This window comes from Bidens hawaiensis, unplaced genomic scaffold (assembly GCF_021521415.1).
Source record: "Bidens hawaiensis isolate Kalapana, Puna unplaced genomic scaffold, B.hawaiensis_p1.1 tig00026008_1, whole genome shotgun sequence".
In the NCBI taxonomy this organism is placed as follows: Eukaryota; Viridiplantae; Streptophyta; class Magnoliopsida; order Asterales; family Asteraceae; genus Bidens; species Bidens hawaiensis.
The window spans coordinates 129,070-201,158 of NW_027494187.1; the positions used below are offsets into that span (position 1 = coordinate 129,070).

Consider the following 72,089-nt stretch of genomic DNA (forward strand, 5'->3'; position numbering starts at 1 on the left):
AACAGCTACCACGCAAGTATTAAAGCAGCGCCGTTTGAAGCGCTGTACGGACGGAAGTGTCGATCACCACTCTGCTGGGCAGAGGTGGGTGACAGCCAAATCACTGGTCCAGAACTGGTACTCGAAACTTCGGAAAAGATTATACAAATCCGAAATCTCATGGCAGCAGCACGAGATCGCCAAAAGAGTTACGCCGACAAGCGCCGAAAACCTCTCGAATTTCAAGTGAATGACCAAGTGTTACTTAAAGTCTCACCTTGGAAAGGTGTGGTTCGCTTTGGTAAGCGAAACAAACTCAACCCACGATATGTTGGTCCCTACCGGATAACTGAGCGCATTGGTCCGGTGGCGTACCGACTGGACCTACCAACGGAACTCAGTGGCGTACACAATGTATTCCACGTATCCAATTTGAAGAAATGCTTATCCGATGAAACCCAAGTAGTCCCTTTGGATGAACTACAACTTGATGAACAATTACGTTTCATTGAGGAACCAGTCGAGGTTTTGGATTGGGAAACCAAGACGCTCAAGCACAGCAAAATTCCAATCGTTAAGGTTCGTTGGAACTCGAGACGTGGACCGGAGTTCACGTGGGAACGCGAGGATCAAATGATGAAAAAGTATCCTCACCTTTTTGAAGGGCTAACCAAACACATAAAACCGCGAAACCCGGCAAACCGTCAGAAATCACCGGAGGTATGAATTAAATTTCGGGACGAAATTTCTTTCTACTAGGGGATGATATGACAAACTGAAAATTTTTCTTACTTTTTCAGACACTCATCACGACTTGACTCAAATTTTCGGGACGAAAATTCTTTAACATGGGAATGATGTGACAATCGTCAATTTCAGGTTAACTCCGTTAACTCAACTCCGTCAATTCAAAGTGAAACATAGTATTATTATAAATAATAATAATAATAAACCCTAACTCACTTTTTTTCTTTTCTTTTCTCCTACCCCGATCGGAATTCCTTCCCCCCCCCCTCACGGCTGCCGCCACCTATATACACACATACAATCAAGTTCTCAAGTCTTTGATCGAAGATTAAGGTGCTAGGAAGGTATAAACGACTATCCTATGCATCCTTTATACTTAATTTTGATGTTTAATGGGTTAATTGAAAACCCTAAGGGCCGATTTTATGTGTGTATGTAGTTTATATGATTGTTGTTGTTTTGATGATGATATGATAACTAGAATGGATATTGTTACATGTTAATTGCTTGTGTCTTTGATTTGAGTTCAAACAAAAACCCTAATCATGTATGTAATGTGTAATTGATGTGCATGGATAGTGTTTATGGAGTCTAGAGTGTTATATGAATGCATGATGGTCCATAGATAGTTAATATGTTGAGTTTGGATGCAAACAGTTTCTGGACAGATTGTGTTATTAATGTTTAATTGACTGTAACGAGGTGTAAATGTGAAAATTGGTTGAGATTGTTGATACTACAGTAAACTAGGTTGAGTCTAGTTTCTAAAGAATATAAACTTGTAATTTTTGGACAAGTAAAGGTTAACTTTTATGATTTTACAAAAACGTTGTGCAAAGCTGAGCTGTTAGACCTGCTGTTAGGTTGTTTTGTAAATGTTATATCTCATGAACTACGAGACCAATTGGGTTGGTTTCACTTCTGGAAGTTGACTCATTGAGTTAGGAACCTAACCCAAGTGGTCTTGCATTTATTGGATTTTTCGTTTAACGGGAATTTTAAATAACATTCGGTTGCTCATGAATTTGACTGTTATGAGTTTGTTGTAATGATTTGATGATTGTGAGAAACCTATGTGGAATAAAAATATAATAAAATATGTTCTGGAAACCTAAGACATATATCCTTTTGTGATGATTTTTGGTAAATTAATTGTGATGCTATGATCGATGAGATAGTACAATCTTTCAAGTAGAATTTCTGTCTCGGTGAAACTAGCTGCTGAGTTTTGTGAAATTGCATGAAACATGATACTTGCTATATAATTGTTATGTTTTGACCAAATTGCCCTTGCAGGGAATAATTGCTAATTGATTGTCATGATTTGACCAAATTGCCCTCATGAGGAATGATGGCTAGTTAATTGTTATGTGTTGACCAAACTACCCTTACGGGGAGTAATTGCTAGTGATGTACTTTATGAATACATGACACGTAAATAATTGCTTACACATGTAACGTATCACAAATACATTTGTTAAAGTCACACACAATTCACAAACGAAACACGAAACATGTTATGTGCATAGGTATTATGTGCCGGGTCTACAGACTCGATAATATTCCGACACTTAGAAAAATCTCTTTATTGTTTTAGAACGCTAGAGAGAGTTTTTCTGTGATGCGCATCTTGGTGAATTATTTTGGGAATACTTCGCAAACAGTGAGTTTCACTTTCCCCTTTTAAACTTTTTAAACGCTTTTCACTTGGGGGAGATAACATACTCCGAAACGCATTTAAGATTTTGTTAATATAGATTATATATCACTTGTAAAGACTAAGTGGCAAACGCGTTAACTAAAGTCCTTCATTCACATCGAACCGTTTAATATTTGGATAATAGCGAGTCACTGTTGAGTAGTACTACTGGGTTTGACAAACCCCACCCAACGCTAAACTCGACTGGAGGTCGAGTGGGTGTAATCTTGGCTAAACACATACCATGGTCTGGATGACCTGGTGGCAAGGCAAATGATAAATAGTCAGCTTCGGTGTCGAACACTTAGTGATACTTGTTTTATAGGCTAGCTACCTATAGATATATAATTGACATAACACTATCTGGTAACGCAAAACGCTGTAACTCAAAACGCTGTAACGCAAAACGCTGAACGCAAACGCTAAACGCTTTATTTTATATAAACTGTGAACTCACCAACCTTGTGTTGACACTTTTAGTATGTTATTCTCAGGTAGCCGAGGCGGGCGCGCGGGTTAGGATCATGCATTGCTTGAAACACTTTTAATTATGCAAACTTATTTTAAACTGTTATCATTGGGTTTTAAGTCGTCCTGCGTGACGCAACATTGGTTTCTATGGTTTTACGCTTCCGCACTTATTTTCATTTAAACGTTTTTATGGTTTGATTATAACTAATGATTCCGATCCTGTTAGTTCACACTCTCTGACGGTAAAACTCCGTTAGTGGATTTTGAGGGTGTGACATCCATGTCCTAATATAATTTCAGAGTTCAAGAATGGAATGAAAGATGTGTTTGAAATGACTGATTTGAGGCTACTAAAGTCCTTCTTGGGTCTAGAAGTTCATTAAACTAAAGATGGTATATTCTTGGGGAAGGAAAAATATGCAAGAAATCTTCTTTAAAGGTTTGGAATGAGTACTTGCAACACAGAAGAAACTCCCATGAACACCTATGAAAAACTTGCTATGGATGATCATGCTGATAAAGTAAATGAAACAACTTATAGAAGCCTTGTGGGAGGTCTGATCTATCTAACTCACACCAGGGTTGATCTTTCCTACTCTGTGAGTGTGGTAGCCCGATATATGCAGTCTCCCTCTAAAGATTATCTTGGAGCAGCTCGAAGAATTCTAAGGTATGTTGCTGGAACCCTATCTTATGGCTTGTGGTATGAAAAAGGAGCTAAGATTGAGCTGATTGGGTATACAGACAGTGATTGGGCAAGTGTATCTGCTAATGTTTTTATGATTGGTAGTGGTGCTATATCTTGGAGCTCTAAGAAGCAATCAACAGTTGCATTGTGCAGTATAGAGGCCGAATACATTGCTTTACCGCTGCTACATGTCAAGCTATATGGTTGAGAAGAGTTCTCAATGATCTTGGTTTTCCTCAGATTCAAGCAACTCAGATGTTTTGTGACAATAGATCTGCTATCAATCTCAGTAAAAATCCTATCATGCTATGCTCTAAGCATATTGAGCTAAATCATCACTTTATAAGAGAAATGGTTAAAGAAGAACAAGTGAAACTTGAGCATTGTAATATACTAATGAACAATTGGCAGATGTGCTAACCAAGGCTGTGACTAGAGAAAAGTTTGTATACTTTAGGCATTGGCTTGGAGTGATGGAGCATGGATCAAGGGAGGGTGTTAAAAAAAATGATCCAAGCACGTGTGTTTAAAGCAAGACTTCTTAACGTTCAAGTTTTAAAGTTTGTTTATCATTTGAATAATTCTCTTAGTCCGAGTCGTATGGGTTGAACCGTTGTTATCCTCTCTAATTAAGAGAGTTTAGTTTCTCTGTTTTGTATGCAATCTTGCAATATTCAATATAAATCAAGAGTCTTGTTTCAATTATCTTTAATTATTTCAATACTGATTCCATCAAATACGCACACTGTACTCACACACCAACATCAAATGGATACACTTCATTATGTGAAGAAGGCTGCGTTGGGGTTACGGATGATAATAATAAAGGCTCTTATTGTAGATAGGAATCTGAAGGCTTTGGGTATGGTGAAGAAGTTGGATAGAGTTGATGCTAGGCTTTTGGAGTTACAAGAAGTTCGAATATCAGGTACCCACAGGCTCTCCTTAATTTACTAACGATATACGAAGATTAAACATAAGATTTTTAATATTGTATTAAAGGAAAAATATTTGTTCTTCGATCAATCTTTAACCGACTAGCATATACTATCATTATTTTTAGGAAGCAGGAGCAGCGATTACGACCAACGTACATGTCATGATATCCGAATGATAACAAAACTAATTTATGCTACCTAAACTAATTTGGCTCTGTGGTTTATTTGTAAAAAAACACCTTTTGTGTAACATTAAGAATTTCATTGAGCCCTGATCAAGCAGAGCCAAATAATAGATCCCAAAGATTACGGAAACCGAGCCTCTTCATCGATATACAGTGGAAATCGCTTAAATGAAGATCAAAGATTTATTTGACAATAGGGTCGGTCATCAAAGCGTTCAATATAAACGTAAAAACTCGGTTATTCTGCCTATGGCGAGTCATGCACCGTCCAGGACTTCGTAAAAAAGGAGTCGTAAGACTCGGTACGTTTAATACGCCTTGAAGGGCTTCGAAGCATCCAGGCATGCGAAAGTTGAGGTGTCTCTACCGAGGTGGCAGGGTCCGTAGCCGAAGCAATCAATTCCTGTTGAAGCTCTCGGACATGCGCCTGACCCTCAAGCACGCGAAGGGCTTGAGACATCGTTGGCCGTAGAAGAGGAGACCCTTCAATGCATAAAAGGGCCACGCTGAGAACTAGACTGGCTTCTTTAGTTGAATAGTTTGAGCCTACGTCTCTATCAACAAGTTTCATCAAGTTTCCTTGTTTGTCGAGGGTAACTGCCTGTAAAACAAACAAACAAAAAAATGTTATCATTTGACCTTTTTCAGCCAAAAATATTAATTGTTGGTTTCGAATCAATATATACAATGGTTTAGTGATGTAAAGTTAAATTCATGACCCAAAAAGAAATAAAAACAAGTTTATTTTGCATTCTAATTTTAAGATGTTAGTTTTTGTGAAAACCAAAAAGAAATTAAAAAAAAAAAAGTATATGTGTAGCTCAAGCAAAAGTACATATATGTAGCTCGTAATTTAGTAATTTACATACATATTTGTAGATTTTGCTCACCTGACAGGTAGACACGTTCTTGTTCTTTTGCCATCAAGCACCTGTTTGTGCTAATTCCACTCACTATTTCTAGTGCCAGAATTCCAAAACTATAAACATCTGCTTTGGTAGTCAAGTAACCATCATCATCATCATCATCATCATCATCATCATCGTACTCAGTATATCCCACCAATAGCAAAGCTATGGTAGGGTCTGAGGAGGGTAAGATGTAGGCAGCCTTACCTCTACCCCATAGGGATAGAGAGGCTGTTTCCGGTGAGACCCCCGGCTCGATAGTAGTTTTGCATCAAGCCTTGGACATAAGGCACATAGCACTCAATCATCGGGACACCAGCTGATCGGTGCATGTACCCTTATCTTTCAGCTATCAACGCCACTACATGATGCCTGATTAACCGTCCGTCACTTTTAACGTTATTTTCACGAGATTAGTAAAATAACGTCAAAATTAGTGCAATTTCACTTTTGCCCACCCGAGGGTTCACACATATATACATCATATGTGCGCACCGCAAGCAGGGCTAAAATTATTTTCACGAGATTAGTAAAATAACGTTAAAATTAGTGCAATTTCACTTTTGCCCACCCGAGGGTTCACACATATATACATCATATGTGCGCACCGTAGTCAAGTAACCACGAGTGGCATATTCCGGAGCCGCATAACCTCTTAAGAGTAAGAAAAGGTAAATTAAAATTATAGAAAATTAACCAGAGCATATATATATTATGATGGGTAGGGATATTGCATGTTTCAAGTCATAATATGACCGAGCCGATAAAAAACTAACAAGAAACGATGTGTGTTCCGTTCCAAAAGCAGTTTTACATGTATGGATTAGAGAACATACCGTGTCCCCGCAAAAGGCATCGTTACATGCGAGTCTTGATCGTCTTTGAGCATTGCGAAACCAAAGTCAGCTATTTTTCCCTTGTATTCTTTATCTAACAGAACATTGTCAGCCTTAATATCTCTATGTATGATAGCCATGTTTACACTGCTAAATTGGTCGTGTAGGTACGCCAAGCCTCGAGCTATCCCTAGGCATAGCTCGAACCTTACTGGCCATGTAAGTTTCGATTTGTCAGGCCCTGTAGAATAGAATCAAAACCATTGAACAATCAACTCTTTGGGTATTAGCATGCATGCAATAAAACAACCAAAAGTATTAAATAGCTAGCTCGCTCACCAAAAAGGGTATGTGATAAGCTGTTATTTTCCATGTACTCATAACTCAGTAACATGTTCCCATGATCGGTGCAACTCCCATATAGTTTGACAAGGTTAGGATGATCAAGAGTTGAAACAATTCCAACCTCGTTGATGAATTCTTGTACTCGATTTGCAGACTTTGCTGAAGGTTTTTTAATTGCAATTATTGTGTTGTCTGATAAAACACCCTACATAACATATATATAGTTAATTTATTAGTAGCACAAGATAAAATAAATTTATTTGGTAACTTGTTATATAACACCACCTTGAAAACACTGCCAAAACCACCTTCTCCAAGCTTATTCGATGGATCAAAGTTTCTAGTCGCTGCTTTGATCTGCCCAAGAGTGTATGTCCTTGTAACTAATAGATCCAGACCGGTAAGCTCTGTTAAGCAAAATATTACAAAACCATATAATTGTTTAATTATAAAATAAATAAAAGGATTTTAACGAGAAGATTTACGTACGTGTATTGTCAGTTTTTGTATTCATAATGTAGCCTTTTCTCCACAACAAAAAAATGACTAAAATCAGAAGAAACAGCCCTCCACCAACCGACCCCGCTATTATAGGAACTAGAGTCTTTTGCCCAAATATTGGTGGCTTAAAATCTGTACAAAAAGAGGTAATGTTATACTCTCTTCAAATTCAACTAAACACATTAATTTTGACAATAACACATTTTGGTGAGAGATGTTTAACTGTATGTTTTTGTAAGAATAAGAAAAGATAAACGAAGAATATATTTCTTACTCGGGTCAACTGATATAGCTGATATAAGCGGACCATAACTTCCTCTAGTAGGAATGCAACTAGTGCCTTTTCCAGCCCAGTAAAGTTGAATCTTAAGCGTGTTATTCTTCACATCAACTCGACGCGTCTTTGTAACTGCCCTACCGGTACCTCCAGCCTCTTTTACTATATCAAAGTCCTTCAATACTAATATCCCCTGCAATAAAATTAACTTGGTTACACTAAACTTTAATCAGACCAAATTAAACTGGTATATATGCTGATCATTAAAATTATAAGCTGCATTACTTGCACATAAACATCGAACACACGCTTCCCAAGGCTGTTAAACGAGTTATCTTCGGTGAAAACAATCTCAGCAAAGTGGAGTGTGACATTATAGTTCCCGTTCAAAAGACACAATCCATAATAAGTAAGAGAGATAGCAGACGTTCGCGCAGTTTTATATAAATTAGTATCCAGTGTTGGTATATTATGGAGACTTGATGTGTTGGAAAGAATATAGACATCGGAATCAAGTCCATTGTCTAAGAAGTTTCCTGTGCTGCTAAGCGCCCAATATCCATCCGTACTACTGTAATAACGTGTGGCTCCAATTCTCTGTGCATCGCATTCGTATGCGCTGCTGTTGATATTTACTTTGTCGCCCCCGCAGTTGATGTGCAGAGAATGGATTTCTGTGGCAAAAGATGAAAAGTTAGTAAAGACAAAAAAATAAAAAATAAAAAAAATGAGGTTAATGTGTAAAAACTTTTCTTACGTTGTTTCTTCGACTTAGTACATGGGAAATCTTTCCATAGACATGGAAGGATGTTTCTACATAGGAAATGAAAGACACACAAGAAGATTAATATCTAGTTTTGATACTTACACGACACTGAATGTCGTCCAAGCGTAAAGCGCCTTCCTCATAGGCTAGTACATAAACATTTGTGATGTCCTGTTTTATGAATGCCAAGGTATCTTATATATATTCGTTCTTCTTGTTAAACTTTTTCTTTATATACTGAAAAACTAGTAATCCAAATGAATGAGGATCCCTTAATTAGAACCTCATGTTAGGGAGTTTTGATGCTTGCACAACACTCAGTTGGTGTGACCCCTAATCTGAAGTAAGGGTGATGTGCCTTACCGTTCATTTTCCGGTGATGAATAGCTTTCCACAGTGTTTCTGAGTAAGTCATGAAAACGTACGTTTGTTTGTATTAATCGATCATAAACAACAAACATATAAATAACCAAACCCAATGTAGCATACTTACATTAACGAGCGAGAACACTCGTACTTACGGGAAGCATCCCATGTAAAATTGTTATAAGAAACGTCCCTGGAAATCGATAAATGCAGGTTCATATCTTTGAGACGTAATTCATGTAGTTAAGTGATAAATATAGGGAAAGAGTATCCTTACACATCCTTGGTGCTTGTCCAGACCCATTCAGGCATACTTCCAGTAAGATTATTTTCTGTCAAGTAACTATAAAAACAGCGTCGACTCTTATACACATAACGTAAACTAATTGGTATATATATACTTTCCAAGGTAGTATGTTCACATACATGTACTTGGCCTTTTCTAGATTCGCAAAAGACTGTGGGATTTGACCGCTTAAATTGTTGAAACTAAGGTCTCTGCATCAATAAAATCATGAACGTTTAGGTTCCAAGACGTTGCAAAATTTAATAAATACCAATCATGTGCCCAAAAGAGGTTGGAAACCACTTGGTCATGGTTTAAAATACTAGGAAATAGTCTCTCTAGTCTCTACCAAGACTTGCATATCTTTAACTGACAAAAAATTAATCTTCAAGAAGATAATTTAAGTTGCTACAAAACATGGACATTACTGTACAAATACAAGTCTATTAATTCTCCATATATTTGTTTGGGTTGTTAGCAGATTTTATATTTCTTCATGGAGTGATAAAAAGACTGTGTTATCAGAAAAATCATCTTGGTTACTTATAGGGTTGATTTTGTTTTCTGTTTCAATAGCTTGCTTGCTTGTTCTTATTTTTTATTTCAGCTATTGTTAATAACATCCAGTTTTTTGTGTTCTAGTTTTCAAAAGTGCAAATTTCAAACTCAAAGCATTTGGTGTACGTATAGAAAACGTAACTTCTAGTTGCGTTCCAAAGAGAAGCAAGGTACAACTTAATTGTTAAATTACTTACAGAGTTTGGAGCATCATATCCCCTATATATGCAGGAATTGTCCCATGAATCAAACAATTTCTAAGTATTCTACATAATTCCAAATTATATTAATTAATTATGTTTACTATTATGAAAAGGTGGGAATCAATGTACGAGTATCAAAAGCTCACAATTTTTTCAGATTAGTCATCTTCTTCAGGAACGGGAACCTAGAAGCTCCACTTTTCAAGTCAGTGATTCTCCTAATCAAAAGATAAACATAACGGGAAAGAACAAAAATGACATGAATTAATCAATTGTAAATTTATCCACCTCATTCGAACAGATTACCGTAAAAAACTAGAAAAGGAAATCGTAGCATAAATTGACATACAAATCATTTAGTTGGGTTAAGGCTGAGATGCTAGAAGGAAATGGCCCCTCGAGAGAACAACCTTGTATATGCCTTCATCATTAACCAAACGTTGACATGTTTTAGATTAATACATCCTTAGCAAGCAACGGAAATTTTAAAATTGTAGATTAACACACACACACACACACAAAGACAGAGATGGATAAATTTCCATTTAAAGTAACCAACTTTGTTTCGGACTATAATAAAACAGGAACTTTGGTTACCATAAATCAAAAAGTTCAATGTAATAATTTCCCCTATAAGGTTCTTACAGTTTCTCTACTTTTGTCCACTTGCCAATGAAGTTTGGTAACTTCCCTGTGAAGAAGTTGTCACTTATTCTCCTACAAAAGTAATAAATTCACAAAAGTTAAGAAAAACAAATGATAAACCTTTATGGATGATAGATGATTTGTACACAACCAAATAATATTGGTTAAAAAAAAGTATGGTGTACAAATTTATCATCCAAGTTTACAAGATTTATACTCACACATCAGTCAAGTTGGTAAGATTTGCAAGTGAAGCAGGCAGCTCTCCAGCAAAATTATTTGAGGATATAACACTGGGAAAGCAAAGTCTTGATTAATATGGTAACCCTTGTCAGGCAAACATCAAGAAAATTCTCAACTTTGATCCTTTTATTTTCATTGACAGCTTGGTTTTTAAATTAGTGTGGACGTTTTGATCCCAAAAGCCGAAATCACACATCATGTATGCAAGGCATTTGCTTTTATAAATAAATACTAAAAAAGACAGGGATAACCTTTAAAAAAATCACGTGTGAGACGTTCTTTATTCAAAAATTTATAAAAAAACACTCGTTTCATCATCTGTCACTAAATTTGAAACCAAGCTTGTCAGGTTGTTGAAGCATCTGCATGGATGCACACACACACACATGCGCGCACACTAAAAAGGTAAAAGGAAACAAACAGTACAGCTTGTTTAGGTTTATTAAATTTGCTATCTCATTGGGTATGAGTCCGGAAAAGCGATTTCCTTCTATGCTCCTACAAAAAATAAATCCACGAATATACATCATATATATGATCGAACATCTAATGAAGTTGTGATGCGACTTACAAATCTTGAAGGGTGGTCATTTCAGTTAGAACTTTTGGAAACGGCCCAGATAACCTGTTTCCCATGAGCGAGCTGCATATATGCGTGCATAATCAAAAGTACTATATATATAACGATAAATGGTTAGAAATTTGCGATTGGAGACCTACAGGTTGCTCAAGCGCATATTAGCCCATTCAGATGGTATAGTTCCATTGAGGTAATTACGACTGAGATCCCTTATTATATGATCATTACATAAATAATTAAAAATAGCTTTAGTGTTGATTAATGTTTTAGTGAGTACAGAGATTTCATTACAAGTATCGAAGGTACGGAAGCATGGTGAACTCTTTAAGAAGAGCACTTGAGCAGTTTTGAATTTTTATATCCCTGGATTAAAATAGCCTAGTCAAGTTCATAAAGTCTACAAATCAAATCCTAGTTGTGTTAGTGATAAAATCAGCCAAAAAAATGTGAGATAATGCATCACAGGAAGCAGCATCCAAAGTAAAATTATCTGGAGCTGAAATTGCAATTTTGTTTCAGAAAAAATGTGACATACAACTTAATAACATGGCAGGTGGTATTAGGGCAATGGCAGACCACTGAAACGGTAACGCCTTTTTTATCCTCTTTTACTCATCTTCGTCCCTTAGTCCCGACTAACCCTAACTTGTTCCAAATTATTTTAAGTGCCTCATCTGCATGCATCAGTTCACAGAATGAATGAATAAATAATAGTGAACCCTTTGTTCCTCAATCAAATGAAAACGCATATATACCTTCTTTCAGCTAGAACTTAGTCGATAATATTATGAAAGCCAAGCTTGAGTACAAAATCAACCAAATAAAAATGTTTTTCATGGTTCAAGAAGTGCAAATAAAGTATATGATCAGAGAATGAAATAAAGGTTTGGGATGTGTTGAAAACTGGAAATTAAACATCTACTTATAAGGAAGGAAGGAAGTGAAAACTACATGCTTCTGCCTGTAATAATAAACACAACACGTCTACAGCTTAGGCACCGGCAGGCCACTAGTTTTCATGAGTTCACAAACAAGTTTCAGTGGTCTGCGATTGTCCTAATTTGTAGGCAGCACATGCAATCTTCTGTCATTAATAAAGACTGACTTTCCGCAGGGTGGGCCAAGTTAGGTTTAGAATGAAATTAGGTCGTATAAGACTTCAAACTACTATTTTATATTGATCCCTTAAAGTTAGAATTTTCATCAAAATTTACCCTTATATATAGAAATATGTTATTTATTTATTTATATATATATGTAGGTCCTTAGAACGGATCAAACAATTAGTTCTTGAATCGATCTCTAACCACAAGCTAGCGGAAATCACTTGTTGCCAACCGACATCTCGGATCTTGTTGGTGGAGGTTTATTGCCGGAAATAGAAGGAGAAGGAGGGGAGTGGGGAGAGTTGTCGGATAGATAAGATTGTATTTTGACAAAAAGGGTACTGAGTGCAGGAGCCTGTTTATAGGAGAGGCATGCCATGCCTGTTTGTATTATGAACCGGCCCATTGGGCTTTTGTTTAGATTGTCACACCCCGAAAACCTTAATTTAAACAGCGGAAGACTTTGATTAAGTCATTCGGGTGGTGACAGACGCCGTCTCAGCCAATCACATTTAAGTATACATTCCAAACAAAGGTTGAACTTTATTTGACCATCACAGTTATTACACGTGTCATATTACACGATTTTTATTCAAATTACAAGTTCAACATAAAGTCAACACTTTCCATTCAAACACACGCCACTATTTTCCGAGCTCTTCGCGAAGCTTCCATACTTCATTTAATTACCTGAAAAACATATTAAACATCGATCAACACAATGTGTTGGTGAGTTTCCCTTTATATCGAAATATTCCATATATATATATATATATATATATATATATGAGTCGAAAACACAATCCATTTAATTAACAAGCCCGATATCAATTCGTGTGTAATCGTCATTATACCCTGAATTATATCCAAAATATCCAGTGTATAATGGTGTACCGCCATTATATCACCAACCATGTGTAATGATCAACCGTCATTACATCACAAAACAATAGGCATTTCATTTCTTAAACAAATTGAGCTGTTGTAGACTAGCTAAGAATACAACATTACGTATGACTATCATAGTTGATAACCCGATACATACCATACTCAAAATATTCCCACTTTTAACCCAACACGATTGGAAGTGGGGGACGTCACCCCAATAGATCTACTAATATTTTTGTGCCCATTTTTAGGGTTAACTGTTATTTAGCCAACTAGACTCATCCCGCATTATACACCAATTTGTAAAACAAAATGCCTTTTAAAGAAAAACATTAACGAAAATAATATGTAATAAAGAATATGTTTTTCCCCCAAAACACAATTAAATATCGTTTTGAAAACATTTCCAGTTAAAAATCGAGGAGGGGTTCGATAGAGAAACTCACTGTCTTGTAGCCTTTCCGAAAATCCCGTGTCCTATATTAGAACACGTTTTGTTAATGAAAACTTGATTTTAGTTTTTATATAAAACTCCTTTTTATTTTATAAGTCTTATTCTAGTATTCACATAAACACATAAGCGAGTACACATAGTTCGGTTTCCCGTTAGCTGTTAATTAATTAAATTAATTAATAAACAACTAAAATATAAGAAAATAACTTAAGATTCAGTTGTTAGAATTTTTCAAGAAAATATTAATATTTTATTTTTCACAAAACTTGACGGTTTCGTTGGTTTTGTGCTTAAAATGCGTTAATACGGTTTGTAACTTATAAATTATGAAAAATACTTGTTACATATATATTAATCAAGTTTTATAAGTTTACTTTTGTAAATATATTATTTTCATTTTTGTTAATATTTTCTTAAAATAGCAACTTTTTAACGTTTTCGTGTCGGTTTGCATGACACGAACCGTTTAGGACTAAGTTTTATCATCTTGTCATTTTCTCATGTATTAACTTATGTTATACATGGATATTTTAACACTTTAGGGGCTGTTCTAAAACAGTCCCTAATAGTTGTGTCGGTTTTGCTTAAAACGTCGATTTTTTCGACCGTTTAAGTTACCGACGAGTCAAATGAATTACACAAGCCTATACTAATCATCATATGAACTAAACACACATATAATAACATATAATTTACCATAAATAGCAGTTTTGACTATATATGTTCATAAGATACTTTAATCGAGTTTTTCGGTTCCTAGTTCGTACATTATATTACCTTAACAATGTTACTAGTTAAGCTTGTTATTTTTATATGAACAAATATCATATTACTACCTAAATTTCCAGGTTCAAATCATCATATCATATATGTATAAGTTCAAGTAGTTAATTAATCAATCAAAATATGAATTTTCTAAGTGTTTAACTAACAAAGTTTCCTATTATAGTAACTTTTTAATTTTTGATAATTCTATCTAATTCAATCTTTCCACTTTTATTAAGTACAATTCTAAGTTTGATTCATTCAACTTGTTTGATAGGGTTTCATGCATCCTAAGTATCCTATCAAATTTTGTTCTTTCAATTTATCATTCAACAAAGTTTCTTTATTTAGTAAGTTGTTGTCCATTTTAACTAAGGTGTTAACTAATCAATGCTTCTAATCATGCACCCTATCTTAGTTCAAAGTTGTTATTTATAGCATATTGAATACATTAATTCCAAGTATTTACCTCAAAATCAAAAATTCAACTTTCTTAAATTAAAGTTTCCTTATTTAGTAACTTTACCAATCTTGGTTAATTTTCAAGTTTCAACTATTAATTCTAGCATATATCCTATCCTATTTTCAATTAGATTATTCCATATCATTTCTTGATTCAACAATCCATCCAAATTCCATTCTAACAACAAACCCTAACATCAAATTCATTCAAGTTTATAACAAACAATCAAGAGATTCAACAACACTTATAATCAAGCTTAGCAATCAATGTATGATCTTTAAGATAAATGTATGCATGTGTAAGTTGGTTTAATCCTTCCACCAACACATACATACATACCTACGGTTCATACATTCACACATACCACATCCATAATTTCAAACTTTCAAGCTTTAATCAAACTCAAGAACAACTAATTTAACATAGTTAACCCAAGAAATCAACTCATAAACAAAACTTACTTGTGCTCTTGAAGATCTAAAGATGAATATGAGAGTGTGGTGGGTGTGAATGTGATGATCTTCCTCCTAATCTTGTTTGATCTTTCTTGTTTCTTGATTATATCTCCATAATTTTTAATTATTGATTGTGTGTGTTTATGTATGTGTGTTTGTGATTTGAATTTGTGTGTGAAGAGAGTGTGTGTGTGTCGTGGGTTTTATAGAGACAAAGAAAGGGATAGTGTGGACAAGTGGGTGATGGAGATTAAGCCAACATATCAACATCATGATTAGAAGTAATCATTGTGGTGAAAGGTGTATGGATGAGAATGTTACAACACATGTTTCTAGAAGCTAGTGATGATTATGTAATGATTGCAAGTGACATGTGTGTTAGTTTTGAGAAAACAATGGGTGATGGCACATGGTTTTGGTTTAGTAAGCAGGTGTTTAAACAATAATCTTAAGTTTCTGTTTTTAACGTCTAACAAATTTTAGCTAATCAAACGAATCCCGTTCCTAATAATTTTTGTCAGACTTTGAACGAAATTGGATTCTTAATAATACAAGCCTAATAAACTAATTTTTTGAAATAGTTGACGTTGTGTCCTTACCGGGTCGTCCACCGACACTTGGTTACTTATTTTGCACTTTTTGCGATTCGCGCTTTCTAAAATTAAGTTTATACATGGTCTCGACTACTTTAATATGTATTTTAATTTTTCGAGATCATTTAGACTCTTTAAGGATTTATTTACTTTTTGACTCGTTACCCGAGATTACTCCACGTCAGGCTCGTTACGTGGCGATTTTTGCACATTTTGTTGACTTTGAAACGTCTAGATCACTGATAAAGAAGATTTTTCTCATAATGATGAAATTTTATTGCTAATCGAGATTATATTAGTCGCGGTTTAGGCTAATTTTTAGCCGGGTGTCACATAGATGGGGTCGGGCCAAACATACATAAATGAAACTGAAAGCTAACAAAATACATCGCATACGAAACTTGTAAGAAAAATAATTTGTGACTTGCAATATTAAAATACGAAACCCATAAATATATTATGGTCAAGTTAATAATTAAATGAGCGAGAAATCCGGATACGAGACTAGAGCTTCGGTGCACGCGTTGAGCTTCAATGGGGAGGAGATCTTATGGTGTAATCACCCACCCAAGGGGAGCTCACCTTGGGCGGGGTCGGTTCGTTTAAGGTATTAATCTCTTAATCGATTACGGAGTCGTTCACTATACTTATTATCTTTATATTTTTGTTCAATCGTTTGATTTACCGCTCCCGTCTCGCACGTTTATCAAGAACAAATACATTTGTTGTCGGATCCGGTTTCGGACCTACACTTGGTATCAGAGAGGGAGAGGGTTTGAATCAACCGATTCAACTTTGTTCTTGATATTCGGGTTTTATTTCCGCTATTACCTAAACCCAGACATTACTTTATTAAAGACCCATTGAAGTTTAGAAAATAAAGTTTCAAGATCTTGGAAATAAAGTTGAAAATAATTGTGTTAGAAGTTCATCTTTGTTGATCCTGCGTTTTTGGACCATTCCGTCACGCGCCAAAATTCCGCGAGTCTACGGTTCTTCTCTAGCGACGATTCCAGAGATTGGGGATGTACAAATCAAACTCTGATATTCAGTTTGTAGTTTGTTGAGTGTCGGTTATCTATGATTGTTGCAACTGTGGGATGAAGATAGTGGTTGCAGTTTTGGTGGCTAGAAATCGGGTTACGGTAGCTGCAGATCTGGAACGATTTTCCATGCTAGTAATATAGACACACACATCATTATTTTATATAATTTCATGAAATACATACGAGGAAGCCATTTCCGTAGGTAAAACTCATATTATTTTGTACGTTGTTTTACTATTTATTAATCATCTCAATCATTTATAGGTGTACAACAACTTTCACTAGAGCTACAAGCTAAAAGACACGTATCATGAGCATTGTACAAATATCGGCATCTTGGAAGGCACCACAACGACATAATCCGGTTTCGGACCTACACTTGGTATCAGAGAGGGAGAGGGTTTGAATCAACCGATTCAACTTTGTTCTTGATATTCGGGTTCTATTTCCGCTATTACCTAAACCCAGACATTACTTTCTTAAAGACCCATTGAAGTTTAGAAAATAAAGTTTCAAGATCTTGGAAATAAAGTTGAAAATAATTGTGTTAGAAGTTCATCTTTGTTGATCCTGTGTTTTGGGACCATTCCGTCACGCGCCAAAATTCCGCGAGCCTACGGTTCTTCTCTAGCACGATTCCAGAGATTGGGGATGTACAAATCAAACTCTGTTATTCAGTTTGTAGTTTGTTGAGTGTCGGTTATCTATGATTGTTGCAACTGTGGGATGAAGATAGTGGTTGCAGTTTTGGTGGCTAGAAATCGGGTTACGGTAGCTGCAGATCTGGAACGATTTTCCATGCTAGTAATATAGACACACACATCATTATTTTATATAATTTCATGAAATACATACAAGGAAACCATTTCCGTAGGTAAAACTCATATTATTTTGTACGTTGTTTTACTATTTATTAATCATCTCAATCATTCATAGGTGTACAACAACTTTCACTAGAGCTACAAGCTAAAAGACACATATCATGACCCATTGTACAAATATCGGCATCTTGGAAGGCACCATAACGACATAAACCACTACCATCAGGATGCTCGTCACAATGTGCTTTACATACTTTTGGTTTTGGTTTTGGTGTAGGAGATCCTAATGTATGAAATCCATCATGTTCTACGGTTACACCTACAATTTAAATAATGTTAATACCCAGTAGAAAGTTACATGGTAAAACTAACTTGATAAAATAGATAGGATACAAGAACTTGCACTGATGACTAAAGAACAATATAAGAATGCATAAAATCGAACCTATACAAGTGACAACATGTAAGGCCCGGTTTTGGTTATTGACTCTTTCGTATTTGTAATTAGTTTAGTTACGGTTTTAGATTGTTACGTTTATATGTAATGGTCCCGTGGCCTTGTGTAATTGGTGCCTATTGGGCATATTATTAATGAAAGGATGTATGAGATTACACACGCCTATATAAAGTGTGTGTATCACATATATCACACAACCCTTGCATTTTCATTCTTCCAAGTAACATACAAACTCTCAAACTCTCTCTAAACACTAACCCATCTCCTTAACTTTCGGCCTCCCTTACCCACACACACAAGAAATACAAGTATATGAAGAAAATCATATATTTATTATAAAATTATTTGGTAAATTCGTTTAATTTTGTAATTTTAAAATAATTTACTAAATCAATTTAACTTAATAAAACCAAAAATAAATAGGTTAAAACGGTTAACCCGCCTAGTCGACGGTATGAAATAAACATGAACGCTTAGGTAAACAACTTTACAAGTTCAACCCAAAACTACTTTACAAGTTCAACCTAAAACTGACACAACCTTTATTAAGTAGATCAATTACCTTTGTTAAAAATCATAATAAACAAAAAGAATAATACTTTTTTATAATTTTCAGAAACTTGCCGGAAGGTTTCAACAACTTTTCGATAAAACTTAAAAACATTATGAGATTTCTTATTTAACTAAAGGAATATTGGATTTTAATAATCCTTATTAAATGGTATTGGCCGATAATAATCCATATTCGTTTTATCTCCACTGGCGGTCCCAAATTAAAAAAAGTTGGCCCCCAATGGTCCCCCGTTAAAAGTGACTTAACAGCTTTATAGTTTTTTATGAATTTCAAACCAATGTTTTAGGGCTTTTGATCGTTCGGAGGACACGAGTCGATTTGTGTAAAATTTAGCTCGAAACAATGATCCAAACGACTTGATTTTGATTAATTGTAAGTTCAAACACCTGAATTGAAGCATTGTTTCGTCATTTTGAAGCATTATTTCAAACTAAGTTTTACACCAATCGACTCGTATCCTCCTAACGATCAAAAGCCCTAAAACATTGGTTTGAAATTCATTAAAAACTATAACCCCGTTAAGTCATTTTTAACGGGGGACCATTGGGGGCCAACTTTTTTGAATTTGGGACCGCCAGTGGCAATAAAACGAATATGGATTATTATCGGCAAATATCATTTAATAGGGATTATTATAATCCAATTTCCTTAACTAAATAGATTAAGTTTTCTTGCATATAAACGGAAAAGTGGTCGGTAGAATGTCGGAATCGGTTTAGCACTAGCGAGAGATTTCCGAGAAACGTTAATTTAGTGGAAATTTTGTCAAAAATTTATTGTAAACATATTTTTAAAACTTTCTGTCGGAAAAATTTATGGGAAATTGCTTTTGTCGATATTTTGTCGGAAACATATTGTAGGAACCCCCTCCCCCCCCCCCCCCCTTTTTCTAGTAGTGATTTATGTTATAATGTCTTAGTTTACTCATTTGTGAACAATTTATATTTCATGTCTTGTTTTTACCGAAAATGTGTTCATACATCGGTTTCTTTAAAAAGTATCACATGGCTTATGTATTTTTGGTTGATTGCTATATGAAGGTAACTAGTTACTGTTATTATTGCGTTGTTTTTTTACTAATAAATATACATTTTTTTAACTAACTTGTAGATTCAAGTTAAAAGGAAGTTGAAAGGAGATCAAAAAATACAATAAAAATGGACGAAGTTATCCAAAGAGGTGTAGAGAGTTCATAACATTTTTGTTCTCGGTAGTAGTTTAATATATACAATTTTTGACATATGCTAGTTTGTGGTGGATATGTAATAATTTTATTATACATGAGTTTAAATGATAAAAGTTGTTATGTGATTGCATTTGTGGGCGCTTTATTGAAACATGTTTTGTGGCTTTTTTATGTATTTTTTTAGCATGAAAAATAACCATGGTACAAAAACTCACAAACTTTGAAAAAACTTCAGATTTTTGTTTCAATAGATACGTCCAAGTCATGCGGGTGCAATCATCAATGAATAGCAAAAAATACCGAAAATTTTGATCTCCCCCCCCCCCAACTTTTGCTGGTCCCCACACATCCGAATGAATTAAAGTAAAAGGCAAATCAACTTTAGTATCATTCGATTTAAACGTGTGTCTATGACTTTTGGCTAAAATGCATGTCTCACACTCTACGACTTTATTAGAAGAAAATAATTTAGGAAATAGACGTTGTAAATAACCAGTGGATGGGTGCCCCAATCTTCGGTGCCATAACCATGCCTCCCTATCTGTAGACCCATGTGCAAGCATCACAATACCTTCTCGAGTCACTTCATTCACATAGTACAACCCTTGGCGCTCAGTACCACGCCCACTGATCATTCCCGTCCTGATGTCCTGTAAGACACAAAAAGTGGGGTGCATTAGAACCACGCAATTTAGCTCTTTCGTAACATGACTAATGGACAACAATTTATGAGATAGGGCCGGCACATAAAGGCAATTGGATAATTTCACGTTTGGTGAAATTTGAATAGTTCCTCCTCCTTTAACTTGAATAACTTCACCATTTGCAATATAAATTTGAGTTTTTCTTGGCTTTGATTTTGAGCATAGATCCGAACTTTCAAAGGTCATTGTATTGGTTTCTCCACAATCAAAAATCCATAAATTATTATTATTACTATTTTTATTTTTTGTTGCAATATGAGCTTTCCCAAAAATGGCAGGGCCTTCAGAAGAGCCCTTTTTTACCATTTTCGAAACTTGGGGGGTTTTTTCTGCCATTTCTGTAACTTGAGTTTCTTTTAACAAGTCCAATATCTCAGGACTAAAAAATTTGGGGTTGGAAATGGAAATATTAGAGCTATAGGGATAAATAGGAGTTTTCTTTGAAAGAGGAGGGTTTGAGGAGGAAATCCCAAACCCTATACCTGAGTCGGTTCCCCCCTTGTTCCCTTTCTTCTACCGCCGCAAGGAACCCCAAGCCAGCTCCTCCTTCATTTTTCCCGGTGGCCTGATTACCGCCGCTGCCTTCGCTGCTTCCGCCATCACCGGTGGTCGCCTGATTACTCACGGCGGCTGCTGCTTTACCCTTTTTGTGGCCATCAGCCCACCACTCCGGGTATCCCACAATTTTAAAGCATTGCTCCTTTGTGTGTTTCGTCATGCCACAATGATCGCATTTTAACTTTGTTTTATCAACCCGGGATGATGACTTTTGATCTGACCGGCGACCCTTCCACACAAGCCCTAGCCCGTCGCTGCTCAATCCCGAAGCCACCCCCTGTTGAAAATTGCCGAAAATATTCTGATGGGCCGTCTCTTTCCTTACTGCTGCGTACGCAGCCTCGACCGACGGCAGGGGGTCCCACCGGAGTATCTCCCTTTTTATGGGATCATATTTCCGATCAAGAGCATTAAGGAATTGAAACAGTTTATTTTCTGACCTCACTTTGTTGTAGGTTGCGATGTTGGTAGGACACGTCATTGGGTTTGGATCTCTGCGTTCAATCTCTCCCCATATACCCTGCATCACAATCCAAAACTCTTCTAACGATACGCCATTCTGCTTGAACTCGTTTGCCTTAACGTGGAGATCGAAAGTTTGAAGCTTGTCTTTACCGCTGCTGTACGTGACCATAAGAGCCTCCCATAGCGTTTTTGCTGTTGGAAACTCTGTTAGGTTACTAGCGAGTGATGGTTCGATGTTCTGGATCAGCCAGGAAAAAATGACTAGATCATCCTGTTCCCACTGATCATATTCCTAATCAGTGGTTTTTGGCGGGTCTTGGGTAAGATGGTTTAAAAAAGCTTTCGATTTCCCCCTATGGCGACTCGTATCATCCGAGCCCATAGAGGGTAGTTTTGGCTAGTGAGATTAAGGCTGATCTTTAGGCGATCGGAAGAGTTTGGTTTGGGATTTTGGTTTTGGGCTTGAATTCCTCCTTTTAGGAGGTTGGCAATTTGGATGGCTAGGTTATTGCTATCTTCCCCAGACATGGCTTTGATTCTGGTAGATGATGAGCACAAAAAAAAAGATGTTTTTGGATCATAAACGCCGCTCTGATACCATGTTGTTCATGATAATCAGAGGTATGACAAGGAATTGAATTGAGGAACTTGTAATTCTGATATATTTTACAAAGAAACCAATACACAATTTATAGACTGTTACAATGTGCTAAAACAGGAAACATAATCACAATATTAACACAAATGGCTGTCAATTAGCTGAGTCCTAAAAATCAGCTCCATTGTTGAGGCAAGGAATCGGTCTCTTTAATGGGTTTATTTTGGGATATGATGGTAACTGATCCCTAAATATTCTAACAGATACCATTCCAGATGGTCCACCGTCCTATATCAACGAGAGGCTCCCCAACCTTAACACTGCCCTTTATTCTGGATGTTGAATGGTATGTCAACATTACCCGCACACCTACTCCCACGCGTCCAATCATTAAAGGGGCATTGGTGCGGGCAAGTATGAGCCGCCTGTGGCCATTCCCTAACTACAATCCCTACTTTTGCAAACCGGACGGAAGTTAGTGTGTAACTTATTCATCACCAAGTCTCTTTTTATCAAACTTCGCTTTGGAATCTAGCCGTTGCTTGTTTCTCTCTCTCTCTCTCTCTCTCTCTCTCTCTCTCTCTCTTAGGTGAGGGTCCTCTGCTAGCCACGCTGGTAAACGAGGTACCTGGGATGATGAAGCATCATCCACATGATCTCGCGCGCTTATCCATACTGGATCGGACGCATGATGCGTTTTACTTTCCAACCACTGTCCGCGCCGATGCTTTTGTGTCTGAGGCCATGTACTTAACAGGTGAGAAGAATTTAAATCCTCGCCCTTTGACTGCTCTAACTCCAGATGGAGTAATCGTATTACTCACGTCTAGTGATGAATCATGATCTGGCGAAGAAAGTAGTCCTTTACATATTTCAGATTATAAGGATGTCTTGCGTGCACTTTCGGATTTAGGTCATAAGCTCAAACACCGGTTGGTTACCACTGAGACTGTGGGATCCGCGCCTGCCAACCCTGACTCCCCAACTCAAGAGCCGCCGCAGCAGTAACCTGATGCTCGAAAAAAGACTGATCAAGGGGTGAAATGCCCGATCCCCACTCATATTCTGAAAAAGGCCAAGAAGACCCACCTTAGCGAGTGTGTTCAAAACGTTGCTTCGAAGTCTTCTAAGAGTAGAGTGTTTGAACGCTTCTCTCGACCCGTCATAACGTATTGAGATTGTTATTTTGTTTTTTAGGTCCCGCTCAAGCGCTGGTGAAAGGCGTTGTAATTCCTGAGCCTCCACCACCACCAAAAATGCCCAAAAGGCTGGTCGTGTCGAGGAAAAAGTTGAAAGTTGTGCTAACTTCTGCGGACACTGAACTCACATATTTGTTTTGTTTTGGTATGCTAACAAGTTGGAAAATAAAATGTCATGAAAAGCTCATGGGAAACCCAACACATCGAAGAAACATTGGTTTATTTGTTTTCTTACTTGATTTCATTGGAATAACAACTTATGATTTGATTTATTTACTCAATTACTCAATTATTTGAATCAAGATTCATTGATTCAATCTATTCACATACTCAAAAACATTTTAATTCCCATAATTGAGCACAAATCATTCACTCGTCAAGACTCAATTACCACAAGTCAATTGAAACAATTAACAATTTTGAATTGGTTATTATCACATCTACCTTATCACATCCACAAGTTATCAAATAATAATTAATATTTTATTTTGGTTTCTCCTACACATCTCATCATATTATCAAACTATCAAATAAATTAAAACATATAAAGTTTACTCAACATAAAACAACATCAATCATCTATTTTCTATAACCACCTCATGGTCATATGTATAATCAAGGAGATAGCTCATGTGATCTTTAGAATATGAACTTAATTTCAAAACATTAATGCAATCAATTCAATCTCGTTCATTAACTTCTTCGATAGTTATTTTAATTCATTTACCCTTATTCATCCTCATAACAACAACAAACTTAAGTTTACCAACCCTACTCCAACTTGACTTTGTTTTTGCAACACGTTCAAGTTCAACCTGGTCAAGCAATCTCAAATTAATTAACCTCAGTTATTCAAGTTTTTACAAATTTAATTAATCAAGGTGTTTTGAATCAAGATGAATCAAATCAATCATAATTAACCTTCTCAAAAAAGATTTTTTATTGTTTTCGTCATTTTTATCTAAACATATTTTGTCTTTTCAATAATACACTATATACTCTTTATTTTAGTTTTAGAAATTTAAATATTTTATTTAAAACAACTCAAGAGTTCAATTCATTTTTAGCAATACTTTATAAAAATATGATCTACTGGTTTACAATCAAAATGTATTAAAACTCTTCTCACAGTGTTATGTCTTTCAAATATTTTGTAAACCAAAACGACGGGACGAGTTATGTGGACCATCTGATGATAAAAGTAATTATGATCCGAAACATAATTATCAAAGTTCTCGTATGGAAATCATAGTACGTACAATAGTGTGTCATAATCTAGAACCGAAGGTAGTTTTGGAATAATGGTACAAATGTTAAGATGATAAGGATATTGTGGATACGCAGCTAGTACATCCTATATATAAGTGCCCTTATCGGATGTCATTTGTAGCGTTGCGCCGACTACTCGAAATTCCACATTACGATATATTTTGAATTTTATTTGCAATTTTTATTTTCTCAAAATTTATCAATTCTAATACAAAATTTGTTTTAGTATTCTCTAATTTCGATACAAAATTCCCAAAAGTAGGGGATAGTGTAGCCACTTGGGTTTTCATATAATATATTATAAAACAATACCCGACCTGTTTTCATTTTAGGGTAATTTTAATCAACAAAACATCGCCTTTTATCGATTTATTATTATTGTTTATTATTTAATAAATTATAGAAAATAACTTTGAATTATATACATTTTCTACCATAAACCTTAGTTTTAACCCATTTTGTATCCAACCATGAACTTGAAGGACTAAATTGCAAATCTGATTAATATATATATATATATATATATATATATATATATATAACCATAATACAAAACCCAAACCCATAGCCAGAACCCGTATCTAGCTTCCAACCCGTAACTCGTTTAATTTCGTGCACCTTAATCTTCGTATTATAAACAAAATTTATTCACTAAATCGTTTATATTGCATAAATCGATCATCAACGACTTGTTAATTAAAGTATGGGATCATAAATGATCCGCTTGATCAAATAAGTCACTGTCTTTACTAAATCAGTATTATACTATCTAGGGTTTATAATAACTCAATTAATCTCGTTGATACGTTCCTATACACCTCACAAATCAAAGCCATAAAGCTAATTTCATTATAAGAGCCTGCTTGTATCAGTTCTTGTTCGTGTTTGATCCGTTCATATGTTCATAAATTTGACCCTCAATTGATCATCATTTGAGGTAATTCTTGTATGTTTCTGGTTCGTTGATCATCCCTAAACAATAACCTATGATTAATTGGACAAATAATAATCAGATAAACGAATTGTATTTTATAGGGTTCTTCCTGATTTGGAGATAAATCGGATAGTGTATTTAAATTTTTGTTTTCATAGGTTAATCAACTAACACCCGTAGTTTGGGTGTCTCTGTTTAAGCCTCATGCTTCGGGTTGGAGTGTGACAGCTTCATGATTCGGGTCTGATTCAACACGTATATCTAAACATGTTTATTGTTTTTTGAAGAAGATCTAACACAAACTCTTCTTGGTTTGGATTCGAATATGAGCCGAAATGAAAGAGGAGTGTTTGTGTTTTTTTAGTGTGTAGGGAGGCAAAGTTGGCGGAATGAGAGTTTCAGGGATTTAGAGAGGTTTAAGGGTGTTTACATATCACTAAGCCCAGGGAACTAAGACCCATTACCGTCCCTTATTTCATCTTTTATTGTCCAATCCCACAATATATTATTATTACTTAACTTAACCAAATCATAACACACTATTAAGTAAACGAAATTCTTTTTGGTTTATTATTATCAAAAGTAGAATATTACATAGCGGCATTTGAATTGGGGCGGTTATTATTATTTTTATATTTAAATTTTAAAGTGATGTGAGTGAGTCACGGGCAAAAATAAATACACATATATAAAAACATTCTTTTAAAAACCTATGGGCCTTAGGGAAATGAGCATGGTGCTTCAGCCCTCCCTGTCCTCCCCTTAGGACACGCCTTTAACCTGTTTAAACTTAACCTAAACGACTTTCGTTTTAGATTATCATTGTGTTCACTTTTCGTGTCTGATTTTAACACTCCTATGTTATACCCACATGCAACAATCACTTTATAATGCATGACATTGTGGGTATGTTTGGTATGAGGTATTGGAATGGGCGATGGAATGGAATGGAATGAGCGAGGGAATGGAATGAACGAGGTAATGGAATGGCTTATTACCATTCCATTGACATGTTTGGTTACCATGAGGGAATGACATGATTATCTTTTGGTAAGCTAAAACAAGCTGGAATAAAATAAAAATTGTATTGAGTGGCAGTGGGCGGCGAGCGGTAATGGTGGTGGTGGATGGTGGGCGGCAGTGACGATGGGCAGGAGCGAATGTTGGTGGTGGCGGTGGTGAAAACAAAGGTGGGTGGTGGTGGCGGCGGGCGGCGGGGGAGGTGGTGGTGGGTGGTGGCAGGCGACGTAGGCGAGTGGTAGAGGGCAATGTGTAGTAGTTGTGGGAAGCAGGTGGAGATGATACAGTGTGAAAGAGAGATGGAATGAAAAAAAAAACCAAAGGGGGTGGATGAAATGAATTTGAGGTGTTTTAGAGATAGAATGGGTATGGTAATAGTTGATTCCATTCCATTGACCAATCATATACATTATTTTTCATTCCATTATAATGATCCATTATATTTCGTCTCTCATTTATGCATACCAAACGTTAGCCGTATATATTTCATTGTTGCCCATCCTCACATATAACGTATTCAACATGCAAAAATTGCCCATGTGGCACGTGCATGCTAGAAATTTTTAATAGTAAAGAAAACTAAATTGAATTTCCAAGCAAACAAATTTACCTTATTTTGGAAATGACGTTAAAGAACATAAAACTGAATTTTAAAATAAAACTAGTATTTCGACCCCCTGCGTTCCCGTGGGGGGGGGGGGTTGTGTGAAACCGTAGCTGAAGCCTAGATCATGGTGATTAAGTGTCAACCCAGTCTTCTCGATTTTGAACACAATGGCCTTGAAAATGAGAAAGTAAAAGTTTTCAATGTTGTGTGTTTCACATTGCTTGCACAATGTTTTTATGCAGCTCTCAACTAATTTAGATTGTACCAAATCAGAAGTAAAGAAACATTGTACTAATTTTAACATAATAAACCTACACTAATTGGGTGTAGCACTTAAAAGAATAAAGCTTTAAAAAGCATCTGAAGTGCCCAAGCTTAAAAAAGCATCTAAAGACTAAAGTGTTCAACTGAAACTCCACATCCTTTTCCAGACCTGTAAATACACAACATAATTACAAACGCCATCATTTAGGTAAGGTAAGCAAAGAGGTAAAAATGTAAATACATACATTATAGGTGAGCAAGACAGCCCGCTCGCTTAAACTCAATTCCAACAGCAATTCCTCCAACTACAAAATACTTTCCATCATGTTTAGATGATTAATAAAATGATTTTCTTAGAAGAATATAAAAATAAAATATGTACCATGTTTAAAGAGTTATAGCCCTTACCTACCAAACCGAGCCTAAGTCGACATAAAGCCTCCGGCAAAACACCATCTCACAATCGCTGCACACTCGACGATATACAACAATCGGCAACCACAACAGGCAACTGGCACAACTCTACCACCACCAAGGATTCTGAATTTGAACCCGACAACAACAGGCGGTGGGTAAACCAAGCCACTAACGCACGTGAGCTAACCCCCCCCCCCCCAAAAAAAAAAAAAAAAAAAAAAAAAACTTCTATTTCGATGACACAAAAACTCTCATCAGCACAAAAATATTAAGTTTCTTCAAGTCCCAATCAAACAACATGGATTTCTTGTACCCGTTGGTGTTGATCTTGCAATTGTTGCCTGAGAGCATCATTGATCAGATGCGGGTCAAATCGTTATCTTCCATTTTGTTGAAGAGAGGGAAGATTTATAAACCACACTAGTGCCATTGATGGTTCTGGCACTAAGGGTTCCAAACGGAACCCGGCAACAACAGACGTTGGCGGGGTTGAAATCGTAGTTTCATCAAAGAAAGCCCTATTAAACGTAAGATCATTGTGGCTCGCCAAATGTCATCAGATTTGTAATGAAGTGGTCTTCCTTTACTATCGACAGTTCCGCATGCCAACATATGGAACAAATTAATTTTGTTTCAACCAATAGAGTCAATTCAATGCTATTGTCACAACCATTGTTCTATGAATCTGCCAGGAAATAACACTCAAATTACCACTTAACATTCCTACAAAGACTCTATTTAAACTTACATGAATGTGCTATGCTTGTTTTAAAGATACAATTTGAAGCAAATAAACTCATAGTATCTATCTATTTTTTGTTTTCATTTCTTGGTTGAAACATATATAGATGATTGGAGCTTTGTTTTAAGTACATACATGAATGGAGATACAATCTGTCAATTACTCCAATCAAAATAATTTGCATAAGTTGAGAAACTTATCAAGACCAATTTATTTCTTATCCATGCTTCTCAACTTCATCTTGATATCTTCCTCAATTTCAAGTGATGGTGATTTTTGTAAATTCATTAACTGCGATTTTACACTCGATTTTCCTCCATTTGTTTACCGCCGGCGCCATAGACAGCCGTTTCGACAACACAGTCGCCTAGGGTTCAGACATCTAGGCAACATCAGAAATCGAGATTCATGGAACACCGTCGTAGGTCGTACTCGCCAGACAATCAACGGTGGTGGTTGCAGAGTAAGAAGAGACAAAAGCAAATAGAGAGAGAGAGAATAGGTTAGGCTGAGGGGTGTGGAGCGCGAGAAAGGGCGCGTGAGGCCATCCGCTCTACATAGGATTCCAGGTTTTACAGAGTGCAAATTTATTATGAAGAAGATAAAGGAGTAAGATTTAAAAGGATATTTTTATTTCATAACTGTTTTTCCCGAAGGAAAAACTTCTTGATATCTACATCGTTTCTCCTCTAAGGGGAGTTTACTCAAAAATTAGAACAAGTTTTTAATGAACAATTAGATACCCTCCCAGTGGATCAAACATAACTAATGTTAGAAGTGGTAAATACACTTCTCCAGATGTATCTCTTATATCCACTGAGATTTCTTCAGTGTTGAAACAATAAAAGATTTTATTTTTTCTAGTAAAAGCTCTTGAAACAAGACTTTGTAAATTATTAGGTTGGTTAAAAACTTGCTTAGAGTTAAGCTTAAATTTAAGCTTGTTAATTTTTGATAATTGATCAGAATTAATCATGTAATCTGATGAAAAACCTTTTTCATTTTCACTGAAATTTATTATTTCAGTTGTTTGTTGTTCTGTTTCTTCAGAATCTTTTGAAAACAAAAGTTTGTTTTCCATTATTGAAGAGTTTTAAAGAGTTTCTTTCTCTTATTTTTTAAAAAAGAGCAACGAGGCTCTGATACCATTATTGAAGAGTTTCAAAGAGTTTCTTTCTCTTATTTTTTAAAAAAGAGCAACGAGGCTCTGATACCATTATTGAAGAGTTTCAAAGAGCCTCTTTTCTGATCGACACTCGCCCCTTTTCTTTTACTTGTAATTTTCTTAAAGCATGTGTGAGTAAACTCCCCTTAGAGGAGAAACGATGTAGATATCAAGAAGTTTTTCCTTCGGGAAAAACAGTTATGAAATAAAAATATCCTTTTAAATCTTACTCCTTTATCTTCTTCATAATAAATTATGAAGAAATAAGAGAAAGAAACTCTTTGAAACTCTTCAATAATGGTACTAGAATTTTTGAAGAAGAAGATATTAAACTCTTCAATAATGGTATCAGAGCCTCGTTGCTCTTTTTTAAAAAATAAGAGAAAGAAACTCTTTGAAACTCTTCAATAATGGTATCAGAGCCTCGTTGCTCTTTTTTAAAAAATAAGAGAAAGAAACTCTTTGAAACTCTTCAATAATGGAAAACAAACTTTTGTTTTCAAAAGATTCTGAAGAAACAGAACAACAAACAACTGAAATAATAAATTTCAGTGAAAATGAAAAAGGTTTTTCATCAGATTACATGATTAATTCTGATCAATTATCAAAAATTAACAAGCTTAAATTTAAGCTTAACTCTAAGCAAGTTTTTAACCAACCTAATAATTTACAAAGTCTTGTTTCAAGAGCTTTTACTAGAAAAAATAAAATCTTTTATTGTTTCAACACTGAAGAAATCTCAGTGGATATAAGAGATACATCTGGAGAAGTGTATTTACCACTTCTAACAAAGGGAGAAATTGCAAAAAGACTTTTGCAAATAAAACCAGAGTTAAGAAAGTCCCTCTCTATGGTACATATTGGCGCTGTAAAAATTCTCCTAAAAGCACAATTTAGAGATGGAATTAACTTTCCAATAAAAATGGCTCTAGTTGATAATAGAATTATCAATAGACAAGACGCTCTCCTAGGAGCTATACAAGGAAATTTAGCATATGGTAAATTTATGTTTACTGTTTATCCTAAATTTGCCTTACATCGAGATTCAAAAGATTTCGATAAAACTTTAAGTTTCATACATCAGTGTGAAAGAACCGATCTGATGGAACCAGGAAATAAAGTATTCACGATTAATTATTTAATCTCATATGCTTTGACAAATAGTACTCATTCAATTGAGTATAAAGAAAAAGAGAATATAACTATAGAAGATGTATTCTCAGAAATCGGAACCATTGAAGGAAGTAAATTTTCAGAACCTTCACAGTTACGAGAAAATTGGGCAATAGACATTGCTCGAAACAAACAAATACTTGTGTCTAAACCAAGGCATAGTTATGCTGGAACCTCTTCACATTTAAAAGAAGCGGGTAGCAGTGAACTTCAATTAATGAGGTCTATGTCTGAAAGGATAGATAAGTACGGTGAAATTTTAAAAGAAGTTGTTGGGATATAATGTCCTCAAAACTAATTTTAAATGCTATAGCTACTTTAGAAGAAGAAATTGTTCATAAAGAAGCAGAAATAATCATATATTCAGCAAGAATAAATGAGCAAAGAACAAACTTTATGTTAAGTTATGACAAAAGAACTCTTAATATAAAAATTCTAGAAAGGAAAATCATTACAGCTAAAAATGAAATCAAAAATCTTAAAAAAAGGATGACAATAATATCCTCCATATGAGTTCGCTCGTAAAAATAGAAGAATTAATTAAAGAATTAATTAATAAAATAGACAACATGGCTACTAAAGAAAATTTAGAAGTCATTGCTGCAAAAATCATCAAAGATGTCTTAGATAAAATTGATGATCACGAAAAAACACAGCCTTCAACATCTGTAAGGCAAAAAGAAAAAATCTCTGAAAAATCACAGAAATATTCTTTTCCTAACTTCAACGTAGGAAATCCATCATTAGGAAGCTCCAAAAGTCCAAATGCGCTAACTTGGCCTTTTAACTCTAATGAAAAAGACCTGCAAAAGTCAGAATAAGGCAATGATCAAAAAATCTTTAGAAACAGCCTTTAGAAATACTCAATCTAAAAAGAATGAATATAAAATGCTCATTCACTACATACAAATAAAAATTCATTACTTGATGAACGACATCAATATGGATCCTCAAGAAAGGCTCAATAATATCGCTAAAGAATTTTCAGCCTTATATAATATTAAGAACCATTTACAAGTTCTTAAGGAAAAAGAAATTATCATTTCTATAGCTTAAATTAAAATGAGTTCTATTACGCAAAAATTAGAACAAGTTTTTAATGAACAATTAGATACCCTCCCAGTGGATCAAATCAATGAACTCGTTCAACTTTTGTCTCTAAGCGAAGAAGAATGCGAGAAAAAATTCTTTGAAAATAAAAATTTAAACGAAAAATATTTCTCGAAAGAAACAGTTCTGGCTATCCCAGAGCCTAAAACAGAAGAAGAAGAAGATTCTTCTTCAGAAGAAGATGAAATTCCAAGACAAAGTACTAGAATGCATCAAGCTAGTACTAGTTATGGTAGAACACGCCATAAAAAAGCAAAAACTGAATTCTCTATGCCATATCATAAGGGAATACCTAGTGCTAACAATGGAAGCTCTACTGCCATTGACACTATAAAATAGACTGTATCTTTGACCTCGAAAAAAGAAAAGAGGTAATTGATAAATGGAATACCGAAATTAGCCTGATAATTCAGTCTAATGAAGAAGAATTCTCTAATGCTAAAACCTTGTTATTATTAATAGAGCATAAGTCCGCAGGAATAATACAAGATTTTATCAAAGGAACCTCCTGGAATGAGGATTTAGATGGTATTGATCTTTTTGAACAAATTATTAATGCCTTATACACTATGTTTTTAGGCCTTGATTTCTTTTCTAATAAAGATCTAGAAAACCAGAAATTGCTTGAAAAAGCAAGACAAAACTTAACAAGAGCACAGTTATGTGACATCTGTCTTTTAGACGAATTCACCTGTTTGTTCGAAACAAATTTATATAAATTAAGTACAGGAGAATACCACTCTTGGGTAGAAGTTTACTTAATGAAAATTCCAATCGTAGGTGAAAAAGCCAAAGAAAGATGGAATAAAGAAAAAAACGGTTTAACAATGCATTCTTTAGGGTTTGCTACCAAAATTGTTAAAGAAGAAATTGCTACATATTGCGATTTTTCTAAGAAACAAAAACAGCTAAAAAGATTCAACAAAAACTGTTGCAAGAAATTAGCAGAAATACCACAGTTATCTTTCGGCTGTGAGCAAATAAAAGATAAAAAATATTTCAAAAAGAAATATAAAAAAAGGTATAAACCAAAGAAAAGATTTTGGAAAAATAAAAAGAAAAAATTTACTCCTGGTAAATACTTCTCAAAAGAAAAACCTAAGGTTTGTCCTCAAGGAAAAAAGAAATGTAGATGTTGGATATGCTCTGAGGAAGGGCATTACGCTAACGAATGTCCTAATAGACAAAAATTTCCAAAGAAAGCGAAGCTTATCTCTATAGCAAAAACAGATGGATATTTTCCCTCTGAAGATAGTTTTGATGAATATAGAGAAGTATATTCATTAAAAATAATTAGTGATTCATCTTCTGAAGACTTCTCTTCCGAAGAATCAGAATGAATAAAAATCTAATTATTAATTGGAAAGAAGACATTTTACACTTTTGTTTTGGTCTTCAAAAGAAAAAAGAGTTAGTATATTCAAACATAACTAATCCTAACTCAATTTATATCAAAGGAAAAATTTTCCTAAAAGGATATAAAATAATAACTCTACACTGTTATATAGATACAGGGGCAAGTTTATGTCTTGCAAGCAAGTATGTTATACCCGATGAATTATGGGAAAATACTCCCAGAAGCATTGACGTAACAATTGCTAATCAAGAAACAATTAAGTTGGATAAAGTCTGTAGAAATCTGATTATCTATTTCTCAGGAGAACCTTTTATTATTCCAACAATCTATCAACAGGAATCGGGTATTGATATACTCTTAGGAAACAATTTCTGTCAGTTATATGGACCATTTACCCAATGGCTTGATAGAATATCTTTTCATCTTAATCAGGAAATGATTTTGATTAAAAAAGTAACAAAAGCCTTTCAATTAGGAAAACCCGGATTTCTTGAATCTATGAAAAAAGATTCAGAAACAAAACAAATTCCAGGTACTAATATAACTCAGGAAGTTATAAAACCTGAAGAAAAATATTTTCTAGAAATAAGAAAGTATCAAAAAATTGAAGAAATGCTTGAGAAAGTATGCTCAGAAAACCCTATAGATCCTGAAAAATCCAAAAAATGGATGAAAGCGTCAATAGAGTTAATTGATCCAAAAACTATAATCAGGGTAAAACCCATGAAATATAGTCCCAAGGATAGGGAAGAATTTAAAAAACAAATCAAAGAACTATTAGATCTTAAATTAATAGTCCCAAGTAAATCTCCTCACATGTCTCCTGCATTCTTAGTTGAAAATGAGGCAGAAAAAAGAAGAGGAAAAAAGCGAATGGTTGTAAATTATAAAGCAATCAATGCAGCTACTAAAGGTGATAGCCATAACCTCCCGTGTATGCAGGAGTTACTAACCCTCTTAAGAGGCAAAACCATTTTTTCAAGTTTCGATTGCAAAAGTGGTTTCTGGCAGGTACTATTAGATGAAGAATCTCAATTATTAACTGCATTTACATGCCCAGACGGACATTATCAATGGAAGGTAGTTCCTTTTGGTTTAAAACAAGCACCCAGCATATTTCAACGACATATGCAAAACGCTTTAAGAGGATTAGAAGAATATTGTACCGTCTATGTTGACGATATAATAGTTTTCTCAAACTCCGAAGAAAGGCATTATTTTCATGTTTTTTCAGTTCTAAAAACAATTGAAAAATATGGGATAATTTTATCTAAAAAGAAAGCAAATCTTTTTAAAACAAAAATAAATTTCTTAGGCTTAGAAATTGACCAAGGGACTCATTGTCCTCAAAAACACATTTTAGAAAATTTGCATAAATTTCCTAATATCTTAGAAGACAAGAAACATCTTCAAAGATTTTTGGGTGTTTTGACTTATGCAGAAAGTTATATCCCAAAGCTTGCAGAGCTTAGAAAACCGTTACAGGTAAAATTAAAGAAAGATTATGTATGGGAATGGAAACAATCTGATACTGATTACATGAAAAAGATAAAGAAAAAATTAACAGATTTTCCAAAACTTTATCTCCCAAAAGAAAAAGATTTTCTTATTATAGAAACAGATGCCTCAAATGATTTTTGGGGAGGAGTTCTAAAGGCTAAAACAGCCGAAAAAGAAGAGATATGCAGATACACTTCAGGAAGCTTTAAACCAGCTGAACGAAATTATCACAGTAATGAAAAAGAATTACTGGCGGTAAAAAATACTATCTCAAAATTTTCCATTTATCTCACTCCTGTAAAATTTCTAGTCAGGACAGATAACAAAAATTTTACTTATTTCTTGAAAACAAAAATTTCTGGAGATAATAAACAAGGACGCCTCGTCAGATGGCAAATGTGGTTCTCAAGATATGCTTTTGATATTGAGCACCTTGAGGGGCCAAAAAATGTTTTGGCTGATTGCCTTACACGTGATTTTCAAAATAATTGAAATCACTATTCACCCGGTTATAAATAAGGACCACACAGGTTTATGTTTATCATCTCAAAATTCACCCGGTTTAGAAAATAAAACTTTTCAAAAAAGATTTTTTAATCCTCTCATGGATGAATTAAAGGCATTACGCCTTAAAGAAAAATTCTTGATTATTGAGCTCAAGGCCATTCAAGAAAAAATAGCTTTATATGACGAAAGTCTAAAAGCAACAACTGTTAATTCAGAACAGGAATCCGAAAGGATACAATCTGAATCTATTCCCTTACAAACGGCTAAGGGTAAAGAACACTCAAGTCCGTTAACTCCTGTTGCTTTGGAAAAAAGCAAAAATAAGGTAAATGAAGAACCACAATCTTCATCTAGTCCAGCAGCAAACGGCTCTGGTAAAGACACAACAAATCCGTTGATGGCTGACAGTTTGCCAAAAACTGAAAAGGTCTCTCTTAGACCAAGTTATTCAGAAATGGCTAACAAACCAGAAAAAGATACTTCTAGATTTCATGTCATTTTTTACGGTGATCACAGAGGCATTTATGAAGACTGGTCTCTAGTCTCCAAATACACCTCGGGAAATCCACACCCGTTTAAAAAATACAAAACTCTGTATCAAGCTCAACAAGAAGCTACACGTTTTTCGGCAGAGTTCGGCAAAAAAGAAATACCGTTAAAGGTACTAACTTTTCCTGAACCTTTAAAACCCAGGAAAAAAGAAAAAATTATAGAGTTCAGAGAAGCTCCCACAAATCTTTCAAAAATGACACGTTTTGAAGAAAAAGAAGAAAAGGATATCATATCTTTGGATGAATTCAGGACAATATGGTCTAAAGCAAGGTCCCTTAGTCAAAACGATTTTGAGTCCGAACATATCTACACTGAAGATAAGGCCACCAAAAGCCTAATTGTTTGTTGTCCAGGCTCTAGCCCAGAACTTGTTTCTCTAGCATTTTCTGCTGGATTAATCAAGTTTATTTATCCTGCGTCTAATTTACTAGAAATAAGTTTATTGACAGAAGGAATGAAGAAAGCAATTAAAAACTTTCGAAAGAAGATTGCAGCAGCAAAGGATGCAAATATCTTTGTCAAATGCACATCTACCCTTCCCGATTGGTATCAAGGAAGTACTTTTCCCGCCTACCATCACTTAGAAATTGGCCTAGCCAAAACAAGAACTGTCAGTCCTTCAAAAATTATGAATGATGATGAAGACATTGAAAATTGGAGTTCAATTAGAACTGAAAGATTCATTAGGATCTTTCATAATCTTGATAAAATCAAGAGAGGAAGCTTTAATAAAGTAAATTATTGCAGCAGTAATTGCATTATTACAAGCTATAGCGCAACGCCTCTTCCACAAACCGAACGGGCAGCCATCAATAATTTCACACAACAAATTATTGAAAATAAAGTGGAGGTCAGCCCCACCACTAAAGAAAAACTTTGCCAAAAGATAAAAGAAATTATTGAAGAACACCAATGCACATGGTGCAAAGCAAAAAGCAGCTCTTCCACTGAAGAAGGAATCTACTTTTCAGAAGAAGACACCAGAGAACTGGACCCAACACATGGGTATATAGACTAAAAACGTCATCAATGACGAGGGAAGAAGGCCATTTTGGTCATTTGTAAAAATCTGCTTCTCCTATATAAAGGAGTATGATTTAGGTTTAAGGGCATCGACACTCGCCCCTTTTCTTTTACTTGTAATTTTCTTAAAGCATGTGTGAGTAAACTCTCCTTAGAGGAGAAACGATGTAGATATCAAGAAGTTTTTCCTTCGGGAAAAACAGTTATGAAATAAAAATATCCTTTTAAATCTTACTCCTTTATCTTCTTCATAATAAATTTGCACTCTGTAAAACCTGGAATCCTATGTAGCCGCCAAGAAAGAGTACCGTTTAGCCAAGAGGGCGTTAGGGAAATCATGGTGTTGTTGGATTGGTCACTTACAGAAGATCAGAATTTACAAGAACAAGATAGATTGATTACAGATTGAAAGGTATAAATTTATTCCTGCTGTTATTATACTTCAATTGATTCTATATATGTTTCTCCTTACATTCAAGAAATATATCTTTCATTAAACAAAACAATTTTCATAACATTCCGCAATAATGGTATCAGAGCCTCGTTGCTCTTCTAACATTCCGCAATAACATTCCAAATTCATAATAAATTTGGCACACATTATAGAAGATCATACGCTTCATTATAGCATAATAAATTTGGCACACATTATAGAAGATCCTTTATCTTCTTGTAATTTCGTTTGCGGAATGTTATATTTCATGGTGTTGTTGGGTGACCGTCGTAGGTCGTACTCGCCAGACAATCAACGGTGGTGGTTGCAGAGTAAGAAGAGACAAATGCAAATAGAGAGAGAGAGAGAGAATAGGTTAGGCTGAGGGGTGTGGAGCGCGAGAAAGGGCGCGTGAGGCCATCCGCTCGCGCCCCGGGGCGCGAGCACCACACCACCGAGGCGCGAGAGGGGCGCGAGCGCGGATTTCCAGGCGGGCGCAAGAGGGGTAGCGGCTGGGATAACGCGTGAAGTGGCCTGGGAATGCGTAAATAGAGCCGTTGGGCTCTTTGTTTATTAAAAAAAAAATTTTTTTCTCTATAAAACCAATATCACATACCAATATCACATACCACACCCAAAACCCAAAATCACCCCATCTTCCAAACCTTTTTTTAAAAACATGGCTGGAAATTGGTACCCAAACCTAGATTCAGATTACAGTTACGACGATTTATGGTCGGCACCGGACCAACCGATGTTTTATTCGGGGTCGCAACAATCATCCGGCTTTCAACCATCCAACATACAACCGTCTCCTAACTTTGTTGTTCCGGAGACACAAGAACCAGAAGGTGAAGCTGCGGGACAAAGAAGACGCGTCCACCGGAAAAAACAAGTTGCAACGGACGGGTCGGGTTCGGCTTCGACTGGAAGGACGAAACGGAAAACCACTCCGTGGTCATCGGATGAGAAGGAAGCCCTGTGTCGGGCTTGGATAGTCATTTCTGAGGATCGGCGTTGCGGTAATTGTTTTAACGTTTTTAAAAATGATTTTTAATAAAAAAGTTAAATAAAAAAGTTAAATGACTTACAAATTTATTTATGCATTTTGCAGCGGACTACCAAAAGAGCAAGGTCTTTTGGACAAAGGTTAGGGAGACGTTCTATTCGCTCGTTGGGAGTACAGAGCGGAACGCCGATATGATTTCGGGTCGGTGGACCGAAATCAGAAAATTTGTCGGCTTGTTTACTAATCTGTTCAACAGGAACGCCGGTCGTATGAGACCAAGTGGCAGTGACGATTTGGCGGTTTATAATTTCACTGTCGAAGAGTGGAAGCAGGAGTGCCTGCGGAGGTATGGGACGGTGAAGACGTGGGACGATGTAAAGGTGTGGGAGAGGTTGAGAAGGTATTCTAAGTGGGTTGAGCTGGTGGCGCCGGACCTTGATGCGGAAGTAGGGCCGAAACGGACTAAAACTAGTTCGTCTGGAGCGTATAGCACTTCCGCCGGGTCGGATTGCCGGGTTGGATTCGACCTAAACGTTGCGGGGGAGGAAACGTCTTCACCGCCGAGGAGGCGGCCATTGGGAAGGGACGCTAGGGGGAAAAAACCGGCTGAGGGGGAAGCCGTAAACATCAACGATCTTGTTGAATCCCTCAATAAATTCAACAAAACCATGGAGGTGGTCTCTAATGACAAAAAGGAAAAAAAAGAATGAGAGATTTGGACTTCCTTACAAGAGACTTCAGTAACCTAAATCCGGTCGACCAAATGCTGATGGAAAAACAAAAGGAACGTATCCGGAAGAGGTTGATCGAAGAAGACCAAGCCGAAGAATAAGAATAATGTTTTTTTTTAGTACTTTAATTTTTTTTTTAGATATTAATGTGTTTTTTTAATTAATGTGTGTTTTTTTAAATAATTTATGAGTTTTTTTAATAATACGTTTTTTTAATACATTTATAAAAAAATAAAAAAAAAACCGCTCGCGCCCCCTCTCGCGCCCCTCCACACCAGGGCCCGGGGCGCGAGCACCACAACCAACACCCATCTTATCAAGTTTCTCTCTCTGCCACACGTCACAATATTATTGGCTGGAGCCCCCACTCGCGCCCCCTCTCGCGCCCCCCACACCCCTCAGCCTTATAAAAGGCATGAAATATTGACGTGGAGGTGTAGGTGTAAAGAAACAGCACACGTGTACAATTCTCAAGACAGAATAATACGTACAATAACAAAGCCAGAAAGTACAACAAGTAGTAAAACAAAAACTGCCAATTATTCCTTTTTTAAAGCATTATTTTGTCAACAAAGTTGCAAATTAATATATATATATATAAGAGGAAACGTTACTTTTTGAAGTGATGTTTTCATACTAAGTCGATTCTCACAAAAACTGTTTTGATATATATTAAGTTTTCAAGCTTATGATTTTACCTTCAAAAACCGAATAGGTACCCAAATTTTACAAAAAATTTGTGATTTTCCATATTAGGATTTCGGTACCGATCTTATCCCTAACAATACCTAGAAGAAGAATTGCGAAGATCTAAAATATTTATAAAAACAAATATGTTCATATTCGACTACTATTTTGTAATTTTTATTTATTAATACTACAAGGTTTTATAAAAAAACCAAAAGATGGGGTATTATATTTATTAAAAAAATCTGTGGTGACCGGTAGCATTTTGGAAAAATACATCGGTGGTGACCGCGCTTAATACCTATAAATCTTTTCAGGGAAAATCAAGAAATTTACTATAGTAACGGAGAAAACGGCAGTGGCCGGGCCACCCCGGGTCCTCAAAGAGCTTCGCCCTTATGGATACAAAGCCAAAGCTATTTTATCTTTTGAATAAATTGTCATTTTCGTCCTTATGGATTGGTAAATAATGCAAATTTAGTCTAAAAGGTTTATTTTTTTTTTCATGAGGACCATCCACGTTTCTCAATTCTTGCGAATTACATCCAAATCACTAACCCCGTTAAATTTAATCTTTAAGTTAGTGGTAGACATGTCTTTTCACTCTTTCTTACTTCAGTGAATTGCGGTTTCGTCCTTTTGGTTTGTCCAAATCTGCATACCCCTGACTTAACGACTAAATTTAACAGGGTTAGTGATTTGGATGTAATTGGCAAATACTAGAAACGTGGATGGTCTATATGCAAAATATCAACTTTTGAAATAAATTCGCATTATTTTTCAAACCACGAGTTTGAAAATGACACCTTACTCTTATATATTTTTTCTACTCTTTTGTATCTTATACGCAGTTGTAATAAATCTTCATGAGTGAGCATGAACTTTTAGAATAGGGTGTGGATACCATACAAACTGAGCTGAATGTAAGAATAGTAGGATCAACTCATGTGCGTCCATCCTTTCGATTTAGGTTTGAGATTTGTGACACATCAATCAACAAACTAAGGAGTGTGTGTGGTGCGGTTCGGTGCGGTTTTTGATTAAAACAGAAACAAAAACCAAAACTTCGATTTTTGATTATTTGAAACCGTTTGATTTCGGATTTTCGGTTTTCATTTTGGTTTCGGTTCGGTTTCGGTTTTGGCCCTTTGATCTTGAAAACTTTAGGTCAAGAGAAAGTTTTCAAAAAATAATTAATTTAGATTTAAATTTTTTTTGTTAATTGTAAAATAATAGACTATTAAACATTTTACCAAAAATATTTGAGTTATATGCTTATTAAATTCTTATAAATTACTTACTATAAAGGATAAAAAAGAAAGGGTATCCGGTTCGGTTTGGTTTTTATTATATGCAAAACCAAAACCGAACCGTTAGTTCAGTTTTTGCAAAAATATAAAATGAAACCGTCAATTTTTATTTTGGTTCGAATTTTTCCGTTTAGATTTTTCAGTTTTTAGGTTCCGGATTAGTTTTTTTTTTGGGGTTTTTTTTGGCACACCCCTGCAACAAAGTAATGTTATTATACTATTTACAGGAAAGTAAGAGTATATTTAGAATTCCGTGTACTATAACTAAAGAAATCACAAAAAATCCATAAAAATCAGCCTACCACCTTAATTAATTTGACGGATGGAGGGATCAAATTCAAAATGAAGATGAAAAATTGAATAATTTAGTTTACTAAAAGTGATAACATCTTTTTTATGTGGTGTTATTAGTTTTTTTTATCTTTTAATTAATTTAGTACATATTTGTGCTGTTATAGATTAACTATTAAACCAATCGAAAAATAAAACTATTAACTTTTATTATGTCATAACTATAAACAATTTATAATAATAATTTTTATTTAAATAAATCTATTAATTTTAACCCGTCTTTACACGGATACCTAGCCTAGTCAACAATATAACTATGACCAAATGGTTTCCAAATTCTCTTGTTTTCAGCTCCTATCTCTAAATATGTATATGTATATGTATATGACGAATCTCTTGTTAACAAGATAGCAAGCACCAGATCAAAATCTTCCTCCTAATTAATACCCATTTCTCCACAAATTGTTTCATCTAGTTCAAAAACCATCAAAACATTACACCTTAGTCCTACATTTTTCCCAAAATGTATACAATGATGTTGTTTTTACATCTATAAGCAGATAAGTAATTGTCATCTCTAATAATTTACTTGAAGAAACACTAACCGGACCCCGGGCAGATTACTGGTAACCTGGGGGTTAGATAGATGTTTCCCACGAGGGGTTAGACCCTTGGAAGATGGTTCTTCTGATAACCTGCAAAACAGACACCGTGAGCTCGTCACTGAGAAGGGGGGGGTTCCTCCTTGTGACCACCCTCCGGCGTGAGAATCAGACTAGATTGCTCTTTAAATATAAAAGTATATTAAGAGATTGCTAGAGTAGATATCAGGTATAATATGATGATAATGTAGTGAGATATGATGAGATCAGATGGTCATACCATTTGTGGTATTTATAGCCGAAGGTAGGTTTCCAAAGAGGTATGGCCGGCTGCAACAGTGTTCCTGTTCCACCAACAGTAGCCTACGCACGTGCCCTGCTGGTAGTTGGTGGGTAGGTAGCGGCTGATAGCGACCAGGCCTGCTGTATACTATTCCTGTTCCACCAACTGACGGCTACGCACGTGGTATGGCAGTAGTTGGTGAGAAGGCAGCGGCTAATAGTGACATACAGTGCAGGAGCATGCTGCTCGCCATACTGTTGTCAGTAAGCTGTCGTAACTTTAGTCAGATCTTTTTCCCATACCCCGTCAGGTACAGTACAGAAGATCTTCCTGTATCGTACGGACTGGCTTATTTGGGCGGGAGTATTCCCCCTCCCGCCCTTGTGCGGGATTGTTCCCGGCTTCGCTCATTCCTTCAGGTGACACTGTGATTGAGAGCTAAGTGCCTTGTGCGTGTAGCCTTGCTGCGCGGGTGGCCTTCCCTGATGGCTTGTATCCGAGGCTGCGGGAACAGGCGGAGTCCTTCACCATCGGGAGGCATTTCCTGCGGGACCAGCTTGCGTACTGCGCGTAAGGACGTCACGTCTCTGAGCATGGTTGGTCCTGCGGATCCAGTTGGTTTCTGCGCAGACGTCCCTCTTTTAGGTGAGTCTTGCGGGTCCAACTAGGCTCTGCTGGGACCTACCTCTTCAAGTCCCCCCTGTCCAATGTTCTTCTCATGAGTGTAATAAAGTGAGGTGAACTTTTGGATTTTAAGCAGAGGGTTTTGAAAAGGGTTTTTCTAAGGTTTTCCATGGGGATTCTTCCCGCGGAAGTCATTGTCACTTGCAGAAATTCCCGAGTTTCCTGCTTGGTCTTTGGGTATGATGCGGGCAGGTCTGTAACCTCCTCGCAAGTCAAGAGCGTTGAGTCCCACTTGTGTGGATTTTCCATGAGGTTTTGGTAGTTTTGAACATAGTGATCAATTATGTTAAAACCACCAATTCCATCCTGAAGCTTCAAACAACGTAGTTCTCGACGTTCCCGCTATGCGGGGATGTTATTTCCGTTTCCGCAAGCATTGCCCAGAAGATCCTTCTTGGTTTCAATTCCCAGCGGAGCGCTAGGTATGTGAAGGGTTTTGCCTTAACACTGTACCCGCGCTCGTCTTACGGTTACTTTACTTCCAATGTATTCCTGGCGTCAATTCCCTGCGGGTGCTAGGTATGTGAAGGGTTTTGCCTTTACACTGTACCCGCACCCGGCTTATAGTTACTTGGTTGCCGAGGTATACTTGGCTTCAATTCCCTGCGGGTGCTAGGTATGTGAAGGGTTTTGCCTTAACACTGTACCCGCATCCGTCTTACGGTTACTTGTTCGCCAAGGTTTACTTGGCTTAAATTCCCTGCGGGTGCTAGGTATGTGAAGGGTTTTGCCTTAACACTGTACCCGCATCCGTGTTACGGTTACTTGTTTGCCAAGGAATCCGCAGATGGTCCTCCCCTTGTGCGGAAGAAGAAGGCTGCCGGAGGGAAGGGAAAGGAGAAGGTGGCCTCCACGGCTGATCCGGTGCTTCTATCTGACACCGAGTCAGATAGTGAAGAGGTGGCGGGGAACCCCGGTGGTGAGAAGACCACTGTTCCGGAGGCTACGACTGTTACCTCCGGAGAACCAATGACGACGACGGTGACCGGCGTCAAGAGACCGGCCCCATCGGGCTTGTCCCCGCCCCTCCGTATGTTCAGGCTTAAGAAAACCCGTAAGTACAAACATTCTTTTTGTAAATTTATCACTTCATAAATTTATTAACACTTATCTTCTTGTGCAGGCGTGGATGTTGACGCATTCCAGGGTGAAGTACCGAGTAGTACCTCTCCGCCGATGACGGTAGGCTTGGTCAGCCTTCCTGAGGCGTCGACCCAGGCGCCTGCGCCTGGTCCCGCTGGTTCAGTTGCTCATTCTGAGCCGACTGTTCCAGCCGAGTTTACGCCACCGCCGGCCGTGAGTGCGATTTTTACGGCGTCCTTCACCGAGCCGGCGGTTACGATTGCTGCGGATTCTGCGGCAGCGACTGCGGCGGCTGCCACCATGCCCCCGCCACCGGCACCGATGGCCGGCCCATCAGGTACGCATGGGAGTACTCGCCAGTCCTTGCCACCTTCCCATCTGCCTGACCTTTTGGATGGGTTTCCTTTGGGTTCAGGTGATGGGTTCGGCGGTTATCGGCCTGTCATAGACCCTACAGGTGCGTAGGGTTCCTTTGGCCCTTTTTAACTTATTTTTATCATCTTTTCCTAACTGCTTTTTTGTTTTTTGCAGTGTCGGATTCCAATGAAGTGTATGTTCCGCGATGGAACATACGCCGAGGAACAACCCTTCGCACCCCTGTGGAGTGCGTGGAATGGGCTCGCCACGCTGCTCCCCATGGTGCGTTGGGGGAAGCCATGGCTAGCTACCAGGAGGGTAGGCTAACCAATGAGCTTCGGGTTCTCCAAGCCCGGATGCAGCCGCGCGTCGAGCTGCTTTGTCGTGAAAACGACAAGTTGAAAGCAGCTCGCGCCAAGGATGTATCTCAGGCGCGTGCTCTTCGGGAGGAGAACCAACGATTGACCGCAGCTGCTGCGGAGAAGGAGAAGGCTTTCAAGGCCCTCGAGGTTGAAGTTCAAGCGCGACTCGAGGCCCGCTCCAAGGCTGCCCAAGCTGTTAACGAACAGCTTCGGCTGGCTAAGGAGACTGCGAGGAACGCGACTGAGAGGGCTACCAAGGCTGAAGCCGTTGCTGAGCCTTTACGCATGGAGAACGAGGAGCTCAAGGCCCAATTAGAGGCTCTCCAACGTGCTCATGATGCCTTGGCCATGGAAGATGCCAAGAAGCTCCAAGAGATCCTGGACCAGAGGGGCGTGCTTGACCACACAGAGCGGAAGCTTAAGGGCGTTGAAGAGGCTGCTGCAAAGGAAGTGCAACTTGCCAACCTCAATAAAAGCGAAGCCGAACGCGCCTGCACCCAAGCCCTGGTTGCCAATGAATGGCTTCTTCGAGAAGCGTTGCCTCAGGTATTTTAGCTTTACGTCTTCACGCTTTCCTTTGTACATAGAAAAGATGTTTTGACACTTGTATTTTCTTTGTAGGTTGTGCATCGGGTCTTCTCAGAGACATCCTATGACGATGCTATGAGTGCAGCTCTTAATGCTTCTCACGAGGATGGGGAACGGGCTGGCTTCCTGCTTGGTCTAGGGTTCGTTGAGAAAGGCTTCCCGCCTTCCAACTTCCCTTTGTACAATGTTGACACTGAAGCCATATATGACCAAGCAGTAAACCAATATGCTGCCTTCCCGCATCCAGTGGTGGAGAAGGTGAACCAAGTAGCTGCTGCTGATGATGGGTTAGCTATCCTTAAAGCTTTCCTCGAACCGGCCCGTTCTGATGGAGCGGGTCCAAGTGGAGGCGGCCCTGAGGCTTGATCCCGAAGATCCCTTCCCATTGCTAGGATAGTCTTGTACGGATGTATTTATTTTTCTTTTCGTAGGCGGGTAGTTACCCGGCCATTGTAATAATTCATTTGTGAAATATAAATCTTTTTGCGTATAAGATTGTTATTTCCTTCTTTGGGTTCCTTGCTTTATAAACTTATGACTTGCATACTTAGTTTAAATTAGCAATTTTCCAAGTGTTTAGAATAAGTTAACCTGTTGAACGTGGTTGATAATGGGTTAAAGTTTTGCTTCCTCTTTCGTGATTGTGCGGGTAGAACCGTCACTTGCACTTAGTAGGATGGCAAAACTTTACCCTTATCTGACCTGCGTGTAGGTTTTCTTCATCCTTTGAGGATAAGTTAACCTTTGAACGTGGTTGATAATAGGTGTGAAGTTTTGCTTCCTCTTTCGTGATTGTGCGGGTAGAACCGTCACTTGCACTTAGTAGGATGGCAAAACTTTACCCTTATCTGACCTGCGTGTAGGTTTTCCTCATCCTTTGAGGATAAGTTAACCTTTGAACGTGGTTGATAATAGGTGTGAAGTTTTGCTTCCTCTTTCGTGATTGTGCGGGTAGAACCGTCACTTGCACTTAGTAGGATGGCAAAACTTTACCCTTATCTGACCTGCGTGTATGTTTTCCTCATCTTTTGAGGATAAGTTAACCTTTGAACGTGGTTGATAATAGGTGTGAAGTTTTGCTTCCTCTTTCGTGATTGTGCGGGTAGAACCGTCACTTGCACTTAGTAGGATGGCAAAACTTTACCCTTATCTGACCTGCGTGTATGTTTTCCTCATCTTTTGAGGATAAGTTAACCTTTGAACGTGGTTGATAATAGGTGTGAAGTTTTGCTTCCTCTTTCGTGATTGTGCGGGTAGAACCGTCACTTGCACTTAGTAGGATGGCAAAACTTTACCCTTATCTGACTTGCGTGTAGGTTTTCCTCATCCTTTTTAAGAATTGTTTTGAACCGTTCGACGCGCGGTTGTCAATAGGTTTTTGTTCAGTTTCCTTTAATGATTCATGCGGATAGACCGGCACTTTCATTTAATGGGTGCTGAACTTTTTCCCCTTCAACTGACCTGCGTGAAGGTTTGTCACGTTATTGGGTTCGTGCGGGTAGGACCGCCTTCCCATGCAATGACTTCACGTAATTATGCGGTGAAAACCGGCATATTAGTGTTCAGAAAAGTATAAATGTAAAATAATCAGCTTCGATGTTCTTAAAGAGAATCATTTCCATTAGAAGTGGCTCTTGGCCTTTTCTTTACAAATTGGAATTGATTTACATGCAAACTGTGTAAATGAGCTCCCTTCCATGTTGTTGGGATGGGAGTGCCATCGAGCCGATACACACCTGGTTCGGGATCTCGTTCTTTACGCAGCATGTAGTCTCGACATTGAAGCTGGAACTTTTATTCGTGTTTTCCCCAGCTGAGGTTCTACACGCACCCGCCTGCTCCGCCTTTATTGCGCCACGAGGTGCGCGAGCGTCCCATCTCTGACAAATGCTTCGACCATGTCTTTTACGTCTATGCATTCTTCAGTGTTGTGGCCTTTTATCTTGTGAAAGTCACAATATTTGCTCCGATCAGCATCATGACGATGTCGGATTATTGGAGGCTTTGGCCATGGGAGCTCTTCAGTAGCGAATATCTCAGTGACGCTCTTGGTGAGTGGCGTCCATCTGGAGTTTCGGTGCGGATGTACGTTATCCCTTCCGCCCAATCGATGTTGCAAGCCGGATGAGGTGTCAAAGTTTACCCTTGACTGCCAAATGCCTAGCTTCCGCTTTTTATTTAATCGGGCGGTGAGGACGTTGTCTTCTCTCGTTTTCTGAGTGTAGAGGTTTGTGCTCTGGAGGAGATCTCTACCCAGTTGCTTCTCCGTTTCCGCATAGCGTTTTGCTGCTGTCATGATGGCATCCCATGTGGATGGCATGCCATCTTTACCCGTTAGGGTGCGGATGAGCTCTGGGTCGTGCGCGCCCTGGATGAAGGCAGCGCGAACAAGATCTTCGCTGATATTGCCCAAACTTAGCTTCTTTGAGTTGAAGCGAGTGATAAAGTTTGGCAGGGATTCATCTTCTTCTCGTATGCATTTGAGGATTGTCCATTGCTCCTCGGTATACTTCCGTTGCTGGCTGAAGTGTTGGCTAAACTTCTGCTGGAAGTCTGCCCAGTCGTAGATGTGGTTGACCGGTAGACGATCAAACCAAACTCTAGCAGCCCCAACAAGCGTCATTTGGAACATGTAGCACCAGGTGGGTTCCGTCCAATTGCTGACGGTTGCCCCCGCTATGAACCTGTTCAAATGATCGTCTGGATCAGATATACCGTCATATGTGCCTATGTTAGGCATTTGTTTGGCACTCTTTGGGGCGATTGCTTCCGCAATGTCCCTTGCAAACTTGGACGTTCCTGCATTTGCAATGTTTGGTCTGAACGTTTTGGAGAAGTCTCGTGGACTTCCACCTGTGCTTTTTGGTTTGAAGGCTTGTCCAAAATGCCTTTTCGGTTGGGATTCCATTTCCTTACGCTTCCCTTTTGCCCTATGGCGAGGGTTCGCGTCGGAGTCGGATTCCTCCGAGTCATCCAAGTAATCTTCGAATTCGTCAGCCTGTTGGACGGAACGGAGGCGTTCGTCCAACTCAGCCTGGAATTCCTTTTGTCGTGCCTCCGCCCATGCCTTGACTTCATCGAGAGTTTGGCGGGGGAGTCTTCGTTTCTCATCCTGGGTATCAGTGGATCCCAGTAGGCGATCATTTACTGCACTTGCCCCAGCCTGAGTAACTGGGGTAGTGTTCGTAAAATTTACTTCACTTGCCGTAGTGTTTGTAAAAACTGTGTTACCGGTATTCACCCCAGTAGCTGGGGTTGTGGTTACCGGAATTTCTCTAACCATCTTTTGTAGAAAGTTTGAAAAAACTGGAGATAAAGTTCTAGCTTTATGCACGGATGGCGCCAATGAAGAAACACTAACCGGACCCCGGGCAGATTACTGGTAACCTGGGGGTTAGATAGATGTTTCCCACGAGGGGTTAGACCCTTGGAAGATGGTTCTTCTGATAACCTGCAAAACAGACACCGTGAGCTCGTCACTGAGAAGGGGGGGTTCCTCCTTGTGACCACCCTCCGGCGTGAGAAGCAGACTAGATTGCTCTTTAAATATAAAAGTATATTAAGAGATTGCTAGAGTAGATATCAGGTATAATATGATGATAATGTAGTGAGATATGATGAGATCAGATGGTCATACCATTTGTGGTATTTATAGCCGAAGGTAGGTTTCCAAAGAGGTATGGCCGGCTGCAACAGTGTTCCTGTTCCACCAACAGTAGCCTACGCACGTGCCCTGCTGGTAGTTGGTGGGTAGGTAGCGGCTGATAGCGACCAGGCCTGCTGTATACTATTCCTGTTCCACCAACTGACGGCTACGCACGTGGTATGGCAGTAGTTGGTGAGAAGGCAGCGGCTAATAGTGACATACAGTGCAGGAGCATGCTGCTCGCCATACTGTTGTCAGTAAGCTGTCGTAACTTTAGTCAGATCTTTTTCCCATACCCCGTCAGGTACAGTACAGAAGATCTTCCTGTATCGTACGGACTGGCTTATTTGGGCGGGAGTATTCCCCCTCCCGCCCTTGTGCGGGATTGTTCCCGGCTTCGCTCATTCCTTCAGGTGACACTGTGATTGAGAGCTAAGTGCCTTGTGCGTGTAGCCTTGCTGCGCGGGTGGCCTTCCCTGATGGCTTGTATCCGAGGCTGCGGGAACAGGCGGAGTCCTTCACCATCGGGAGGCATTTCCTGCGGGACCAGCTTGCGTACTGCGCGTAAGGACGTCACGTCTCTGAGCATGGTTGGTCCTGCGGATCCAGTTGGTTTCTGCGCAGACGTCCCTCTTTTAGGTGAGTCTTGCGGGTCCAACTAGGCTCTGCTGGGACCTACCTCTTCATTACTCAATTGTTTAAATTTACACACGCAACAAATCCCCATAATAATAACAATAATAACAAGAATATGGATTTTGAAGCGTCTCCAGAATTCGTGAATACTACTAAATGAACACATACTTTTCTTTTCACTATCCCTAAATAAAAGTTCAAAACATGAATACATTTTTTAACGTCCAACAAATAGAGAATTGTCTTAATACTTAATGTGGGGTGACTCAATGGCAAAAGTCACCGCTAGCTCGCCAACCCAACCATACAGAGCCCTTAGCCACCCTGCAAGTTCTCTCCAGTTCCGGGGAAAACCCACTCGCCTGAAGGCTCACTGGTAGTAAACCCCGAACACACTCAAGATCGAACTGAAGATCACAAAAATTCCAGTATTCCTTCACTGGGCCTCCAATGTCCCCTCAAATGTGTTGTCAGTTGGGTTTGCGCCTGGATTTCCATTAAGAAACCTAGGTTTTCATTGAAAAACTCAAGTTTTTACCACTACACCACATTGGAAATGGTCAAAACATGATTATCTAGAATTTATAATTTGCAAGTTATAGTTTATTCAGAATTTATTCCCTTATATATATAAACTTCATAAAATACATACGAGACGATCATTTCTTTAGATAAAACTAATATTATTTTCTTCGTTTTTTTTATCATTTATTAACCATCTTAATACTCTATGGTTTTACAACAACCTTCGCTAGGTTTTTGACAAAGTATACGACATGTGTCAACATCTGCACACTTATCTACGAAGTCACCACAACAACCAAAACAAGTACCATCGGGAGCTTCGTCACAATGTGCTTTACATACTTTTGGTTTTGGTTTAGGTTTTGGAGATCCTAGTGTCATGTTCTACGGTTACACCTACAATTCAAATATTGTTAGTACCCACTAGAAATTTACATGATAAAACTAACATGATAATAAAATATATAGAAGGCATGAACTTACACCGATGACCAAACAACAACATAAGAATGCATAAACACCAAACCCATACAAGTGACATTGTAATCAAGAATGAAATGAAAGAGTATGCCTTTTTCAAATGAGCAAAACCATGTATTTATAGCCCATTTCATGTCATTTCACATGTGCCTAATTACAATTATATTTCTTTGACGCATGTTACATTTAGGTATAAATATTAGGTTTTGTAACTAACATCAAATAAATGTTTTAATATATAATTATATGCTAATTTATAATAAAACATATAGAAGACATGAACTTACACCGATGACCAAACAACAACATAAGAATGCATAAACACCAAACCCATACAAGTGACATTGTAATCAAGAATGAAATGAAAGAGTATGCCTTTTTCAAATGAGCAAAAACATGTATTTATAGTCCATTTCATGTCATTTCACATGTGCCTAATTACAATGATATTTCGTTGACGCATGTTACATTTAGGTATAAAAATTCGGTTTTGTAACTAACATCAAATAAATGTTTTAATATATATTTATATGCTAATTTATAATAAAACATATAGAAGACATGAACTTACACCGATGACCAAACAACATAAGAATGCATAAACACTAAACCCATACAAGTGACATTGTAATCAAGAATGAAATGAAAGAGTATGCCTTTTTCAAATGAGCAAAAACATGTATTTATAGTCCATTTCATGCCATTTCACATGTGCCTAATTACAATGATATTTCGTTGACGCATGTTATATTTAGGTATAAAAATTAGGTTTTGTAACTAACATCAAATAAATGTTTTAATATATTTATATGCTAATTTAATGTGACTTGTCCATACTTTATTTTGTAGCTATACTCATTCTATTCTCAAAACTTTTTTTATCAAAAAAATACAACTATATGAAGAAATCATATTTTAGTTATAAAATCTTTTGTTAAATTTTTTCTAACTTCATAATTTTAAAATAATTATGTTATTCAAATCTAACTTAAAAAAATGAAAAACAAATAGGTTAAACGGTTAACCCACGATGCAAACGGTATGAGACAAAAATGAAAGTTTAGATAAATAGGTTTACAGGCTTAACCCAAACTGACATAGCTCATTTAAAGTTAACCCAAACCAACAACTTTCGTTTTAGACTTTCGACGTTTTCTCGTTTCGTGTCGATTTTCACACCCCTATGTCAGGCCCATATTTTACTTTTTCACGCATTATATTGTATACATTTCACTAATGTGTTGTCCATCACAAACTTTTCACATATAACGAAGACAACCAGTAGAACTCGCCTATGTGGCACGCATAATAGAATCTTCGAAAAAATAAATTAAAGAAAACTAAATTGAAGTGAAAGTTTTGTCCAAGCACAAACGTACATTTGCAAGCAACTAATTTACCACATTTAAAAAAAATGACATTAAACATAAAACTGAATTTTATAATAAAACTAGTATTTCGACCCCGCGTTGCGGGGGGTGGTTGTTAAACCTTAGGCGAAGCTCAGATCTTGGTGGTCGAGAGTCAATCGAACCTTCTCGATTTTGATTATAATGACACAAATGAATTAAAATAAATCAAAGACAAAACAAAGGCTCGCTTCAAGTTATCTTAGATAACTTAGTCTACAAAGTTCATTGAACAGAATTTTTTTAACATTTGCACCAACCGTACAAAGTTGCATTTTCTTACTACCGGACTTCTACAAGATCATTACAAAATTCAATTGTCGTTTTAGGCTAGTTTTAGTAACTACAAAAATATTAATTACAAAAGCTGGTAATGAGTTTATAAAAAAATGTGCGAATATGAAAATATTCATTGTCTACATGAAGTTGCAAAAGGTCTCGTCACTGAATATGAAAGTATTCATTGTGCATGATTTTCCAAAGAGAAGTGGCGACTTCTATGCATATTTCATTGAGTAAACCTGTGATATTTTTGGATTTGAGATAAGTTTTAGTTGTTGTGTATGTAGTAAGTGGTTGTAGAGATTTAAGTTGAGCTAGTTACCGAGTGTTTTACAGGGTAGCAGTTAGACCTGCGATGCTATATGGAACAGATTGTTGGTCCATCAAGAAGGCACAAGTGTGAAAGATGGAGGTAACAGAAATGAGAATGCTATACTGGATGTGTGGACACACAAGGTTAGACTGAATAAGAAACGTTGTGTTTCGAGATAGATTAGGGGTAGCTAACATATCAGACAAGATAAGAGAGTGGAGATTGAGATGGTTTTGGACATGTGAAGAGAAGACAGGCGACGAATCCGGTTATATCCGTAGAAAACATTACTATAGAGGGGAGGAGGGGTAGAGGACGACCTAAATTGACTTGGGATGAGAGGATTAAACATGATTTGATAGACCTAAATCTCTCCGAGGACATGATTGAGGATAAGAATTCTTGGAGAAGTAGAATTAAAGTTAATGATTTTTAGGATGAAATAAATAACTTAGCGGCTTCTATTTACCTTTTTTTGGTGAAACACCATTATGGTATTTTTTTTTCATATATATATATATATATATATATATATATATATATATATGGAGAGGATCATGAGAGTACTCCTTTTTATGGAGATGGAGAGAACTAGAGAACTAATAATAAAATATTTTTAATTTAATTAAAAAAAGTATTTTTAAAATTTTTTTTCATTCATCCTTCTTATATGTTGTTATTCTTCACCCCAAAAAATTATAAAAATAAAAAAATTAACGAGTAATGCATATATGCAATACACCGACTTTTTTTATAATGCATATGTGTAATAGTGTGCATTTTGATATTTGAAATAGTGTTGAATAACATATATATAGTTGTTTGTATTGTATATTTGCAATAGTGATATATTATATACAAAAATTAAAAAAAAATAGATATAGTGCATATGTGCATTAGTGTTGTATTACATATATGCGATAATGTGTTTTGCATACAATTATTAGTGTCGTATTTGCTTATATTCAATAATGTGTATTTAGATAATGTATTTCTGTTGTATTATATGCAATAAAACACTATTTTATATATACAATACACATTAATGCACATACGCATTACATCGACGGTTTTTTTTTTTAGGAACAATATCATCTTATTAGAAGGAGGAAAGAAAAAAAATCACAAAATAATTTTTTTTTAAAATAGTTAAAAATAATTCCTTACTAGTTTTCTAGTTCTCTCTTTAAAAGGAGTTCTCTCTAGATCTCACCCCTATATATATATATATATATATATATATATATATATATATATATATATAGAGGTATGGTAGCAAAAAGACCCAAATATCCATAAAGACTACCTGCGGATGGAAGAAGACTCCCTCGAACATCACCCACGAAACATTTTAATCACCCGCATAACTTAAGTCAGAGGAAGAATAAGAATAAAATCTAGAGGCTATTTGCGGAGTGACCCAGACATCCTCATAAGTCATCCACAGGGTATTATTCCCACCTGCAAAGGAGACTAGAGGGTGACATCAGAGGGACAGTTGTGATTAACTAACTTTCTTTTAAAAGATTTACGAGGATCTTTCCTTGGAAAACACGAGACGCAACAGCCAATTAAAAAAGGACAAGTGGCAAGTTTGTTATAACACAAGTAGCAAGTTTGTTATAACCGTGCAAATGGCATTAATCCCGTCCGATCAAATGCGGACACGTGTCCAGGTTGTTACAAGAGCATCTTTTAGAAAATGACAGTTGGACTTATAATATTCCCCAACCCTCCCCCCCCCCTTCGGCTATAAATACCTTCGTCATCTTCACAAGGTATTCATTCACTCCCCACGATTTACTCCAAACACTTCAGGTAATTTTCTCTCCTTTAGAACGGTACTTATACTCACGCTGGGGTCGTTACGGGAAGACTCCTCCTCTTGTCCTTCCCGTAACGAGCTCAAAGTGGTTTTTTTGCAGGTTTCTGTCATTGGACTTGAGAGATTGGACTTGTATCGTTAACTTGGTAATTTTTCGACCCATACCATGTGGACTCATTGATGTAACTCCTTAGGGATTAGACTGTGTTTCTTCATTGGCGCCATCCGTGCTTGTGCTAGAATTGTAAGAGTTTTTGTTGTTCCAAACGATATGACTTAATCTCCTCAAGGGCCGACGGAAACTCCAGCTGTAACCAGACGATCTAATGGTGTCACGACAACCGGTGGTCCGAATCCATATGATTTGGGTCGTGTGACGACGAAAACTCGTCGGATCCACCCAGAGCTAGATCTAGAAGACAGATCTGATGATGAATGAAATAAAAGAGTATATGTTATTTGAAATAAACAAAATAATGTATTTTTAAGCACCATTACATGGTGTATGCCTAATTAGATTGGTTTCATTATATGTAAGTTTATGTTTAGGTATCAAGATTAGGTTTTGTAACTAACATCAAATGAATTCTCTGATATCTATCTATATACTAATTCAATGTAACTTTTCCATAAATTATTTTGTAGGTATACTCTTTTACATGGTTTCTTGCAATGTGTGATGTATATGGTGGAATAAAATATGGAATATTTATAACAATGCGTAAATCAGTAAGGTTTGAAGGGAGAAGCACTAGAACATTCAACCAAAGTGACTGTTTTCACAAAGTTTTAAGAATGTTAAACTTGATGTGTTTATAGGTTAACCATCCTACGGTGAAAAAAAAACACAAAAATTTGACTTCAGGGTGACACAAAGATGAAAATTTGTCATCAACCCGAACAAGTCATGAATGCTCGCATGTTGGCACACGCTTATCCAGTTTATGCTGATTTTTTTTTTATTTTTATTTTTATTTTAGATCAACACTTTTTTTTATCAAAAAATACAAGTATATTAAGAAATCATGTTTTAATTATAAAATTATTTGTTAAATTCGTTTAATTTTGTAATCTTAAAATAATTTACTAAATCAATTTAACTTAACATAACGAAAAATAAATTGGTTAAAACGGTTAGCCCGCCTAGTTGACGGTACAAAATAAACATGAATATCTAGGTAAACAACTTTACAAGTTCAACCCAAAACTAACACAACCTTTGTTAAGTAAATCAATTACCTTTGTTAAAAATCATAATAAACAAAAAGGTTAATACTTTATATTTTTCGGAAACTTGCCGGAAGGTTTCGACAACTTTCCAATAAAACTTCAAAACACTATGAGATTTGGTATTTAACTAAATAGATTAAGTTTGTTTGTATATAAATGGAAAAGTGGTCGGTAGATGTTGGAATCATTTTAACACTAGCGAGAGATTTCCGAGAAACGTTAATTTTGTAGAAATTTTGTCAAAAATTTGTGAAAAAATATTTTTACAATTTCCAGTGGGGGAAATGTAAAAAAATTGTGGGAAATTGCGTATGTCGATACTTTGCGGAAACATATTGTAGGAACCCACCCACCCCCCTCTTTGCTAGTAGTGATTTTTGTTTTATTGTCTCAGTTTACTCATTTGTGAACAATTTATGTTTCAGGTCTTGTGTTTATAGAAAATAGGGGCTCATACATCACTCTCTTTAAAAAAATATCACATAGCTTGTGTATATTTGGTTCGGTGCTATCTGAAGGTAAATAGTTACTATTATTATTGTGTTGTTTTTTAATTAATAGTTATACAATTTTTTTAACTAATTTGTAAATTCAAGTTAAATGGACGGTGAAAGGAGATCAAAGAATACAATAAAAATGGACGAAGTTATCCAAAGAGGTGTAGAGAGCCATAACCTTTTTGTTCTCAGTAGTAGTTTATTATATACAATTTTAGACATATGTTAGTTTGTAGTGGATTTGTAATACTTTTATTATATATGAGTTTAAATGATAAAAGTTGTTTTGTGATTGCTTTTGTGGGCGTTCTATTGAAACATGTTTTGTGGCTTTTTTATGTTTTTTTTAGCAGAAACAAATCTGGATTAATGTTTTTTAAAACATATTAAAAAGACTTAAAAAAGCCAAACAATTTGGAATAGTGTCTAAATTGTGTCGGTAAACAACTTATATATGTGTCGGAAAAACAAATTATAGATGTGTTAAAATTGCGTCGGAATTCAATTTACATACGCGTAAGAATTGCTTCGCAAAAACAAAAATTAATACGGTGTTTATACATATACGGTATTACTAATACCATAATTATAATTACTAAAAGCTGTTAAAATGAGTCGTAAAAGTGTCGGAAATCTGCGACGAAATGATGCGTCGGAATTGTGTCATAATTTGCGTCAAAACTGTGTCACAAAGGATTTACGAAGAGGGATTTTATGACATGGCATTTGCGTTAGAATGCGTAACAATCGGCCGTTTGTGACGCATTTCCGACGCAATTTGGCGTCACAACACTATCGGTTTTCAAGTTGTGATTGTTTTTATTATACTATGAAACTGTTGATAATATGTCAGCTCCTAATTAGTATAACCAACCTCTTTTCTAATGCTAGTAATATAGACACATGCATCATTTTTTATATAATCTTCATGAAATACATATGAGGAAACCATTACCGTAGGTAAAACTCATATTATTTTGTACTCTGTTTTATTATTTATTAATCATCTCAATCATTTATAGGTCTACAACAACGTTCACTAGCGCTACAATATCAACATCTTGGAAGGCACCACAACAACAAAAACCACTACCATCAGGATGCATTTCACGATGTGCTAATGTTTGAGATCCTAATGTTTGAAATCCATCATGTTCTATGGTTACACCTACAATTCAAATCATGTTAATACCCACTAGAAAGTTGCATGGTAAAACAAACATGATAAAATAGATAGGAGACAATAACTTAAAGAACAACATAAGAATGCATAAAAATCGAATTCATACAAGTGACATCATAATAATGAATCAAATGAAAGAGCATATGATATTTGAAATAAACAAAATAATGTATTTATAAGCACCATTACATGGTGCATGCCTAATTAGATATGTAAGGCCCCGTTACCGGTAGTGTGACACCCGGTAAATTTCTCAATCCTATAAACTAAGTAATCAACCTAATAATTAGGTGATTGTAAATATCGAGCGCGCCATGATAGTCAGCGCGTGCATTTGTTATGTGCGCCCTGCGCGAGCGCGCCATGTTAGTCAGCGCGTGCATTTGTTATGTGCGCCCTGCGCGAGCGCGCCATGTTAAGAACCAGCGTGAGCATATGTTATATGCGCCATGCGCGAATGTTTTGGCTTTATGTTTCCATGTACCTTAACGTTATGATGTCTAATGGGTTGACCGTCACGCATGATGCTAAGGCGGGTGCACCCTAAATCGTTTATGCGCGTGCGGAAGGGAACTAACCTCCCCGCATGGCGGGAACATTGAGAGCTAGTTTGTCTGAAGCTCCAAGATGGAATTGACTTCAACATAACTGATCACTATGTTGAAATACCAAGACCACCTGGAGAATCTACAAATGAAACTCAATGTCCCTGACTGCGAGAAGGTCACGCACCTACCCGCAGCAAAGAAATGTCCTTCACGCAGAAAGCTATGCGCACAAAGTAATACGCACAGAACACTTAGTCTATTCTCCAGGCGTAAGGAGATTACTCCCGCCCAAAAGGAAACAGTAGCGTGTTTCAGAGATTTTCCACTTTTTACTGTACACTAACAAAAGTACCTGAAAAAGCACTGTAACACGAAAAGTCAACTATCAGCCACCCTATTCTCACCAACCCCAGACCTGCATGCCCTGACCAAATCAAATCAAAATCTTTTATCCACTACTCCACTTTTAAATAAATAATAATAATTTCCATACTTTATCATCATTACCCCTAGATATGAAAAGATTACAATCCCCTAAAGCAAGGGATTGTGTTCCCTCGAGTTTGCCTATAAATATGTAACCTAAGTTATCACCCAAAACACACTTCAAAGAACTACAAACTTGCACTAATCCTCTCCCAAGCATCCGTTGTTTTCGGCTCCGATCCTGTTACTAGGTAAGTCGAGAATATAACCTTGAGATCTACTATCCAACCCTTATATTCTCCTATTTCTTGATCTTAATATATATACTTGTTATTTAATCGTATTCTAGACCTTCGATTCCGAGGCCAACACCAAGAAAACCCGAATCTCGATTAATCCCTTAACAAGAACCACAGGTGAGTCTCACAGCCCCTATTCTCGCTGTTTTCACTATTTTTAAACTGTTTTCGGGGCGAGGGACACGTACTTAAATAATGTTTTATCATGGTATACTTACAAGCTATGCAAGCGATTATGTGTTTAAATATTATATTTCATGATGAGCAATGCGAACGGTTATCTAAGGTTTTCGATGTGTGTGCGCTAGAACTCGAGTAAGTGATCACTTTACCATTGGAACTCTAAGGGTAGGGACTGCTGGTTTGATCCACCCACTCGTAGGGGTCGCACCTCTTTGCATGGACGAGTGCCTAGTATGGTCATGGGGCAGTACTATGGGTTTGAGCCCGCTCGTAGGGGTCGCGCCTCTTTGCATGGACGAGCGCCTTGTTTTCCGGCACAACGTCCGCGCGTAACCCGCGGGACGGAATTATTGATTAGCTCGTAGTGGCAGTGCCACTTTGCATGGACGAGCACATTTTCCTGAAACGTTCGCGCGTAACCCGCGGGACGGTATTACTTATATTAGCTCGTAGTGGCAGCGCCACTTTGCATAGACGAGCACAGTTCCCAGAAATGTTCGCGCGTAACCCGCGGAACGATTTTATCAGAATATGTTGATAGAACCATGTTTTACCAAGCATGTGTTTTAATGATGCTATCAGAATTATGTTTCAGAATGATTTGTATCAAGATTATGATGCAATACGATTTATCAAGTTACTAAAACTTGTGAACTCACTCAGTTTATACTGATTCAAATGTTTTTACGTGTCTTTCAGGAGATAATTAGGTAGCGCATGGAGTCACACTTAGAGCACCTCACGCTGAACATCTAAAACTAGCTTTTTGGAAGATTTTAGTTCTATCCCTTCGATGCGCGTGGTTGTTCCCGCCGCGCAAGGGGGATATGGCATGGAAATCTTCAACAGTTTTTATACTTGGATGTTTTATGTAATTTTTAAACAATGTAATGTATTTGTATTAAACATTTCATGCGCAATGAAAATCTTTGAATGTTTGCAATGACCCGTGCTTAATTATCAATCCCCACTCGCGCGCGCCCGGCTGTTTCCGCCGCTCAGGGCCGGGTGTGACAGATTGGTATCAGAGCTCTGGTTATAGCGAACTAGGAAAAGAAGTTTTAACCTAGACTATAACCGTTGGGGGAAATCGCATGAAATATTTTTCAAAGAAAATATTTTCAAAAGAAACTATACACACACTTAGGAACACGGGTCACACAGTGTCTAGTAAATAATGATAAACATTATGTGCTCAGAATACATGCGCTAAGATTGATATGTTTTCACTCTTTTAAAGCGAGAATGCCTCCAACTAAAGCCAAGGGAATTACCATGACACCCGAAGAACTCGCGGAAATAATCGCGCAAGCAATCGCAACACGTGAGGCCAGCAAGGCCGAATCAAGTCAGGGTCGTCAGAATGAGACCCCAGAACCCGAATCAGGAGCCTTGGACAAAGGATGCTCCTACAAGACATTCATGGCCTGTAAGCCTTGGCCATTCAAGGGTATCGAAGGGGCCATTGGGCTCTACAACTGGATTGACAAGATGGAGACAGTTCTCTCCATTAGCGGATGTAGTGAGAACCAGAAGGTCCTTTACGCGACCTGCATATTCCAAGAAGCAGCTTCGTCTTGGTGGAAGCTTCAAGTGAAAACCTTGGGGCGAGAAGTTGCTCTTCACAAGACCTGGGAGGAACTGAAGGAAATGTTGATGAGAAAGTTCTGCTCTCGCGCAGAAATTCAGAACCTACAACAGGAATTCTGGAACCACACCATGGTAGGAACGGATATCGACGCCTACAACAACCGGTTCAACGAGCTTTGCCAGTTGGTGCCAGACATGGCAAACACGGAGGAAAAGAAGATCGAGAGGTATATCTTTGGGCTACCTCCTGTTGTTAGGGTTCCGCTCAACGCCGCAGCGCCTCCAACCTTTGATGAGGCGGTAGCGCGGGCCATCACCCTTACAAGGGATACGGTCCGTGCGGGTATGTTAACTACGCGCGGAATCGAACAGCGAACCTCTGATCCCAAGAGGAAGTGGAACTCTCACCACCGAGGGTCCGACTCCAAGCAGCCACCGTTCAAGAAGCAGGAGAGCTTAAGGGCTTACGCGATCCAAGCCGCGGAGCCATCAAGGAGAGGATACAGCGGGCCTCGCCCATGGTGCAACAAATGCAAGTATCACCACGAGGGTGAATGCGCAAGAATCGAATGTGCCAAATGTGGCAGACCAGGGCACAAGACGATGAATTGCCGTGTCAGAGAAGCTGGAGCGAGCGACAACTGCTACGCATGCGGGAAGCCAGGGCATTTTAGTCGGGATTGCCCGCAAAAGGGAAACCAAGCTCGCGGAAGAGCTTTTGTGATCGGCGCAGGCGAAGCTAAAGAAGAGCCGAATGTGGTAACCGGTACGTTTTTGCTTAACGGACATTTTGCATCTGTCTTATTTGATACTGGCGCTGACCTAAGTTTTATATCCGCTGAGTTTAAAGACTCCCTAGGCCTAGCAACCAGTAGGCTAGACACACCTTATACTATAGAACTAGCCAATGGTAGGCAGTTATGCGCAAACGAAAGAACTGAACAATGTGTAATAGTCATGGGAGGTCACGGGTTCAATATTAACTTGTTGCCAATAGACTTGGGAAGTTTTGACATTGTGATAGGTATGGATTGGTTAGTCGAGAACCACGCGGAAGTTATTTGCCATGAGAAGCAGGTTCGGGTCCCACTGTTGAACGGAGAAACCTTGGTAATTCAAGGGGAAAGAAGGGGAGTTGCGACGAAACTGATTTCGTGCCTAAAGGCGCGTAAGTGCCTAAGGAAAGGGTGCTACGCCTTCCTGGCGCATGTCGTAGAGAAGAAAGGAGATGAGCGAAGAATTGAAGACTTACCAGTAGTGCGCGAATTTCCAGAAGTTTTTCCTGAAGATTTGCCCGGATTACCGCCGCCGCGACAAGTCGAGTTTCGTATTGATTTGGTCCCAGGAGCTGCGCCAGTAGCTCGAGCGCCTTATCGATTAGCTCCATCTGAGATGCAAGAGCTATCCAATCAGTTACAGGAACTATTGGATAAGGGTTTCATACGCCCAAGCTTTTCACCTTGGGGAGCTCCAGTACTGTTTGTTAAGAAGAAGGATGGTTCGTTCAGAATGTGTATTGACTACAGGGAACTGAACATGCTGACAGTCAAGAATCGGTACCCCTTACCGAGGATTGACGACTTATTTGACCAGTTGCAAGGATCCAGTTATTATTCGAAGATAGATCTACGGTCCGGATACCACCAACTTAGGGTCCATGAGGAAGATGTGTCGAAAACAGCCTTCCGAACTAGATACGGCCATTATGAGTTCTTAGTGATGCCTTTCGGGCTAACTAATGCGCCGGCTGTATTCATGGATCTGATGAACCGCGTGTGCAAACCATACTTGGACAAGTTTGTGATTGTATTTATAGATGATATTCTGATTTATTCTCGGACCAAGGCCGAGCATCAGCAACACCTGAGATTGATTTTGGAATTGTTGAGGAAAGAAAAGTTGTATGCGAAGTTTTCCAAGTGCGAGTTTTGGCTTAGAGAAGTTCACTTTCTCGGTCACGTTGTAAACGAGAAAGGAATACACGTTGATCCTTTCAAAGTCAAGGCCATCGAAAACTGGGAAGCGCCAAAAACCCCAACTGAGGTGAGGCAATTCCTAGGACTAGCTGGCTACTATCGACGCTTCATTGAGAACTTCTCCAAGATAGCTCTACCTCTGACCGCGCTAACTCAGAAAGACAAGAAGTTTGTTTGGGGCGAAAATCAGGAAGCAGCGTTTCAAATGTTGAAACAGAAGTTATGTAGTGCGCCAATTTTGTCTCTGCCCGAGGGGACGGACGACATCGTCGTTTACTGCGACGCTTCACATCAAGGACTCGGATGTGTCCTTATGCAGCGAGACAAAGTCATAGCATATGCCTCGCGCCAACTCAAGACCAATGAAAAGAACTACACAACGCATGATCTGGAACTTGGAGCGGTTGTCTTCGCGCTAAAGATTTGGCGCCATTACCTCTATGGTACAAAGTGTGTAATCTTTACGGATCACAAGAGCCTTCAACATATATTTGATCAAAAGGATTTAAACATGAGGCAACGAAGATGGGTTGAATTGTTGAACGATTATGATTGTGAAATAAAGTATCACCCTGGAAAGGCGAATGTGGTAGCAGACGCGCTAAGTAGGAAGGAGCGAATAAAAACACTACGAGTCAAGGCTCTAAGGCTGACCATTCGCACAGATCTCTCTACCCGCATCCGAGACGCTCAGCAAGAAGCCTTGAAACCAGAGTTTGTTAAAAACGAATGCCTTGGGGGTATGATTAAGAGTTTGGAACTTAAAGAGAACGGCAATCTATATTTCGCTAACCGCATATGGGTCCCTCTCAAGGGAGGATTGCGCGAGCAAGTACTAAACGAAGCTCACAAGACACGGTATTCCGTACATCCTGGCGCAGACAAGATGTACCAAGATGTTAAAGCGCTGTATTGGTGGCCCAATCTTAAAGGCGCCATCGCGACGTATGTCAGTAAGTGCCTGACGTGTTCAAAAGTAAAGGCTGAATATCAGAAGCCGTCGGGGTTACTTCAGCAGCCAGAAATTCCCATGTGGAAGTGGGAACAAATCTCTATGGACTTCATCACCAAACTGCCAAGGACACCTGGGGGTTATGACACGATCTGGGTTATTGTAGATCGGCTAACTAAGTCAGCGCACTTCCTGCCGATCAAGGAAACCGATAAGATGGAAAAGTTAGCCCGATTGTATATTCGAGAAGTAGTTTCAAAACATGGAGTCCCAGTGTCCATCATTTCTGATAGAGATAGTCGGTTCACATCAAGGTTTTGGAGATCGTTACAAGGAGCTCTAGGTACTCGCCTTGATATGAGTACAGCTTATCATCCTCAAACGGATGGGCAAAGCGAGCGAACAATCCAGACATTGGAAGATATGCTGCGCGCGTGCGCAATCGATTTCGGTGGTAGCTGGGATACTCATCTCCCATTGGTTGAATTTTCTTACAACAACAGTTATCACACAAGTATCAAGGCTGCGCCGTTCGAAGCTTTGTACGGGCGCAAGTGTAGATCCCCACTGTGCTGGGCTGAAGTGGGTGACAAGCAAATGACTGGTCCAGAATTGATCCAAGAAACAACAGACAAGATTTTTCAGATAAGGGATCGCCTTAAGACAGCGCGCGATAGACAGAAGAGCTACGCAGATGTGCGAAGAAAACCATTGGAGTTTCAAGTAGGGGATAGAGTACTGTTGAAAGTCTCTCCATGGAAAGGAGTCCCCCGTTTCGGCAAGCGAGGAAAGTTGAATCCGCGCTACATTGGACCATTTGAGATCCTGGAAAGGATCGGTCCGGTTGCTTATAAACTCCGTTTACCCGCCGAACTCAGTGGAGTTCATGATACGTTTCATGTGTCCAACCTCAAAAAGTGTTTATCTGATGAAACGTTGATTTTACCGTTGGAAGAGATTCACATCGACAAACAACTGCACTTCGTAGAAGAGCCTATAGCCGTAACCGATTGGAAAGAACAAAAGTTGCGCAGAAGTCGAATCAAGTTAGTAAAGGTTCAATGGAACTCAAAGCGTGGGCCTGAATTCACTTGGGAAAGAGAAGATCAAATGCACCAGAAATACCCACACCTCTTTCAGAACATGGCTTCTGCCAGCAGCGTCTCCTAAATTTCGGGACGAAATTCGCTTAACAGGGGGAGAATGTGACACCCGGTAAATTTCTCAATCCTATAAACTAAGTAATCAACCTAATAATTAGGTGATTGTAAATATCGAGCGCGCCATGATAGTCAGCGCGTGCATTTGTTATGTGCGCCCTGCGCGAGCGTGCCATGTTAGTCAGCGCGTGCATTTGTTATGTGCGCCCTGCGCGAGCGCGCCATGTTAAGAACCAGCGTGAGCATATGTTATATGCGCCATGCGCGAATGTTTTGGCTTTATGTTTCCATGTACCTTAACGTTATGATGTCTAATGGGTTGACCGGCACGCATGATGCTAAGGCGGGTGCACCCTAAATCGTTTATGCGCGTGCGGAAGGGAACTAACCTCCCCGCATGGCGGGAACATTGAGAGCTAGTTTGTCTGAAGCTCCAAGATGGAATTGACTTCAACATAACTGATCACTATGTTGAAATACCAAGACCACCTGGAGAATCTACAAATGAAACTCAATGTCCCTGACTGCGAGAAGGTCACGCACCTACCCGCAGCAAAGAAATGTCCTTCACGCAGAAAGCTATGCGCACAAAGTAATACGCACAGAACACTTAGTCTATTCTCCAGGCGTAAGGAGATTACTCCCGCCCAAAAGGAAACAGTAGCGTGTTTCAGAGATTTTCCACTTTTTACTGTACACTAACAAAAGTACCTGAAAAAGCACTGTAACACGAAAAGTCAACTATCAGCCACCCTATTCTCACCAACCCCAGACCTGCATGCCCTGACCAAATCAAATCAAAATCTTTTATCCACTACTCCACTTTTAAATAAATAATAATAATTTCCATACTTTATCATCATTACCCCTAGATATGAAAAGATTACAATCCCCTAAAGCAAGGGATTGTGTTCCCTCGAGTTTGCCTATAAATATGTAACCTAAGTTATCACCCAAAACACACTTCAAAGAACTACAAACTTGCACTAATCCTCTCCCAAGCATCCGTTGTTTTCGGCTCCGATCCTGTTACTAGGTAAGCCGAGAATATAACCTTGAGATCTACTATCCAACCCTTATATTCTCCTATTTCTTGATCTTAATATATATACTTGTTATTTAATCGTATTCTAGACCTTCGATTCCGAGGCCAACACCAAGAAAACCCGAATCTCGATTAATCCCTTAACAAGAACCACAGGTGAGTCTCACAGCCCCTATTCTCGCTGTTTTCACTATTTTTAAACTGTTTTCGGGGCGAGGGACACGTACTTAAATAATGTTTTATCATGGTATACTTACAAGCTATGCAAGCGATTATGTGTTTAAATATTATATTTCATGATGAGCAATGCGAACGGTTATCTAAGGTTTTCGATGTGTGTGCGCTAGAACTCGAGTAAGTGATCACTTTACCATTGGAACTCTAAGGGTAGGGACTGCTGGTTTGATCCACCCACTCGTAGGGGTCGCACCTCTTTGCATGGACGAGTGCCTAGTATGGTCATGGGGCAGTACTATGGGTTTGAGCCCGCTCGTAGGGGTCGCGCCTCTTTGCATGGACGAGCGCCTTGTTTTCCGGCACAACGTCCGCGCGTAACCCGCGGGACGGAATTATTGATTAGCTCGTAGTGGCAGCGCCACTTTGCATGGACGAGCACATTTTCCTGAAACGTTCGCGCGTAACCCGCGGGACGGTATTACTTATATTAGCTCGTAGTGGCAGCGCCACTTTGCATAGACGAGCACAGTTCCCAGAAATGTTCGCGCGTAACCCGCGGAACGATTTTATCAGAATATGTTGATAGAACCATGTTTTACCAAGCATGTGTTTTAATGATGCTATCAGAATTATGTTTCAGAATGATTTGTATCAAGATTATGATGCAATACGATTTATCAAGTTACTAAAACTTGTGAACTCACTCAGTTTATACTGATTCAAATGTTTTTACGTGTCTTTCAGGAGATAATTAGGTAGCGCATGGAGTCACACTTAGAGCACCTCACGCTGAACATCTAAAACTAGCTTTTTGGAAGATTTTAGTTCTATCCCTTCGATGCGCGTGGTTGTTCCCGCCGCGCAAGGGGGATATGGCATGGAAATCTTCAACAGTTTTTATACTTGGATGTTTTATGTAATTTTTAAACAATGTAATGTATTTGTATTAAACATTTCATGCGCAATGAAAATCTTTGAATGTTTGCAATGGCCCGTGCTTAATTATCAATCCCCACTCGCGCGCGCCCGGCTGTTTCCGCCGCTCAGGGCCGGGTGTGACAGGTAGCCCTACTTTGGTGTTGGATTTACTCATAAACACGGTTCTACAAATCAGAGTTAATTGAAACTTTACGCGGAATTTGAAACTTCAACCATAATATCTTACATAACCTCCAAATCTTGTCTTATAAAACATTCATAGTCAATTAAAACAAAACATAGTCTTTAAAACATCACAACATTTCTTCGAGATGCCAGTATATACGATTCCATGCCATATGTCTTCAATCACGCGGGCTGCCTCAACCTATTTGCATGCGTGCATACTAAAAGTCAGCTACGCTGAGTGAGTTCTAGTTAATCACATAACTTAAACTTTACATACACATATACGTGCCCGTAGGTACGCATTACATACTTAACCTGTCCATCATTCTTTCATATACATTCATAACTAACCTTACGTTATAAAGAGCATTCGCCCTACATACCTCGGATATTATTAGGGTCTGGTACCCTCCATCCTCGGATATTATTAGGGTCCGGTCACCCTTCATCCTCGGATATTATTAGGGTCCGGTACCCTCCATCCTCGGATATTATTAGGATCTGGTACCCTCCATCCTCGGATATTATTAGGGTCCGGTACCCTTTCATCCATACTTCCATAGCATACTTTCTATATACATAATCGTAAAGTTTTGTACGTACATACATCATTCATTCTTCATCTTGAAACATACATATAACATCAAACCATTACCTGGAAGTACATGCAATTCCGAAGATCGTTCATGTACCGACAAGCAATCATTCATACATTTCACATAATACATATATGGCATACACTTATCACTTAGGATAAGTGTATTAACTAATCACATCGAGTATGCACACAGCCCCGGAAACATAAAAAGGAATGGGGCTAGAAACTCACCTGAAGTCGGTTACGTTCACCGTTAATAGTTATTCCTTTCTTCAGTGGGGGCACGACTAACTGTATAATAATTACATGCATCAATTAACTATCACTACTCATCTCGCGTTTCTAGTCTAATTATAACCCTCGACGAACGGGGGTCCGGGGGCAGCGCCCCTGGCAGCGGGGTTCTAGGGGCGGTAGCCCCTAGCGGGGTCCAAGGGACAGGGACAGAGCCCCTGGCTGGGGTCGAGCTGTCAGGTCAGTTTGGAAAAATTTTATTTCTATTAACTGTCTTATCACATTTTCCATTAGCATTTTGAATCATTAACTAATTTGCTACATAAAATTTCAAGGGCTTTTTTGTAATTAAATCATCTTTTTCTAAGTCCAGGGACTGCTATGTCACTTCATTAAACTTCTAATTCGTTACTTTGGTCTTAACGAATTGGGTTATCATAACGAACGGATCCATGTAGCGAATTGAACCCTTTAACGAACTGGTTATTAAGCGAACTGGACCCCTAACGAATCAGTCTAAAGCGAACCAGTCTATGTAACGAATCGGTCCATCTAATTCGTTATCTTTTCTAACGAACTGGTTAGCGAATCAAGGGTAGTTCGTTACCCTTTTCCCTTAACGAATTGGATACGAATTAGAGCTAGTTCGTTATGCTCCCTTATACGAATCAGCTAACGAATCACCTATTAATTCGTTAGGCTCCGCTAGCGAACTAGGGTTAGGTCAGAGAATGTTAGAACATTCTCTGACATTCTTCTTAACCTCGTACCACTTTCCGGCGTCGCCGCTGGAAAAACGCTGTTTCGCCGGAAAAACGAGTTATGACTCGTTTTTCACCGTTTTTCGCCCCGTTCGATCCAGATCTGAGCTAGGGTGACCCCTAAGCCCATCTTAGGTTCGGTTTATACCCGATTCCACCCGGATCTCGTGACTTAAACGGTTTAACGGTGTCGGCTCGCCGTTTCGCGATTATAACTAACGGGTTTAAACTAATACAACATCATACTATCATTACCTCGGGTCGGTGCTCGGTTTCTTTCTTGGTTTCGGCTAGAGAAGGAAGAAACTAGAGAGAAAGCTTAAGTGCGTGTTTTGGGTGGTGTAAGGGATATGTGTAAATGAATGAGATAAATGGGAATTAAAGCTTATATAATTATGGATCATGGGCTTAAGCTCATGGTCTTTCCTTATTTCCTTCATAACCCAAGTCCATAGCCCATATCCATTTAACCCAACACTAGCCCGACTCATTTTCTATTTATCTAAACCGATAACGACTCACTATAAAATAGACGAAATTTATTATATTATTATAACCAAAAGTAGGATGTTACAAGATAGGTTTTATTATACATAAGCTTATGTTTAGGTATCAAGATTAGGTTTTGAAACTAACATCACATGAATGCTTTAATATCTATTTATATACTAATTCAATGTAACTTTTCCATAAATTATTTTGTAGGTATACTCTTTTACATGGTTTGTTGCAATGCGTGATGTATTTGGTGAACTAATGGAATATATATAACAATGCGTAAATCAGTAAGTTTGAAGGGAGAAGCACTAGAACATTCAACCAAAGTAACTGTTGTCACAAAGTTTTAAGAATGTTAAACGTGATGTGTTTATAGGTTATCCATCCTACGTGAAAAAAAAACCACGAAAATTTGACTTCAGTGTGACAAACATGAAAATTTGTCATCAACCCGGGTAAGTCATGAATGCTCGTGTGTTGGAATACGCTTAGCCGGTTTAACCTGTTTTTTTTAAGATCAACACTTTTTTTATCAAAAAATACAAGTATATGAAGAAAATCATATTTTAATTATAAAATTATTTGTTAAATTCGTTTAATTTGTAATTTTAAAATAATTTACTAAATCAATTTAACTTAATAAAATCAAAAATAAATAGGTTAAAATGGTTAACCCACCTAGTCAACGGTATGAAATAAACATGAACGTTTAGGTAAAATCTTTACAAGTTCAACCCAAAACTAACACAACCTTTGTTAAGTAGATCAATTACCTTTGTTAAAAAAAATCATAATAAACAAAAAGAATAATACTTTTTTATAATTTTCGAAAACTTGCCGAAAGGTTTCGACAACTTTCCGATAAAACTTCAAAACATTATGAGATTTCTTATTTAACTAAATAGTTAAGTTTTCTTGTATATAAACGGAAAAGTGGTCGGTAAGTGTTTATTTTCGTTGTGTTGTTTCGACAACTTTCCGATAAAACTTCAAAAATTATGAGATTTCTTATTTAACTAAATAGTTTAAGTTTTCTTGTCACTACAACAAAAAGGACTTTTTAGGACCTTTTGTGTGGGACACTTGTAAAATTGGGTCCTAAAATCTATTTAATAGTACACATGAACATTTGGGGTCCTCTTACAATATACGCTACATAAACGGTGTCCTAAAAAGTTATTTAATATGATGGATGATTCTTTGGGGTCGTATTATCATATAACTTAATAAAACACTTAAAATGTAAATCATAATAAAGTAATCTATAAGACATTTAGTTGTTGGTGTCCCATTATGTGATAATGTAATATGACACTTTATCGCTGGAGGTCTTATTATAACATAACTTAATAGGACACTTTGTAGTTAAGTTATAAATGTTCAGTGTTATAGGACCCTTTATATTCGAAGTCAGATAAAAACATAACTTAATAGGACATTTTACACTATGGTCATATAACTTTAACCTTTATAAGATGCGTAACCATTGTGGTGTTATTATAATACACCGTAATAGGACATTTTGATATTTTAGTCATAAAACATCTGGTTTATAGACGCTTATTCGCTAGAGTTTTATTATAACATAACTTAACAGGACACTTGACACTTGAGTCTTATAACTTTAACATTTATAGGACGATTAATCATTGTGGTGTTATTATAATACAACGTAATAGGACACTTGATATTGTAGTCATAAAACATATGTTTTATAGGACGCTTATTCGCTAGGGTTTTATTATAACATAACTTAATATGACACTTAGGTTTTATAATTTTAACCTACACATGACGTCTAACCATTTTGATAATCTAATCATAACATCTATCATTTTAATAAATAAAATCCTGATGATGTGTCAGTCTCATGCTCATTTTCTTTTCTATGTTAATTCTATTACGTGGGTAGATTTTATTTAAAAAAACCCAATTTTTTTTTGTTTTATAGCCGTTTTGCTCTTAAACCCTAATCAATTTCAATCTCTCTCTCTCAATGATATGATTCTGCCTTCATCTTCAATATTCAAACAATCCGATTTTAGTGAGTTAGGATATGATCAGTTCTATGTTTTTATCGAAAAATATCATCAAGATCGAACACCGATTCTTATTTCCCTCATCAAGGTATTCATTAAATGTTTCTTTTGTTTGATTATTCTTGATTATATTATTATTATGTTTCAAAGTAATTATATTTTTGGTTAAATGAATCTGATTTCGATATTCATGTTATCAATTATATATTTAGGGTTTCTGAAGCATTCAAAAACATAAATATTTGAGCCATTTGATTGTGTTGGTTCAATATCGTATCATTTGAGAGTAGAGAGTTGGTTACTTTGGTCCAATTTAACAATTCTTATTTGTCAATATTGATTATGGCTTTGTGTTATGACAATTCTGATTAGGGCTTTTGTTCATTTGAAAAACACTTATTAGGGCTTTTGTTCAATTGAAAAATACTTATTAGGGCGTTTGTTGATTCGGTTATGTGTTTCTTTGATATGTCAACCATAGGGTGCATGCGATACTTAGGGTTTTGTTTCTTTTGTGTGCAAATCTTGGGACATTACCATATTGGACAATATGGATATAAATTTAGGTGTTTTCAGGTTCCAGAGGAGTTTGATTTGTGAGAATTGTAAATATTTAGCTTAACCTATGGTTTAAATTTTGTAGATAAGCTTTCGTATCAAGAATAATAAGTAAAATGTTTTTCAAGAAAGCAAGAAACCATGGCTGCAGTCTCTCGGTTACAAAGGCAGTTCACCGAATACACAGCAACGAGGTTTGACACTATTAAATATATACACCACTGATGTTCAAACTAATATATGCATAATAAATGTATATAATATATGATTGATGTTCTATGTCGTCCAATATATTAGTC

At 37.6% G+C, this 72,089-nt stretch overlaps 3 protein-coding genes and 1 long non-coding RNA gene across 4 annotated transcripts in view; 2 read left to right on the forward strand and 2 right to left on the reverse strand.

The window, feature by feature from the left end:
• Positions 1-4,954: 4,954 nt before the first annotated feature.
• Positions 4,955-7,310, reverse strand: LOC143572779 (putative LRR receptor-like serine/threonine-protein kinase At1g07650). The gene is made up of 6 exons (XM_077057837.1): positions 7,286-7,310; positions 7,082-7,203; positions 6,791-7,001; positions 6,452-6,692; positions 6,209-6,269; positions 4,955-5,308 (listed from the first exon to the last, which is right to left on the reverse strand). Exons 1-6 carry the CDS (start codon positions 7,308-7,310, stop codon positions 4,955-4,957), a joined length of 1,014 nt encoding a protein of 337 aa, XP_076913952.1.
• LOC143572780 (putative LRR receptor-like serine/threonine-protein kinase At1g07650) lies at positions 6,337-8,483 on the reverse strand. Its single transcript, XM_077057838.1, has 4 exons — positions 8,443-8,483; positions 8,332-8,387; positions 7,860-8,248; positions 6,337-7,767 (listed from the first exon to the last, which is right to left on the reverse strand). The coding sequence occupies exons 1-4, from the start codon at positions 8,481-8,483 to the stop codon at positions 7,516-7,518; spliced, it is 738 nt and encodes a 245-aa protein (XP_076913953.1). The 3' UTR covers positions 6,337-7,515.
• A 22,410-nt stretch (positions 8,484-30,893) lies between these two features.
• On the forward strand, positions 30,894-31,427 carry LOC143572781 (uncharacterized). The gene has a single exon (XM_077057839.1). The coding sequence runs from the start codon at positions 30,894-30,896 to the stop codon at positions 31,425-31,427; it is 534 nt and encodes a 177-aa protein (XP_076913954.1).
• A 39,770-nt stretch (positions 31,428-71,197) lies between these two features.
• The window catches only part of LOC143572768 (uncharacterized), a 1,819-nt gene continuing 927 nt past the window's right edge, over positions 71,198-72,089 (forward strand). The window contains exons 1-2 of the long non-coding RNA XR_013142320.1: positions 71,198-71,320; positions 71,876-71,984. This is a non-coding gene — a long non-coding RNA (uncharacterized LOC143572768). The remainder of the gene's footprint in view (positions 71,321-71,875; positions 71,985-72,089) is intronic.

Excerpts from the sequence above, each read along its gene's own strand:
- LOC143572779 (XM_077057837.1), bottom strand. The coding sequence starts at position 7,310 with ATGAATACAAAAACTGACAATACAC. Across the intron at positions 6,693-6,790 it reads CTTATCACATACCCTTTTTG|GGCCTGACAAATCGAAACTT; the intron begins GTGAGCGAGCTA and ends TCTATTCTACAG. Across the intron at positions 5,309-6,208 it reads CTACGGTGCGCACATATGAT|GCAGTTACCCTCGACAAACA; the intron begins GTATATATGTGT and ends TTTGTTTTACAG.
- LOC143572780 (XM_077057838.1), bottom strand. The coding sequence starts at position 8,483 with ATGAGGAAGGCGCTTTACGCTTGGACGACATTCAGTGTCGT. Across the intron at positions 8,388-8,442 it reads TGGACGACATTCAGTGTCGT|AAACATCCTTCCATGTCTAT; the intron begins GTAAGTATCAAA and ends TTTCCTATGTAG. Across the intron at positions 7,768-7,859 it reads TGTTCGATGTTTATGTGCAA|GGGATATTAGTATTGAAGGA; the intron begins GTAATGCAGCTT and ends ATTTTATTGCAG.
- LOC143572781 (XM_077057839.1), top strand. The coding sequence starts at position 30,894 with ATGGCTCTAGTTGATAATAGAATTATCAATAGACAAGACGCTCTCCTA.